Source organism: Pyrus communis, chromosome 17, assembly GCF_041283825.1.
Source record: "Pyrus communis isolate YQ-2024b chromosome 17, ASM4128382v1, whole genome shotgun sequence".
NCBI lineage: Eukaryota > Viridiplantae > Streptophyta > Magnoliopsida > Rosales > Rosaceae > Pyrus > Pyrus communis.
This window is the reverse complement of record NC_142581.1, coordinates 25,252,250-25,318,437: the sequence shown is the minus strand read 5'-3', so window position 1 is coordinate 25,318,437 and position 66,188 is coordinate 25,252,250. Positions and strand designations below refer to the sequence as shown.

At 38.2% G+C, this 66,188-nt stretch overlaps 7 protein-coding genes, 1 long non-coding RNA gene, 3 other non-coding genes and 2 pseudogenes across 17 annotated transcripts; 5 read left to right on the top strand and 8 right to left on the bottom strand.

Moving 5' to 3' along the window:
* Window positions 1–2,204: 2,204 nt before the first annotated feature.
* LOC137709429 (expansin-B3) lies at window positions 2,205–4,586 on the bottom strand. The gene is made up of 4 exons (XM_068448518.2): window positions 4,275–4,586; window positions 3,648–3,948; window positions 3,435–3,564; window positions 2,205–2,808 (listed from the first exon to the last, which is right to left on the bottom strand). Exons 1-4 carry the CDS (start codon window positions 4,426–4,428, stop codon window positions 2,611–2,613), a joined length of 783 nt encoding a protein of 260 aa, XP_068304619.2. The 5' UTR covers window positions 4,429–4,586; the 3' UTR covers window positions 2,205–2,610.
* A 4,445-nt stretch (window positions 4,587–9,031) lies between these two features.
* Window positions 9,032–13,898, bottom strand: LOC137708074 (tetraspanin-19). 2 transcript variants are annotated; one of them, XR_011064756.2, is made up of 7 exons: window positions 13,485–13,883; window positions 12,169–12,268; window positions 10,975–11,055; window positions 10,761–10,865; window positions 9,983–10,171; window positions 9,414–9,589; window positions 9,032–9,250 (listed from the first exon to the last, which is right to left on the bottom strand). XR_011064756.2 is itself a non-coding variant. In XM_068447059.2 (6 exons), exons 1-6 carry the CDS (start codon window positions 13,658–13,660, stop codon window positions 9,578–9,580), a joined length of 663 nt encoding a protein of 220 aa, XP_068303160.2. In that variant the 5' UTR covers window positions 13,661–13,898; the 3' UTR covers window positions 9,285–9,577. The 2 variants fall into 2 exon arrangements, 1 of the variants encoding a protein (XP_068303160.2); XM_068447059.2 differs by lacking the exon at window positions 9,032–9,250 and having other exon boundaries at window positions 9,285–9,589; window positions 13,485–13,898.
* A 69-nt stretch (window positions 13,899–13,967) lies between these two features.
* TRNAV-UAC (transfer RNA valine (anticodon UAC)) lies at window positions 13,968–14,040 on the top strand. The gene has a single exon. It is a non-coding gene; the product is annotated as a tRNA-Val (tRNA).
* Window positions 14,041–14,355: 315 nt separating this feature from the next.
* Window positions 14,356–19,028, bottom strand: LOC137708495 (pentatricopeptide repeat-containing protein At4g21300 pseudogene; annotated as a pseudogene). Of its 2 annotated transcripts, XR_015958706.1 has the most exons (3): window positions 18,873–19,028; window positions 14,504–18,236; window positions 14,356–14,452 (listed from the first exon to the last, which is right to left on the bottom strand). The product of XR_015958706.1 is annotated as a pentatricopeptide repeat-containing protein At4g21300 pseudogene, transcript variant X2 (transcript). The 2 variants fall into 2 exon arrangements; XR_015958705.1 differs by having other exon boundaries at window positions 14,356–18,236.
* Window positions 19,029–19,093: 65 nt separating this feature from the next.
* TRNAS-GCU (transfer RNA serine (anticodon GCU)) lies at window positions 19,094–19,175 on the bottom strand. The gene has a single exon. It is a non-coding gene; the product is annotated as a tRNA-Ser (tRNA).
* A 263-nt stretch (window positions 19,176–19,438) lies between these two features.
* Window positions 19,439–20,261, top strand: LOC137707799 (uncharacterized). Its single transcript, XR_015958704.1, has 2 exons — window positions 19,439–19,481; window positions 19,931–20,261. It is a non-coding gene; the product is annotated as an uncharacterized LOC137707799 (long non-coding RNA).
* Window positions 20,262–30,156: 9,895 nt separating this feature from the next.
* Window positions 30,157–30,238, bottom strand: TRNAS-GCU (transfer RNA serine (anticodon GCU)). Its single transcript has one exon. It is a non-coding gene; the product is annotated as a tRNA-Ser (tRNA).
* A 7,063-nt stretch (window positions 30,239–37,301) lies between these two features.
* Window positions 37,302–42,474, top strand: LOC137707853 (cell division control protein 48 homolog C). Its single transcript, XM_068446779.2, has 10 exons — window positions 37,302–38,342; window positions 38,480–39,096; window positions 39,234–39,386; window positions 40,328–40,444; window positions 40,587–40,691; window positions 41,141–41,206; window positions 41,309–41,373; window positions 41,458–41,659; window positions 41,825–41,962; window positions 42,086–42,474. The coding sequence occupies exons 1-10, from the start codon at window positions 37,379–37,381 to the stop codon at window positions 42,143–42,145; spliced, it is 2,487 nt and encodes an 828-aa protein (XP_068302880.2). The 5' UTR covers window positions 37,302–37,378; the 3' UTR covers window positions 42,146–42,474.
* Window positions 42,475–42,777: 303 nt separating this feature from the next.
* On the bottom strand, window positions 42,778–43,946 carry LOC137707854 (taximin). The gene is made up of 2 exons (XM_068446780.2): window positions 43,704–43,946; window positions 42,778–43,020 (listed from the first exon to the last, which is right to left on the bottom strand). The coding sequence occupies exons 1-2, from the start codon at window positions 43,799–43,801 to the stop codon at window positions 42,897–42,899; spliced, it is 222 nt and encodes a 73-aa protein (XP_068302881.1). The 5' UTR covers window positions 43,802–43,946; the 3' UTR covers window positions 42,778–42,896.
* A 2,913-nt stretch (window positions 43,947–46,859) lies between these two features.
* On the top strand, window positions 46,860–50,048 carry LOC137708224 (uncharacterized). Its single transcript, XM_068447256.2, has 4 exons — window positions 46,860–48,847; window positions 49,044–49,301; window positions 49,544–49,669; window positions 49,760–50,048. The coding sequence occupies exons 1-4, from the start codon at window positions 47,735–47,737 to the stop codon at window positions 49,805–49,807; spliced, it is 1,545 nt and encodes a 514-aa protein (XP_068303357.2). The 5' UTR covers window positions 46,860–47,734; the 3' UTR covers window positions 49,808–50,048.
* A 1,009-nt stretch (window positions 50,049–51,057) lies between these two features.
* Window positions 51,058–54,151, top strand: LOC137707800 (pentatricopeptide repeat-containing protein At2g20710, mitochondrial-like). The gene is made up of 2 exons (XM_088688573.1): window positions 51,058–51,505; window positions 52,479–54,151. The coding sequence occupies exons 1-2, from the start codon at window positions 51,236–51,238 to the stop codon at window positions 53,460–53,462; spliced, it is 1,254 nt and encodes a 417-aa protein (XP_088544699.1). The 5' UTR covers window positions 51,058–51,235; the 3' UTR covers window positions 53,463–54,151.
* Window positions 54,152–59,698: 5,547 nt separating this feature from the next.
* Window positions 59,699–60,359, bottom strand: LOC137707802 (E3 ubiquitin-protein ligase RMA1H1-like; annotated as a pseudogene).
* Window positions 60,360–63,149: 2,790 nt separating this feature from the next.
* Window positions 63,150–65,238, bottom strand: LOC137707899 (E3 ubiquitin-protein ligase RMA1H1). 4 transcript variants are annotated; one of them, XM_068446840.2, is made up of 3 exons: window positions 64,837–65,223; window positions 64,588–64,756; window positions 63,150–64,056 (listed from the first exon to the last, which is right to left on the bottom strand). In XM_068446840.2, exon 3 carries the CDS (start codon window positions 64,013–64,015, stop codon window positions 63,239–63,241), a length of 777 nt encoding a protein of 258 aa, XP_068302941.2. In that variant the 5' UTR covers window positions 64,016–64,056; window positions 64,588–64,756; window positions 64,837–65,223; the 3' UTR covers window positions 63,150–63,238. The 4 variants fall into 4 exon arrangements, with proteins under 4 accessions (XP_068302941.2, XP_068302940.2, XP_068302942.2 ...); XM_068446839.2 differs by lacking the exon at window positions 64,588–64,756 and having other exon boundaries at window positions 65,078–65,238; XM_068446841.2 differs by lacking the exon at window positions 64,588–64,756 and having other exon boundaries at window positions 64,837–65,069.
* Between the last annotated feature and the right edge of the window lie 950 nt (window positions 65,239–66,188).

The window sequence follows — 66,188 nt, the reverse complement described above, 5'->3', positions numbered from 1 at the left end:
TTATGATAAAACTTTGTTTCTTGCAAATATCTTCTTGAGTTGGCAAAGTTCTATTGGTGAGGAGTAACAAAAATAAACAATATTTATTGAGATAGGATCCTTGCCGAATTCTCTTTGTGAGGATCCCGGGAATACTTTAATCATGTATTTTCATCGTACATTGTGCGATCAGAAATTATTTTAAATTATATTATTTAAACTTGAACACAAACAATATCTGACGAAAATTGACCGCACGATGTATAATAAACAAACAGGATTAAAGGATCCTTGGAATCCTCACAAAGAGGATCCGGCGAGAATCTTATCTCGTATATATTTACCTAAAAAATATAAGAAATTTCGTTCTCCAAGACCTTATGGTTAAAAAAAAAATTATACTCATCAACCATTCAATTTTAATCTGACGGTAAATGATTATTTAACTTCTATTTTTATACTTCTCTAATAAATTAAGATCAAATAGTAAATAACCGTCTACTGTTATTTTTTAGACCTACTCTAAAGCTTGGAGTAAAACTCAAATTTTAAGTTATAAACCAACCCCAAGTTGCTCCAACCCTTGGGCTAAACATGAGTTTTAACCCAAAACTCATTTTTGGAGCAAATTTAGGCCAAAATTCCCCATGGGTTGGTGGGGTGGAGGCTAGTTGTAATTTTTTTTAGTTTTATATTTATAAATTCATTGAATTTTATGGCTAAGATCTAATATAATCAAATTTAAAAAAAAAAAAAATCTACTAGTCCAAATTTAATTCCAACGGCTAAAATAATTTTAAAAAAAACTTTCATGTCTTTTATATCTTTCATAGTGTTCCACAAGTTTCACGATGTCGGTTTACTGATTTTTCAATATTTATCGAACTCTAAATATTTTTAGATTAAAATGTTCATTAAAGTAAATTTGGATAGTATACATTTTTTTTTAAGTTACTTTAAGATTCAAATTATTCTAAATTTATTCCTTAATAATTTCAGGCTAGATATTTAATCCAGAAAAATTAGAACAAAAAAACTGTTTCAGGTTGAAACTTAAATTTTCTAAGTTAAGAATTTTAAGTTTTAAATCAAAGAACGAATATGAAACTTAAATTTTCTAAGATAAGAATTTTAAGTTTTAATTCAAAGAAGGAATATGGTCTTAAGACCATGGTGCCTCAGAGAACGGAACCGGCAAAGAGAGAGCTAGGCTACTCTAAAGATCCCGTTATCTTGGGGGATCTAATCTAATACATGTGATAAGAGAAGTCATGTGCCAATCGAAAAAACGCCACCATTTTCAGAGCGCCCGCACCCCCCCCCCCTCTCTCCCACGTGTGGTGGTGACCACAACCCTGTGATAACAGGATCCTCACCGGATCCATTCCCTAGGGATCCTAGGGATTACGCAATCGTGTCCGTTTATCGTATATTGTGTGGTCAGTTTTCGTTAGGTACTATTTATATTTGAATTTTAAATTTTAAATTTTAAATGATTTATGACCGCATGATATACGGTGAACGGACACGATTGCGTGATCCCTAGGGAATGAATCCGGCGAGGATCCTGGTTCATCGTATATGTATGTGATGTGACCAACACTTTTTTTTTTTTTTGTACGACGATATATTTTACATTAAGAGGAGAGAAGAGTTCTGTTAAGCCACGCGATGTGGAACCCAGTTTGGTATCGAATTTGTCATCCACGACATTCAAACATAAGACCTCTCACTTACAAGTAAAGAGGATTACCATTATGCAGTCCAATTACGGGTTTTGACATTCATTTTTAGGGTTGTTACCCTTTGGAATAGGAATAGAAACCCCCGGCCCCCTTCTATGAACTCATAAATTAATGTTCTAAAACCGAAAGTACGTAGTCTAAACTCTATCTTGTTCCTTCACTTACTTGCCTTACTAGTGACTATATATACTCGGACAACCAAGCTAGCTATTGTACATGTGAGTGTTTATTAATCGTTGATGCAACTAAATTTACATGAGTGATTGTCCGTAACTTCTTTTTTAAAGTGTTTACATCACCCTGTACACAAGGACAATAGTTTATCTATACATTGCTATGTATCTTTCTGTTTATCTTACTCGTTATATATTTAATTATGTGGCGAAAGAGATAAAAGCATATAAGAGATATAGTTAAGTTTTTCTCTCCAACATGAGTTCTTGTATGCTCAGAGATCTCCAATTGTACGCGACATTAAAGTGCAATCAAGGGGTCCAAATTCATTAAAACACCATTGGGTCCACAAACTTACATATAGCATTAACAAAGCAAGAACACACGCTCTCTCTCCTTTTGGAGAGGGCTGGCAACATATCTCAGTGCACGTCTACAAACAAAACGGGTTGGAACAGCAGGAAAGTAGGAAAAACAATATCTCAGAAGGAAGAAAAAAAAGAAAAAAGAAAAGAGCATTGGATGCCATTATACTTAATTAGTGCAAATCAACGGCTACTTTTCTTTAAAAACAAAAAACACCAACCCGACAACGGCTACTTTTGTCTCATGGGGACAACCGGACAAGCCCTTTTTTGGGCCGAGAAAATGCTTAGTCAAAAAAGTGCTTATATTCTATATATCATGACCTGTTTGTCAAATATAAGCCAAGCTAGAGGTGGAAATTGAGGCGAGAAGTGTAAGTGGCTTTTGGAGACCAATTACCGGGAATGACGTCTCTGGCTGAGAGAGTTTTTGCTGTCGAGAGAGTTGTAATCTTCACTGAGAATGGTCCTTTTAGAGGACCCCCATTTATGCACCAATTAGCTCCCCATACATGACTCATCTCGATCCACTCACTTGAACTTGCCTGCACCATCCAACCAACACAAAAATATAAATAAAAAATTTGTGAACTTTAAATTATTTAATCACTTAATTAACGCTAAAGTATGGCTTTGCAAAATTGTTTCGGATTGAGGTCCGCGATAGGAATTGTGTAGTTCGTTGGAAGATAACAACTCAAACTACTCAATTACATATCACGAGTACATTGTTAATGTAACAGTATGCTCGTAACATGTAAGTCTTGCTTCTTATGACTAAAATATTCACTATACAAGTATATTTTTCTTTGAAGGTTTTGTAAGCCCGTTTGGACACGTTTACACTGCTTTTTATTTGAAAACGTGGAATTGTACGAGTAAATACTTCGTTATATTTCAAGGAAAAAGTATCTTTACTTTCGTTGATTTGGCATGCTTTTTCTTTCAAGTAATGTTACACTTACTATATATTTATACTATAATTTGTATTATCTCTCTAATGGAGATAAGACCCACCAACATATGTGAATCTTATCTCTATTAGAGATATTATACAAATATATAGTACGAAGTAACATTTTTGTTTTCTTAATAGCAAAAGTAAATGTAAAAGTAAAGTAAAGTTGCAAGAGGCATGCAGCAATGTATAAAAAAGAGAAGGACAACGTGCCGGTCTTATATGCATTGATCCGACGTCGCCATCTCCATCCTCAAACTCTACTAGCAGTGATAGCCAATAATTTGTTGAACCTTCATTTACATGGAAGGATATCTGCTTCCCAGGATACTTACATGGTGTCCTGTAGGTAAAATAATTAATTTGACATATGCGAACGAGGACCGTTAAAGCAAACAAGCTAAACATGACTTATGCGAACGTTACCGTCGGTAAAGGACGGAGAGTACGCCTCGGTTTCTGAGAAAACCACCTTCGCCGGCGACAGCCATGCGCCCAAAGGCTGCGCCGCTGAGGTCGAACTGGGCCGGCCCCTTGGAGCAGCCCGGACACTCGTCTGTCACGATTATCGTGACGGGTCGTCTCGAGCAGATGCTCTCATCTAGACACTTGATTTTGTAACACGCGCCGCACCCCTCGCCGCTCTTGAACAGAACCGGGTTCACCGCACCAACCCTTGCCCTGAACGGCTTCACGTCCACCATTGACCCGTACCCACACGCTCCGCCTACCAAAATTACGCACATGCCAACATAATTAATTCACTACCAATTAAAATAATTTGTACCATCTCAACAGAAGAAATATATATCAAGAATTTCACATTAATACTCTAAATTTATCTATATTAACGGAAAAGAAAATTCAAACTTTGGTGCAGTGGAGCACATTGATCTAGTGAACTTGACTAAATTTAAATTGACACAAGTATAATACAACTGAGATGTACAAAATCTGTTGAGACTGTACGTACAAATGATACTTTTGACTGTCTAAACATGCGGCATTGTAAGCTAAAACCAAATTGAATTGTATTTGAGGGTAGGGTCTTACCGTCACTGCCGTCGCCTTCGGGGTTGCCGTACCAGGTGGCGATGGCTGGGAGCCAGCGGGTGCTTACCCGGGGTTGCTGAACTTGACAAGACACAAGCAGAAGCAACGAATTCAGCACCAACACAAGGCCGAAGCCGCGGTGGAGGAGCTGCATTGTGAGGTAGGTTGCTGCTTAATTAAGTGGGTGTTGAGTGGCGGCGAAGGCGGAGAAAGTTCTGAGCGCTGGTTTGGCTAAACAGTGAGCACAAAGCTCTGCCGACAATTGTGTAGTGAATTGGAGGCTTTTTTTATGCTCTGGATAGGTTCCGTTCTGTATCGTATACAACTATATATAGGATGCATAGCACATGCTGCAAAGCTGCAACAGGAAGAGCTTCAATAATTTTACTATGACCATCCGCCCCATGTCCTGTCATTGTATTACGATAAAAGCCACTGAAACGTGGGCCCTACCGACGGTTGAGGCGTTAATTCCGCCTGGCTGTACCCTACGTCGTTTCTTTGTTCAGTTGTGCATTGGGGACGGAGTCACGGAGGGAGGGAGGGGTGTTTTTGTCGTTTCGGAGGAAATTGGACCGTTAAAGATGAGGACGTGAGGCGCAGTTGTGCAACAAATACCGGAAGGGCAAGTGTGGCCACGGAGGACGCCGTTACAGAAAAACGCAGTGTGAACAATTGGCTGACACATTTTCCGGGATATTGGCAGGTTTTGTTGACTTCTTTAACTGATTTTATCTAGAAGAGTAATGTTTCACTTGTTAGAGTTTCTCCTGATGTATCATGTTTTTTACATAATGTTTTATAATGTTATCACAAGATTGTGCTAAAATAATAGATGATAAAAAATTTATAGAAATTCTCCATTTTAAAAAAATTTCCTTAACATATATTAATTGAGTGAAACGACGTACAAAAGCTTATGAGTTATGATAAACAAGGAAGACTCTTTAAAATTAACCGGCACTAGTAATGATCATAAAAAACAAAATTACAACTGAAAAAATTGTTAATGATGAGTTTTAATATTATAAAAATGTCGCATGATGGTTGCTTTACCCGTACAAACAAAAGTATCTTTTCCAAATGTATGTAACAATCAAGCTATTACTCAACTGCTCAATTTTTAGATGGGTAAAATCTCATCTGATTGAGAAAATTTTACGATATTTGTAGGCAGCTGCCCACCTTGCCATGAAAGAGGGGGAAATAGATTGAAACTAAGCAGAGAGAAACAACAAGTAGGAAAAGAACTTACGAGTAACTGCACTGATTAAGCGTCTGTTTAAAAGTTAGCTAAAGCGATTAAAGTTCATTATTAATAGCCAATAGGGAGCCGTTTTGTGAAACATCTTGACCTAGCATCTACTTTGATTTGCTCCCTCCAAGGGATCGTAGGGGAAGAAGACTCTGAACGAAGATTCAAACTTGAAATGTCTTTCAATTGTGAGAAGGAAAATGTTAGACAAAACTATGCCCCAAAAAACTTAAGTGTCCTACAATGCACGCTAACACCCTATGTCACGTACATGATCTTCTTAAACGTGGAAAGAAACACAAACAAGGCGGCCTATAGGTTTCTAACTGACCATAAACTCTTAGAACTAGAGCTTTAAAAGCATGTTAGACAAACACTAGCCTCTAAAACTTAAGCTGCCATGAAACGAAACCAACAATATTTACATCAAGCTAATGAAGTACTTGCACCAAAAGTTAGTTGGTTAACAAGCAACAACCAATCTAAACAAACAAAATTGAACTCAAATGAAGCTTTCCCCTTGTTCTTATCAATTAAACGTATTATATTACTTTGGCTATTACTAGTCCTTTACCTGATCCTTTCTTCTTATGGAAACATGTTACAGCTAGCCCTCTGTGTTTGAGAACTTCCATTCAAATTGACAGTTTATATGGTTTTAGTCAAAGTTCCTAGTGTAGAAAGAATAACACCCCTTTTACCAATGAGTCCTCTTTAGGGTTTCCATAATATTATTATTATTATTATTATTATTATTATTTTGAAAGAGTTTCCATATTATTAGTTATCTTAAAACTTACGTACTTGAGAAATCATGACCTAAAGTCACGATTTAATATTGGTTATAATTTGTGTGGCCCAAGAGGCAAAATTTTCTTTAGTGCACCAACTAAATTTGTAGTTTATCAATCCTAACAAGTGGAGATAAGCTAGTGGTTGAAGTGGAATTAGATATTCATGGATATATAATTATCCGGTTTTTGTTTGCATGTGTATTTTCTAAGGTTGCACTTGGTTGGTACTTAGCGATATATATTTATTGATCCAAGAAAAAGGACCTTGAAAACAAAGAAAACTGCTGCTTAGCGGCCAAAGTAGAAGGAAAATCACTTGTTTAAATCAATCTCTTAATTCGTCCATAAGCCTTTCCAAAATATGTGAAGGACTCCGGCCATGTAGTAAATTAGCTAGAATTAAGAATGGAATTTTGTGCTGATTCCAAATTGGATGGTAACTTACAATGAACCAGGGGAGAGAGAATTTAGACTCGATCTAACATTCATATAAAAATGCTCTTAATCAACTAAACTACAAACTCTTTCAAAATAGCTATAATATTAACCAACATATCTATGCTCTGGATTTATGTTGAAAGCATTGAGATCGTGATATTTGTTTTCTTTCATCAAAGTTCAAACAATACGTACGTAGCTAGATTATAACCATATGGTGTAAACTGAAGCCAACTGCCTACAATAATAAACCCGTTAATAATGTGTTCTTATTGGTTGATCTGATAATGACCCAATTAGTATCGTGTTGATCTGAAATTTGTTATTTTTGAATAATTTTAATATCTTGTTAACGAATCGTATAAGAAATTGTCAGGTAAATGGCCTCCAATAATCATAGATGGGCTAAGCTGTAAAAATAAATATTCAGGACCCTACATGCACATGCATGAACAGAAAGAATCAAATAAGAATCCTACTGTGCGTGCGTCACGAGGATCATCATACTGCCAATGACTGCATATCATCTTTCACATGGGCTAAGTTCTTTCACTGGCCTACTGTGCGTGCGTCGCGAGGATCATCATACTGCCAATGACCGTGTGCGAATTCCTTTAATATGAAGCTAGCTTAAACCTTGAGGTAACAATTCGAAGCCCTTTCCTTGTGCTTCTTCAAAAGTCATGTTATCAAGCATCATAAAATAACATTAAAGTATGTGTGGGGTAATGCCCCGACCCAGTAGATAACATTCTTTAGTTAATTAAACGTCGCTAGCCGAGTAGTTAATTAAGACTAACTCCATTACAGAATCACATTTCTAATAAGATATAAAGCATAAGTACAATGCATCGAACAAATGAAGAGTTAGCTAGTGCTCTTAAAAGAAATATATTACTCAATAAAGCAAGCACGATGCATTTCCTAGATAAAGCTCAATTAGAACTGATTATATATAAGATTGTGTTTTGATTATGCTAATAAAGTATGAATTTCCGGTAGTTAAAGTAGCGCAACTGTAGAAGAAGATACTTTGCGAATCCATTCAGCAAATACCACAAAAAAACTGTCTCAATTTTTATCTTAATTAATGCTCATCTATGTGACAATGAAGAACCAAGCTACGTACTTATTATATTCAAGAACATGGGGATCTCCTTTGAAACAGAAGCTGAATCATGCTTTCTTGAATGAAAAAATATCCCCTCCCTCCTTTGATACGAGCAATCTCATATACGGGAGTGAATATTATTAATGAACTGATATACAAACCCCTAAAAAAAGAAGTCGAACATACTGAACCTCAAATACACGTTTAAGTAAATTATAACCAACAGAACTATAAACTCATTGCAATTGTTTTCCTCATATTATGCCTACCCTTTTTTGCGTGTTTTGGTTTGTGGCTTTAAGTTATAGGTGTTTTTAAGTGTTGTATGGGTTCCTTGAATGGAGAGTCTTAGATAAGGCTGTACTTTGAGCGCGCACATTTACAGAGTGTGCAGCCATATCTATCACCCAAGAATTTCCATCTTGTGCTAGCTAGGGTTTAAGTGAAGTTGAATTACTTAGTTCATCAGTTGTCGGCACATGCCTTTTTATAAAAGCAAACAGAAAGATTTCAACAGCAACAATTATTCAACCCAGTCACTGGGTACATTAGGAGGGTAACATGCATGGTATGATGAGGAAGTTGAAAATTACGTGTTTTCAGTGGATGGATCATGGATCAAAACAGGAAGAATGTTGGAATTATACTTTTGAGCAAATAAATTATGAACACAATTATTCAACCCAGTCAGATCGAATACGTACACTACTACAAATTTTAACATACATGACGCAGTTTATGGGTCATGTTAAAAGTTTAATTGGACGGAATCTTAACATACATGACACAATTATTCAACCCAGTCAGATCAAATAATTTTGAGCAAAATACTAACTTGCCCTTGAATTTGACATAATAGCGGACAGAATCTTATGACAAGGGGTTAATTGGCTTATTTCAAATAGTTCAGGAGGTTAATTTACCAAAAAAAATAGTACAAAAGGTCAATTTTCAACTGGAGTAATAATTGAGGAGGTCAAACGACAATTTACCCAAAAAAAAATTTGGTATCATGGAAGGTTGTATAAAAAGTCGTATAAATTGTGCCTTCTAAATTCTAGAGAGCATATGTTGCCGACATTTGAATCTATCATGATGTAAGAACACAAACTACACTCTAATGTTTCAGCAAGTTGCTCAAGATCTAATATCCACACCATTCATAATCTTGATTATCTTAAAATTAAACAAAATTAAGAGGTCTTCCATTCATCTATAATATTAATAATGATGCTTCCCACAGAGCAATGCAAATTGATAAATTAAGTAACGAGCAGAGAAGTCATGCATAGGAAGTTGCAAATCCAACTGCCAAAACCCCCCATGTTCCTGTAAGAAACTGAAAAGAACCAACTTCTAATCCTGAAATTGGGGACGTCTGCACATGGAACATGCAAAAGTTAACAACATGATTGAACGGAGATTCCAGATAAATCGATATATTATGCATCGTTTAACAATCTATACAGAAACGCAACGATGAACTGTCAATTTCATGAGGTTCAGCATTCAGGTATACAGTGAGAGTTTAAAGTATGTACGTGACTAATTCCACCCTCTTCATCTGCTCGAGTTTATGAAACCTTCAATGCTCAATTGGTCAATCGACATCAGATGACTCATTTTTCCGATCCAGTTCCTCCACTCTTATTGTGTCTCCACACTACCATCCATCCACAAGTAGAAGCCCAGCTGAGCAATCAATTTACCTGTTTGTCTGATTTAGAAAGGTAAAAAACAGAAAGAATCAATAACAAAAATTCATGCAATTGCGGCGACAACCCAACTTAGCAGCAAAAATCCTATTACGGTTCTCAATATATAATATTTTTAATACATATGTATACACGTCCATCTGTCTCAGCTGTCCTACAGAATCTGAATGACTCATGAAAGAATCAGACAGAGGATCCTTTTCTTTTTTATAAATACTCCAGTGAAAAGAAGTAACAAAGATTATGGCACAAGAATTAGAACAAGACAGAAGAAAACGTAATAACAGAGTTTTATAAATTATGAGAAACGAAATATAGATCTTTGATTTAAAAAAGTAAATAAATAATGCCGCAGATATATAACATGGCCCATTCAAAAAATCTAACATTCCTACCTTGTCATTGATCCTTATGTTCCATGAATCACTTTTGGAACCATATACAGGGTCACCAACGACATAAGGAGGTGGAAGAACAGCATTGTTTAGGAGTGTAACCCTCTCAGGAATATACTCATCATCACTATCATAATACGGATGTGGCCCAAGAGCTTTGAGTATCATTGCCAATAACAAAGACAGCCCCTGCAAAGTAAGGCAACGAACGTTCAACAGAAAGAGGACAGAGAAAAGATTAGGAATGGCCGTGATCTGCAAACCAGATAGCCCTTAGCAGTGCACAAGTTGTTACAACATTCCTAATTTTATCACTCTTCTCTAAATTCTTCTTTACTTTGTTGTATTAATAATCTAATAGTCATTCATATTAACAAAATATATGCAACAAAATCAGGAGTTTGACATGAGCGAGTGAGAAAGCAAAGAAGAATATAGAGGCACTTGCAACTCAAAATCAATTTTGGAACTAGTTAACTAGATTAATATCAACAGTCCCCAAAAAGAAAATGTGAGGAGTGGTGCCCCCTGGGCCCATGTTTTCTCTGCCACTGGAGACATGGGTTGAAGTTCCAGGGAAATTGGGGTCATTTACCCTGAAATATATTTAAAACACTCGCCTGATTCTGCAGCTTCTACTAGTTCTAGTAAGACAAATTAAGTGAGACTCATTGAACATTTAACTTTTATTTCCTCACAAGATGTTAAAAAAAAGTTACAAAAAAGCATGCACAAACATGCAGTACACAAAGACAGAGAGAGAGTGAGAGAGACAGACCTGTACACAAACTATTGACAAGCCAATCCATTTGCAGATATCAAAGTTCGACCTTACAAATTCTTTGAATTGATCAAATCTCCCAGTTGGATCATCTGGAAAGTCCTGGCCACAAGTCAAAAAACTATCAGCATTATAACCAAATTGCTAATATGCTTCTCTGTAAGTCATTAACCCATTAACCAAAAATAACTACACTGTACTCAATATATACCTCTTCCCAGTCACGGTTTAAAAATATGTCAGCAGTCACTCCGGCTTCAAGCATGAAGAGTAAGAATATAAACACCATGTACTGTATGCAATTAAGGTAAAAAACAGACATTTTTGTCATATATATTTAAAGATAACAGAAGTTAAAAAAAAAAAAAAAAAAAAAAAAAAAAAAAAACAGTGAAGCCCCATTGAACTGTACTCATTTCTACAAATGTTTTATGAATAATCAATATCTAAAACAAAACGAATCTAAATGATCTGAAAAGATATGGCAAATATGGAGTTGACAATCTAGTTTAAAATCCATTAACTTCCATAGAAAGACAAGTCCATATGCTATGATGATAAATAGCACTTACTATATAATCTACCCACTACGATGAAACTACTGGACAAATATGCCTTCTGAAATTAAAGTTATATCTATCTAGCTTTAAAGCAATATTTATCTAACGTAGATTAATTTTACCCTACTAACTCTCTTCATAGAAGTAGAACTGTAGCAGATATTTCAGGTGTTCAAAATTGTAGGTTGAAAAGAATTATCAAGCATGTAAGTTTTGTCAAAAAACGATGCAGCACATAAGCCTCCCCATTTAGAGCACATGATCACATTAACAGAATATTAGGAATCTAATAATGACATTTATAATGAGACGTGAACAAATTGTAAGGGAAGAAAGAAATGATCCTGTTGCAAGCCTAATAAATATAATTAAAAGTTAATTTGACAGAGAAAGAAAACACAGAAATACACAACTATATTCATAGAACAAAAACGTAAAAGTATCAAGCTGCAAAAGGATGAAGAGAAATAAATTCTTTGATCTTATAAATTGTGTTCTTTTGAGTCAGATAAGCCCATTTTAGCCCATTGTAGTGCTTTCTTAGAAGCACCTAGTTGATGCTTCCTGAGGCACTTCCAAGTGTATTTACAAGAAGCACAAAAAATTTGAAAAATAAAAACTACAAAAACTATATATATCTAACAACGGTGCTGTCAGAAAAATCGCAGAGTGGAAAAATCACTTCCAGTTGAAGCACTCAGAAACAGACCCTTATGCTGTTTAAGGGCTGTTAGAGTTGCTTAATTTAAGGTTGAGTAAGAAGAAGGCAATTTGGTGGGGGAATGTGACGTTATTGACTCCAAATAATTGAAAAGCTAATAAAGATATATGAAACAAAAGGATACCAAATAAAGGCAACAACCATTTGCAGTGTCAGCGGCGATATGACCTGAGCATGTGATCACAAGCAGAGTGATCCCAATGCCAAGAAAAGTGTATATGAACCTGCAATTCATGCCAAAAAAAAAAACATAAAAGACGTTTTAAATCAGCACTGAGAAAAAGATTGTATATTTACCTAAAAATAAATAAACAATGCTGAGGACAAGACCAAATTTACTTCATCCAAAAAGTCAAAAACCAAGACTTAAAACCCAATTCGCACCAAAATCAACTGCTACAAATGATTAAATGACTAAGGAAGAACTAAATTTATTAAAAAAGCACTTCATGCTGAGGTAAACACTTGTCATGGTTCAAAGGAGAATACCTAAAGCTAGCGTTTCTTACTATTGCCCTGTAGTATGCTAGGGAGAGGTGGAAAACATTGACAATTTGTTTCTTCATTGGCCAAATACATTGGAGTTGGAGTAGAGATTGTCGAGGAGAGAAAATTTACGTTGGCTTGGTCCATAGCAAATGTGAGGAAGCAAAGTTTAAGGTTTTTCGGGTGTCAAAAAGGGACAAGTTCACTTGAGGTGAGTGCGATGACAGTTTTCAGCAGAAGGGAGTTTTGCAGAACAATGTTTGTTTTTAGTCTGATTAGTGTGGATTCTGATCATCTTTGTTATACTTCAGATTTGAATGTCAGTTATCTCCTAGTCCTCTTCAATGCATAAACCTCCCACTGCCCAAGCGCTAACTAGTAAGTAACTTAATATGGCACTATTTGAGCCCTCTCCATAACATTTTTCCATGACCGTTCATTTTCTAGATCTACATTCAAATATCATCCTTACAAAAATTCGTCCAAATCAGAAAGATTTTCAATATCTAATCGTGACAGAGAAAAATTGACAGACAAAGTGATTTCCTTTAATCTTTCCATTTTTTTCCCTCTCCTTTTTGCTCTCTATAAATCGAAAAGCAAAGTAAAAAGGCTCATAAGAATTTTATACAAAAGAAACAAAAAGGCAGGTTTCAGTCAAAAAGGCTCATAAGAATTTTATACAGAAGAAACAATAAGGCAGGTTTCAGTCAAAAAGGGGAAATGACCCACCATAGCAATTGATGGCAACCTCCTAAACAAGCAATTAACTTTTCAAACAAACACCAAGTCTAAGAAAATGAGAAAAGGAAATCAATACACAATTCAACAGCATGGAAAGCTTAAAGTCTGGATTCCCTTGCATTTCCCACATTTTCTCAGGAAACAAACAGTCCCTAAATGAGAAAATCCAGAGAAGGGAAAGAAAAACCAAGATTAGATAGATTTACAAACCAAGGTGTAGGATGTTGGTGAGAGTGGTCGAGTGGTGGGGGGAAGTGAGGCATGTTCCTCTGCCACGCGCTAATCAACCACAACGAGTACATAATCATGGCCAGCCCTACCATCCCAATCATACAATTCACCAACTTGAGCATTGATTGGACGCAGCTCCTCGCCACCCCTCCCATCCTGTCCGTCTGTCTCCGCCCGCTGACCCACAACCCAATTCACCAAAATTACAAAAATTTGGTGGGAACCCAACGAAATTGAAGATCGGAAGCTACGCCAAAAGGAGGATGATCGGAAATTCGACGTCGACCTTCGTTTCTATCAGTTTTGATGATTTTAAGGTTTCCGGATTTTTTGTCTTTCGTGTTGGACGGATTGGGTGTTACCGTGTTACAGTTGGATACACGCTGGGCTTCCACGAAATTTGTGGGTTTTGCTTTTAAGTTAATGATGTATTTAAGATAATATTAGCAACTTTCATCAAGAGGTGCTGTGGTGTAGTGGTTATCACGTCAGTTTTACACACTGAAGGTCCCCAGTTCGATCCTGGGCAGCATCATTTTTTTATAATGACTTTTTCTGTTTAAACACCAATCAAGTTACACTCCTCAAAAGCACTTGAAGTGGTGCTTCTTCCAGAAAAAAATATTTTTTTACAGAATTTAGTTGCATTTTTATTAAGAATTGGTTTCAAAAACATTTTCACTAAAAGCTCTTTCAGTCATTTTAAAAGCACATCCAAACGAGTTCTATATGTCTTTTTCATGTCTCCTTGATATTTTTTTCGACATGTGTTTCTTAACTTAACCATTTTTATGACCTTTTCTGTTTATTAAACAAGTTCACTCCTCACTTGGATATTATGAAGAGATCATTGATGACGAAATCGAAATAACATTGGAAAAAGATAAGAAACCAGCCAAACATAGGACCGCCGGGCCCCAATGAAACAATCCCAAAAAAAAGGTTAACTAAAGCTTTGGATAGACTGAATATGTGACAGAAAATAAGGCAGTTTGAACCTCTTCCAAATCTTTGGTCAAGTGCATGACCATTGCCCAGTACTGCAACAACTATTAGGACTGAACAAACCCATTTCGAAAATGACCGAGTTAGTCCCTGTGCCGTAATGGAAGAGCTGTGTACACCCCATGAGACTGATTGCAACAAGGTTGTGACGCCCTCATGAGGACCGAATTGCTGTAACCGCCTGGCATTGTGAAACCGGCTGCAAATGTCACCGTGGCAACTAGTGTGGCCACCACTAATAACGTATTTACCCTGTTCCTACGGATTTCCTCGTTAGGTAACTGAAAAAGAATGGAACCCAACGGACCAGAACTCTGATCCTTCCTTTGGTTGTAAATTGTAATAGCCATAATCATCCGTAATTTTATAACAATAGATAGCACAAAAACTTACCCCCTGCTGTGATGCAACAATTCCCAAACTGCTTTCAGCAACGTCAAGAGCTGTCATGACCCTACAGTTTAAGAGCTTCATGTTGGTCCTTATATGCCAACCTCTGAAAGATGGTACATTGTTGCCAAATGCAAAGGAGTATTTCCACCGTTGTCTTTTTGGTTTATCAACCTTTGTATGATGGAACAAACATAATACATCTGGCCAAGCTGGAACATTTGTATCAACGAAGAAAAATGGGTATATGTTATGTGAGCAAACTGACCACAACATAAGAAAAATGCTTAGGATTGGAAACCAGTCCAGATGAAAACCCACCTTCATACCTTCATAGCTGAAAATACCCTCCAAATAAGTGGCAAAAGGTTCCAAAACCACATTGGTTTAATTATCTTCAAAGTCGGAAACACAATCAAGAGGGGACCCCTTAGGTAGTTTTTCAGATTTCTAATTTGAGAGTTGAACCCCTTTTTCCTTCCTTCTCCTCTGGGGAGGTAAGTTTAAATGTTACCAATCCAACTACCGAATGAGTGTAGTGAACTTCTATTTTCTTTCCGTCTATAGATTAAATCCCCAATGTCTGTGGATGTGTTGGAAGGTAAGGTCTAGGATTATAACCCTCTTTTCTTAGTTCTAAAAGAAGACTGTTGAGCAATGAATATATCTGAGCAGACTGGGGGTGACTCCCATCTGCCGCAACAAACATATGAGTGTTGTTGTTTACCTCAATCCAACTGTAACCAGGAACCTTTTGAACTTCTCTGTTTTTCATGAGCGTTCGAACCTTCAGCACGCTCCCCCATTTTCCAGCATCAGCAAGTATATTTGAGAGGAGTATATAATAGCCAGAATTTTGCGGTGCCAATTCAAAAAGATATCTTGATACCTCTTCTGCAAGCTCAACATTGCCATGGAGCCGACAGGCTCCAAGCATTGTTCCCCAGACACCCGAATCTGGGGAGAATGGCATGCTCTTTATTGTTTCAAATGCTTCACGTAAATGTCCAGCACGCCCTAATAGATCTACCATGCAAGCATAATGCTCCAACCTAGCTGGGATCCTATATTCCTCAATCATACAACGGAAGTAGAGAATTCCATCATCAACTGCGCCTGCATGGCCACAAGCAGATAATATACCAAGAAAGGTGACATGATCAGGCAAGATCCCTTTACTCAACATTTCATGAAACAGAACAAGAGATTCCTTAAGGCGACCATGATTCCCATAAGCAGAAATGATGCTGTTCCAGGAAACTTCGTTCTTCTCTTCCATCATGTCAAACACACGGCAAGCAAGATCTAAGTTTCCACATTTGGCATACATGTCTATCAGTGCACTCTCAGCAAATAGATCGGAACTAAATGCACTTCTAATCATGAAACTATGGATCTCTTTCCCATAATGAAGTGCTGGTAAGTTTGCACAAGCAGAAAGCGCAGCTGAAATGCTAACACAGTCATACTTGGCACCTTCCGTCCCCATTTGACGAAATAGATCTATCGCCTCTTCCGGTTTGCCATTCTGGGAATAGCTTGTTATCATCGAGTTCCAACAAACAGCATCCCTTTCAGACAGTCTTTGAAAAACTCGATGAGCAAGATCGAGCCTTCCAGATTTTGCATACATGTCTGTAAGGGCACTACCCACATAACACCTTGCATCAAGCCCATGCTTAAGGATGTTTCCATGCAATTCTTTTCCAAATTTCAGAGCAGCCAGACCAGCACAAGCTGGCAGAACACTTGCCAGTGTTAGAGAATTCGGTCTCATTTTCTCTTTAAGTAACCTTCTAAAAATTTCCAATGCATCACAATTCATCCCATTGAGAACAAACCCTGAAATCATAGCTGTGCAGATGACAACATCCGTTCTGGTGCTTTTGCTGAAAATTTTACGTGCCATGTCCACATTCCTGCACTTGAAGTATACATCAATAAGTGCACATTGCAAAAACACATCCAAAGGCACGCAGTACCTTACAATGTAACCGTGAATTTCCTTACCTAGCTTGAGGCTACCTAGTTCAGCAACCGAAGGTAAAAAACTTGCAAATGTGATTGAATCAGGTTTGACACTTGTAGATATCATGTCCTGAAACAAACGTGAAGCCTCAAGCATAAACCCACTTTGTATATAACCAGATATCATTCCATTCCATGTCACTAAATCAGTGCGAGGCATCATATCAAACAACTTGCGGGCATCAGAGAAGCATTGGCATTTAGAATACATTGCTAACAATGTATTAGCTACTGGAGAATCCGACTCCAACCCACATGCTACAACAAGCCCATGGAGTTGAGTACCAAAACCAACCATAGCTTCTGAAGCACAAAGAGACAAAATGCAAGCGAACGTCACTGCATTTGGCTTAACTTCACTACTTCTCATTTCCAAGAACATTCTAACAGAATTATTTAACTCTCCATTTTTAACATAACCATGAAGCATAACATTCCATAAAACACAATCTTTGACAGGCATTTTCACAAACAAGCTCCACGCGTCCTGAATACAACCATTGTCCACATACAGTCGAATCAAAGAGCTGCCCAAAAATATATCAACTCCATAACCCATAAACTGGATAGTATCATAGACAGCTTTGCCCAATCTTACATTATTCACACCACCACAAGCTTTAATTACACTCAGAAAAGTGTACTTGTCAGGTGAAACTCCAGAACTCAGCATCTTAAAGTAAAACAGCAAGGCATAATCAAAGTAACCCATCATAGTAAACCCTCTAATCATCGAGTTCCAAGGCAAAGTATATTTCAAATCAAGCTGATAAAACATGTTCTTGGCGTCCATAATGCTCCCACAGAGAAAATACAAACCCAGGATCTTTGTACCGACGAGGCTGTTTTTGACTAGTCCGCTGCAAATAACATGTGCATGAACTTGTCTACCTTGTTGGATAAGAGACTGATCACTGCAAGCTTGCAAGATAGAAGCAAAGTGGCTTGCCAATGCCCCTTCCAAATTAAGGGAGTTTTTGTAGTTTGTATGTATGGACTTGGACCACTGTGGTGTAATGTGTATGAAACGTTTATAGACGGGACATATAATTCTATTGTACATCTCTTCTGCGTTGTAAGAATCATATTTGTTCAGAGAGTCTCCGACATATCTTTTTTTTTTTTTTTTTTTTTTTTTACTTTTGCTTCCTGCTTATTGTTCTATATATTTGAAGACTAGGTGGTTGAAAGATACAGAAGAAGCACGAACACACACAGTCCACCTTCATCCGATTAATTTGATGTGTCCAAGCTGCCTTCCTAGTCCCCAGGCACACCAAAAATCCAACTCATTATTGTTGCAAGTTCCTATGTAATGTCAGTAGAAACACGTAAAAATTTGCACAATCGTGGCATAATATTCACCTATCACGCTATCACTATTCGTTACCTATTACCCTAAACCCTAAACCCTCTATCTCCTTATTCATCTTTTCTTTGTTCCTCGCATTTCCCTTCATTTCTAACCCAAAAGTGAAAACTAGAAACTAAAATCGAAACAGTTATCAAACGGGCCCTTAAGTTTTTTCTTTTCCAAGCCAAAAACTCTTAAAGAAATTTCTGCAGTTTTGTTGTTTCTTTGAAATTTCCCAAGCTTATGGAACCTTTTAAAACAATACGACCTGCCCACACTGTGTCTGAGAGGATCTTGGATACAGACCTCCCCGAAGATAAATTTTAACATGACCAACAAATTTGTCGATGTCTTGGATAATAAACAATCCTGGACTATTCATAACCAAAATTCATAAACATACATGAAAATTAAAAATTAAAAAATAATAATAAAACGGAAGTGCACTCAAATGTAGAAGAGCAGCCAAATCATAATTACCAAACCCTTAACTAAAATCTAATACGAATCCTAACCCCAAACTAAAACCCTCTGATAAAATCGTAAATTTGAGAATAAATGAGAAAGTGAAGGAAGAGGATAAGACATGCCTGGGTCAGTCCAAGTGAGAGAGCTGTGAGGCTTACAGGAAGGAAGGAGATGGTTCCCGGGAACTCGAGAAATTTCGGAGGCGAACTACATCGACTGGAAAAAAAAGGCTGTCTCACTTACACGAATCTATCAAGAAACTCAAAGAGAAACAGAACACAAAAAAAAAAAAAAAAAAAAAAAAAAAAGGGGGTCATATAATTGAGGGAAAAATAAAAAGAAACGACGCCTGAGAGATTCGAACTCTCGCGGGGAAACCCCATGTACTTAGCAGGCACACGCCTTAACCACTCGGCCAAAGCGTCGTGTGATAAGTGCCTCTGCATTTTATCTATAAAATTGCAAGTACTTATCGTTATCCAGCAGTAGCAGTCGCACCACCGTAAATAAATATCCATTGGTTTTGGAGGACATGTTTCCAATCCCCTAGCTTCCTTCCTATCCCCCCATAATTCTCTCTGTTGCACCACTTTCAAGTCCACCACTTTATCATGCAGCTCCCAACATTGTTTCAAATGCTTTTGTGATGAAACTGAAAGCACCCATGAAGCTTCTTCCCATGCATTGTTTTCTTAACTTCCTTCTTCGCTGATAGAGGCGTTGGGCCCAAGGTTAGCATAATTTTCTGGTGTTCTTATTATACTTAATAACCGAAGGTAATCTGCACAAAAACAAACTGACCAAAATGGACCAAAGGCAATCAGAAACCTGGATGCATATATTTTGTTGCATGGCCTGATGACTTGGTTTGCTGCTGACATGATTCTGCAGCTGACACTCTAGCGCTACTTAGTGATTCGTAAACACATATTTCAGATAACGAGATGGCAGGATTTCAGCATTTTTATGTTGGTTGATGTTAGGTAGCGGCGAATGATATCATAGAAATAGGATCTCAAAACTGCATCACACAAGTCTAATACGTTTCCGTTGTCAAATTCTTCTCAAATTCTTATTACATCCCATTCATTTTTCTCGAAACGAAAAGATCAGCAGTTTAACAATGTTCTGGAAATGCTGTTCTCTTTCAAGTAACTTATTTTACACCGTGTCGTTGCAGGATATAAACAACCCTGCACTGAAGGAAATCTTGTCAATTAAGCAGCAACATCTCACAAGCTGCTTGTGTCCTCGTATACTGCATTGTCACTCCCGTGCTGGAAGAAACTGTAAATTTGGTCCGCTACGAAATGGCAGTCTGCGGTTTTGAAAAGCTCGGCTATTTTTAGTGCAGCTCACTCATCTGGTGAGAATTTCTTACAGTTGTTCATCATTGGATGTGTACTTGGATGTTCTTATTCTTGGACCGGAAACTTGAGCTCTTACTCGATTTTGTAACCACTTTAAGTAACTCACACTATATTTGAACCTCTCAGTTTCAATAACATAAACATACTGGCTCCAACAAGTGAACAAAATAACTACATTTCTATTCTAATTTTGACTGATGCTAATATTATCTGTCAAGTTGGTGCATAAATATTGCTATTTTATGATAAAATGAGGAGATGCAGACTTAAGCTTAAAGTACGATCAATAGAAAAATTACAACGTCATCTCCTTGTTCTCTCTCTTCCATTCCCTGAATCAGAAACGTCAGGACCAAGGGTTTGATGTACTAAATTTCATATCTCATTTGTGTCTCTTTTTTAGTTTTTTGACACGTATCCTTCAAATTAACACAAAAATTGACATTGTTAGTGACACACCCCGACCGAGATCAGGAAGTGCTGGCCGTCACACGAAGGTGACGTAGCCATGTGCGCGTGCGGAAGCTATTAAGATAGTAATATAAAAGTACAAATAATTAAAAACTAACTAGCATACAAAGTACTAGTGTATGTGAGACACAATTCAGAGCAAGTCTACAACAGTCGAAAAGGAAAAGATACGACATATGTACACCCGAAGGTGACCCTACAATGGTGAATGTCTGTCAGAAATGCCGGGACGCCCTCTGGGATAAACCACCGAACTTGCTAGACCACTAGAACCTGGAGGGGCGCAAAAACAAAAGCGTGAGTGGGCAAAAACAAAGCTCTTTGAAAACTCTTTAACAAAATACATTCTAACCCCTCGCCGTAAAACCTGTATACTTCCCAGAAAATGAACATATATACGTATGTATAGGTATGCCAATCATGCTCCACCATATGCCATTCATGGTTGAGAATATGCCACAACAGAATCTCATAATCAAGTATAAATGCTCAATCGTAATTCACATCAATAACATATAATCTGGCAGCCGGGAGTCACCTAACGTGACATGTACCACTGCATATAGAGCTCCAATCTCAACTCAACATCTGAATCTGCACACGAGTCGGAACCACCTAACGTGGTCTGTACGACAGGCTGGTGTAATATATATATATATATATATATGTATGCTCTAGTGCTACGATCACGTGAAGCTGGGCGATAAATCGCGGGTCACCTACAAGTCGGAACCACCTAATGTGGTCTGTACGACAAGCTTGCACCTAACTTGGATCCAAGGCGAGCATGCGGTGCGGGTGAACATACACGTGAAGGCTATGCCCCTCACTCTGGGCGGGAGCACTAACACCGGGGGTGCAGATTATGAGCTCTCTAAGCATCTCAAACTACTATTGCATACAAACATGAATACCACTTACCTGGCACTTACCTGTGCGTCCACAGCACCAATACATATATATAAATGCATGCCGCTACTAATGCATGTGATGATGCATAAGTAATAATAATAAAATGTATGGCATAAAACAATTACTCTTTTTAATCTATTTCTGGGAATTAATATGTATATAGGTATATACGGAAAACAAAAGCCCACTCACTGATAATTAGAAGGGTCGTAGCCCCCCTGCCTCGAGTGTGTACGCTCGTCCTCGGAATACGAATCACCTATACGCGAAAAAGCTACGAAAACGTTAATTTAAAAGCACATAACCAACTTCTCGTAATAACTTCTCATACATTACTCAAATTGGACAATTGAATATACCAACGTGCTCTACACAACCTCAGGATCACACCCATATTTTTAGAATAATTTTTGGACCACGCACGCGCCCCCACGCGCCGTCCTAGGCACGGACCCACGCGCCCCCACGCGCGGCCACGTGCCATGCACACTGACGGCGTCAACTGACGCCGTCAGGAATATTCCGTTAAACTGACGGAATATTCCGTTAACCTTAACTGACGCCGTCAACTGCCGTTAGGAATATTCCGTTAAACTTAACGGAATATTCCCCTTCCTTCTCCGGCGCCGGAAAACTGGGAAAAATTCAAACTTAGTTTTCTCCTTCGTTTTTCAACCATTTTTCATGATTCAAACGCCAAAATGAAGCTTAGGACTAGTAGAATCACGATAGACTAGTTTCAAGGGCTAAAAATTGCTAGATCATACCTGTCCACAACTTCAAAAGTCGGCCAACTTTGAACAGGACGATCCCGACGTCCACTTCCGTCCAACGATACACTCCGAGGTTCCTTGGGACCTCACAAACACAACTACGAGCTTCAAAATTCCAAAAACAAGCTAGTTTAAGGGTTGCATGAACAGTACATAATTCGGCCATTGTCGAAACGACGTGAAAACGTTAGAATTCTTACCTGAATTTGGTATGGTTGTGCTCCTCACAACCTCACGAGTTCAATGGTGTAATTGGTTTCTTGATTGGTGAAGGTTTGAATATGTTTGTGTGTAGTCCGTATGGTTGCAGAAGGAAGAAGAAGAGAGGAACTCGGGGAGAGAGAGAGAGAGAGAGAGACAGAGTGACAGAAAGTGAGGGAATGAGGGAGGGAATCCCGGGAGAAAAAGAGAGAGTATGAGTGTGTGTGGTCCTACTACACCACACAACACAAAACTACACGTAAGTTTAACGAACTAGGGGGTAAAATTGTAATTTCACACGTACGTTAAAATGAAATTTGGGACGGGATGTTACAACCTACCCTCCTTAATAGAATTTCGTCCCGAAATTCAAAACAACCTCATATAACCCCTAGTGATCGAAAAACAATCTAGGATACAAATCCCTCATTCGTTTTTCTGTCTCCCAAGTAGCTTCTTCAACCGAGTGATTCCTCCACAAGACTTTCACCAAATTCACCGTCTTGTTCCTCAGAACCTTTTCTTTCCAATCTAAGATCGTTAACGGTTCCTCGTCATACGTCAAATCTGGATTTATCTCTAACGGTTGAGGAGGTATCACATGCAATGGATCAGCAACGTAATGTCGGAGCATAGACACGTGAAAAACGTTATGCACTTTAGCCAACTCCGGAGGCAACTCTAATCTGTAAGCTACCTCACCAACTCTTTCTGTGACTATGTACGGTCCGATGTACCTGGGACTCAACTTCCCTTTCTTTCCAAACCGCACAACACCTCTTCACGGTGAAAGCTTTAGAAATACCCAATCTCCGACCTCATACACTCTGTCCGTAGCATGTCGATCTGCTAAACTTTTCTGTCTGTCCTGAGCTGCTTTCAGGTTAGACCTAATTACCTGAACATTTTGAGTAGTCTCCTCGACAATCTCCGGACCCACTAAGATTCTTTCGCCAACCTCTGACCAACATAACGGAGTGCGACAAGATCTACCATACAAAGCTTCAAATGGCGCCATGCCAATGCTCGAATGGAAACTGTTGTTGTAAGCAAATTCCATCAAATCTAACCGCTGGTGCCAAGCATCACTGAACTGTAACACCGATGCTCGCAGCATATCTTCCAAGGTCTGAATAGTTCTCTCGGACTGTCCGTCCGTCTGTGGATGATATGCCGTACTGTAAAGTAGTCTCGTACCCAAAGCTTCTTGAAAAGCTACCCAAAACTTCGATGTGAATCGTGGATCACGATCCGAGACAATACTTACAGGGACACCATGGTACTTCACAACCTTTGAGATAAACAACTCTGCTAACCGGCTCAAAGAGTATTTCTCTATCACTGGAATGAAATGTGCCGACTTAGTGAGCCGATCAACGATCACCCAAATGCCATCAAAGCCATTATGTGTACGCGGCAACTTGTACACAAAATCCATAGTGATATTTTCCCATTTCCACTCTGGAACGGGAAGCGGCTGCAACAATCCAAATGGCTTCTTTCTTTCTGCTTTAACCTGCTGACAAACAGCACAATTGCTCACATACTCGGTTATCTCCCTTTTCATACCTGGCCAATAGTAAAATGGTCGAATGGTATGATACATTTTGGTTGCTCCTGGGTGCATGGCGTAAGCCGAGATATGTGCTTCATCGAGAATTTCCTTCTTCAACTCCACATTACTAGGCACGAACATTCTACCCTCTAACATCAACATGCCATCAGAATCACGAACTCTGAGATCTCGCCTCCTTCCTTGATCTCGAGCTCGAATTAGTTCTTGAATCTGTTCATCAGCTACTTGAGCTTCAAGCACCCGATCAACCAAGATTGGCCTAACTTGAAAATTAGCAAGTAATGCCACTTCTCGATCTTCTGCTTCTAACCTTACTCCCGTAGCACGCAAGTCCACCAAAAGAGGAATACGACTAGCGTACAACGCATTAATACGGCCCTGTGACTTCCTGCTAAGTGCATCGGCTACTACGTTCGCACGACCAGGGTGATAATCAATCGTGCAATCGTAATCGCTGAGCAACTCCAACCACCTCCGTTGACGAAGATTAAGTTCCTTCTGGGTGAAGAGATACTGAAGACTCTTGTGATCTGTGAAGATCCTACACTTCTCTCCGTAAAGGTAATGTCTCCACAACTTCAACGCAAAGATAATAGCAGCCAACTCCAAATCATGTGTAGGGTAATTCATCTATGGGTTTTCAACTGCCGCGAAGCATAAGCAATCACCCTACCATGCTGCATCAATACACATCCCAGACCATTCAAGGAAGCATCGCTATAAACCTCGAAATCACCACTATCGTCCTGGAGTGCCAAAACCGGTGCATGAGTAAGACAATGCTTTAATTGCTGGAAACTCTGCTCACACTTATCATTCCACTCAAACTTAACGTCTTTCCTTGTTAACCTCGTCAGTGGCAAGGCAATCACCGAAAAATCCTTAACGAATCTCCGATAATATCCCGCCAAACCAATGAAACTTCTCACCTCAGTGACGGTTCGTGGTTGCTCCCAACTCTCCACAGCTGCAACCTTCTGAGGATCAACCAGAATACCTTGAGCAGAAATGATGTGCCCCAAAAATGCGACTTGATCTAACCAGAACTGGCACTTGCTAAACTTAGCATACAATTGGTGTTCTCTCAACCTCTTCAACACCAAAGTAAGATGTCGAACATGCTCCGCTTTGGATTTAGAATACACCAGAATATCGTCAATGAAGACAATGACAAATCTACTCAGGTAAGGCTGGAATACCCGGTTCATTAAATCCATAAAAGCTGCTGGTGCATTCGTCAACCCAAATGGCATAACCAGAAACTCGTAATGACCGTAACGAGTCCTGAACGCCGTCTTAGGAACATCATCCCTACTAATCTTCAGCTGATAGTACCCAGACCTCAAGTCTATCTTAGAAAATACACAAGCACCTCTCAGCTGATCAAACAAATCGTCGATACGAGGCAATGGATAACGGTTTTTAATCGTCACCCGATTCAATTGTCTGTAGTCGATACATAGCCTCAAAGTCCCATCTTTCTTCATCACAAACAACACTGGAGCGCCCCAAGGTGAAGTACTAGGCTGAATAAATCCCTTATCCACTAATTCCTGTAACTGCACTTTCAATTCCCTTAACTCAGCGGGAGCCATATGATAAGGAGTTAAAGAAATAGGATTAGTACTTGGAAGCAACTCAACATTGAACTCCACATCTCGATCTGGGGGTAAACCAGGTAAATCCTCAGGAAAAACATCAGGGAAGTGTCTAACCACTCTCACATCCTCAATTCTGCTAGGAACGGTCTCCTCTAGTACCACATGAGCTAGATACCCCTGACAACCTTTAGACAACAACTTCTTTGCTCGCAAAGCCGAAATAACGCCGTGTCTTACCCCACTCCGCTCACCCACAAAAGTAACCTCAGGTAATCCAGGACGGTGAAACGTAACTACTTTCCCGTAACAATCAATGTTGGCACGATAGAAGTGCAACCAATCTGTGCCCAAAATCACATCAAAATCGACAATATCTAATGGGATAAGATCAGCGGGCATAACAACACCCTCTACTATCACTGGACATCCTGGGTACATACAATCTACAACACATCTCTCTCCTCTAGGCATAGCGAATTCTAAATCGTACCCTAGAGGTGTGGGGCGAGGTTGCGTTACTTGAGCAAATGTATGAGAAATAACGAAATGTGTAGCTCCACAATCAATTAAGACTCTAGCAAAATAACCAAGAATGTTTAACGTACCCATTATCAAGTCCGGGTTGTTCTGAGCATCCTGCAGGGAAATATTGTGAATACGCCCCTGGCCCTGCTGTCGTCCGCCGCGACCTCTGCTCGCTTGAACACCGCGACCTGGAGCTCCACGCCCCTGACTGGGCTGACCCAACTGTCTCGAAGACCCTGCACTACTAGTGGCAATCTCACCCTGTTGATACTGTCCTCCTTGGTACCACTGAGAACCACCCGTTGGAGCTGGAGGATACGGCATGTAGTTGCTGGGATACGGGGGATAACCACCTTGTGAATACGGGTCCTGGGGGTACTGATACGGTCCCGGAGCATAGGGAACAGCATCACCCTGATAGTGATAGGCACCACCTCTACCTGCTTGACCATAATTACTCGGACCTTGGATTTGCCGAATCGGTGCAGGTGGCGGCATAAAGGTCTGCTGCGGCTTCTGCTGCTGACCCTGGGGACAATTCACAGCTATATGTCCCATCTGTCCACACTTGAAACAACCACCGCTGCCATGTCTGCAATCGCCGAAATGTCGGTTATTACACCTACGGCAAAATGGAACTCGGTTTCGACCACCATCACCTTGTCTCTGGCCTCGAGCACCTCCATAAAACCTACCTCCACGTCCCTGTCCTGAGGCACTGAAACCACCACTAGACGAACTCGAACTGGCACCACCCCTTTTGAAATTTTGAGTCTGGCGAGGCCCAAGCGACACTTGACTTTTCCCTTTGTCATCTTTCTTTTCATCACTGTCACTCGACATATTCTCTGAGTCCTCTATCCTCAACAGTATCTCATAGAACTCCTGGTAGGACTCACAGTGAGTAGTAGTCGCCATAGAACGCCATATTTTCCTAGTGCCTAAGCGAAAACGACGAAGCATCTCCGCCGGATTACCAGCGACATCAGGATAGTAACGAGACAAATCAGTGAACTTACGATAATACTCGTTAGCCGTCATCTTTCGCTGTTTCAACTCAGTGAATTCCTGTTTCTTACGGTCAATATACTCAGGGGGTACAAATCTCCTCTGAAACACATCCTTAAAAACATTCCAATCGGTCCTCTGAACTGGAGTCAACCTACGAAGTTCTTGCTCCCACCAAGCTGCAGACTCCATCTCCAGAAACCATGAGGTTGTCTCGACCCACCTTTCCATAGGAAGGTTCCCCTGGTTATGCAACACACGGAAAGTCTTCTCTATGTGTTCCAACCAACGTTCTGCGCCTTCGTGACCCTCACTACCTTTAAACTTATCCAACTTCAGGTTATACATAGTCTCCAGAGGAGTCCTCTGGGGAGGGCGCATCACTGTTTGAAGGGCTGTAGCAATCACTTCCCCCAACTGAGTAAGATCGGGGAAACTAGGCTCATCTGAGCGACGTGGTTCCCGACGAGGCGGCATGATTCTGACAGAAGACACCAACTATTAGAATACTCACAAAGACACAGGACTGCCAAACCTAGGCTCTGATACCAAGCTGACACACCCCGACCGAGATCAGGAAGTGCTGGCCGTCACACGAAGGTGACGTAGCCATGTGCGCGTGCGGAAGCTATTAAGATAGTAATATAAAAGTACAAATAATTAAAAACTAACTAGCATACAAAGTACTAGTGTATGTGAGACACAATTCAGAGCAAGTCTACAACAGTCGAAAAGGAAAAGATACGACATATGTACACCCGAAGGTGACCCTACAATGGTGAATGTCTGTCAGAAATGCCGGGACGCCCTCTGGGATAAACCACCGAACTTGCTAGACCACTAGAACCTGGAGGGGCGCAAAAACAAAAGCGTGAGTGGGCAAAAACAAAGCTCTTTGAAAACTCTTTAACAAAATACATTCTAACCCCTCGCCGTAAAACTTGTATACATCCCAGAAAATGAACATATATACGTATGTATAGGTATGCCAATCATGCTCCACCATATGCCATTCATGCTTGAGAATATGCCACAACAGAATCTCATAATCAAGTATAAATGCTCAATCGTAATTCACATCAATAACATATAATCTGGCAGCCGGGAGTCACCTAACGTGACATGTACCGCTGCATATAGAGCTCCAATCTCAACTCAACATCTGAATCTGCACACGAGTCGGAACCACCTAACGTGGTCTGTACGACAGGCTGGTGTAATATATATATATATGTATGCTCTAGTGCTACGATCACGTGAAGCTGGGCGATAAATCGCGGGTCACCTACAAGTCGGAACCACCTAATGTGGTCTGTACGACAGGCTTGCACCTAACTTGGATCCAAGGCGAGCATGCGGTGCGGGTGAACATACACGTGAAGGCTATGCCCCTCACTCTGGGCGGGAGCACTAACACCGGGGGTGCAGATTATGAGCTCTCTAAGCATCTCAAACTACTATTGCATACAAACATGAATACCACTTACCTGGCACTTACCTGTGCGTCCACAGCACCAATACATATATATAAATGCATGCCGCTACTAATGCATGTGATGATGCATAAGTAATAATAATAAAATGTATGGCATAAAACAATTACTCTTTTTAATCTATTTCTGGGAATTAATATGTATATAGGTATATACGGAAAACAAAAGCCCACTCACTGATAATTAGAAGGGTCGTAGCCCCCCTGCCTCGAGTGTGTACGCTCGTTCTCGGAATACGAATCACCTATACGCGAAAAAGCTACGAAAACGTTAATTTAAAAGCACATAACCAACTTCTCGTAATAACTTCTCATACATTGCTCAAATTGGACAATTGAATATACCAACGTGCTCTACACAACCTCAGGATCACACCCATATTTTTAGAATAATTTTTGGACCACGCACGCGCCCCCACGCGCCGTCCTAGGCACGGACCCACGCGCCCCCACGCGCGGCCACGTGCCATGCACACTGACGGCGTCAACTGACGCCGTCAGGAATATTCCGTTAAACTGACGGAATATTCCGTTAACCTTAACTGACGCCGTCAACTGCCGTTAGGAATATTCCGTTAAACTTAACGGAATATTCCCCTTCCTTCTCCGGCGCCGGAAAACTGGGAAAAATTCAAACTTAGTTTTCTCCTTCGTTTTTCAACCATTTTTCATGATTCAAACGCCAAAATGAAGCTTAGGACTAGTAGAATCACGATAGACTAGTTTCAAGGGCTAAAAATTGCTAAATCATACCTGTCCACAACTTCAAAAGTCGGCCAACTTTGAACAGGACGATCCCGACGTCCACTTCCGTCCAACGATACACTCCGAGGTTCCTTGGGACCTCACAAACACAACTACGAGCTTCAAAATTCCAAAAACAAGCTAGTTTAAGGGTTGCATGAACAGTACATAATTCGGCCATTGTCGAAACGACGTGAAAACGTTAGAATTCTTACCTGAATTTGGTATGGTTGTGCTCCTCACAACCTCACGAGTTCAATGGTGTAATTGGTTTCTTGATTGGTGAAGGTTTGAATATGTTTGTGTGTAGTCCGTATGGTTGCAGAAGGAAGAAGAAGAGAGGAACTCGGGGAGAGAGAGAGAGAGACAGAGACAGAGTGACAGAAAGTGAGGGAATGAGGGAGGGAATCCCGGGAGAAAAAGAGAGAGTATGAGTGTGTGTGGTCCTACTACACCACACAACACAAAACTACACGTAAGTTTAACGAACTAGGGGGTGAAATTGTAATTTCACACGTACGTTAAAATGAAATTTGGGACGGGATGTTACAGTTAGTTTGTTAAATTATCATAAAATTAATTAGAAAATTAAATATAAACAAAAAAACATTAACAGCTACCCTGGCCTTGCAGTTTGCAGCCACCAACCCCAACCTCCCTCACTATTCGTGTCAGCAGCAATTGCTCGCCAAATTCTCGAAAATAGTTATAATTGAGGGGAAATAAAAAGAAACGACGCCTGAGAGATTCGAACTCTCGCGGGGAAACCCCATGTACTTAGCAGGCACACGCCTTAACCACTCGGCCAAAGCGTCTTTTGACAAACCCTTTACCCGTTTTAAATAATAAAGCCATAAAATATTCGTTAGCCATTTGTACTCATTCTTTTAAGTTTGCACAAAATTATCAATATTTCCATCGAAATATTCAAAAATCAAGGACCGATACGAAAAGGGATGGGTGAAATGAAAACTTCACTCTATATCGGCGAGATATGGGAAAATCAATGAATATCGACTATATTTGCCATATTTACTAAATAAATTTTGTCGCAACTCATTACAAATTTCAAACGTTTGAACTTTTTTGAGAAAATTTTCTCTAATTTTGACTAAATCTTTCCGTCGAAATCAACCGTTATTGATACATCCATCGATATTTCTTTAAATTTGCATATGGATATTTTTACTTTTATTGATATTTTAAACACTATTTATGACTGGAATAACAGAATGATAGAATATTATTGGCAACTGGCATTCTTTAATTTGAAGCTGTTATGATGAAGTTTGAATGGGGCCATGGACCATGGTGATTTCAACAAGTCACAATTATGTTCTGTAACAGAAATATGAGATTTGAAGGAATCATCATATTCTTCGTTTCTCTATTTGCCAACCTCTTCCCCTTGTATATGGATAAAGGTCACAAAGTCATCTCCCCACTAACATCCACGTAATAGAAATTACGCCACAACAATTTTTGCACTCCTTTTTTTTTCTTTTGTGCTGTCGGCATTCTAAACTGAAAATTGTTACAACAAATTTAAACCATTCCAACTGGGCTGGAAGAGAGTCAATCAGTGATTGGTGCGTCCTTTGCTTCCAAAGTCTTCGTCCTTGCCAATTTTGCACTTCTCTTCCGTGTACGACTTTTCACTGGTTTCATTGCTGATGACTTCTTCGAATGAAGGAGGAAGTTAGTGGGAAAGAACCAGAGCAAATCAGTCATAGGTCAATCCATCCAGGAAGGCCCTAGATTTGTATCATGATTAGTGCTTGCACATGTATACTTGCTTTCCAACATGACCTAAAGATAAGGTTCTTTGCTAATGTACTTTATTTATTGTATAACATTAGACCTTTTGTTAAAGTTATGCCTTGATAAGATTGGTTTACGGTGTAAGATTAAATTGTCTCTCTCTTTCCTATTTCATTTTCCAACTTCACCAAATGTGAAATGTATTTTTCATGCCTTAGGAAAAGTCATGGAAAATTATTCCCATAAACTCCTTTTTGCGTATCAATTGCATCATAAAGAGAAAAGAAAAAAATTTGAACTCGAAACGTAAAAAATTAAAAAGAAAGAAATCTAACAACTGTAACCCACCACCAGATTCACCCACCACCTTCATTTGGTTCTACTCAATGTAGCACTAAGTATTTAACTTGTAACAATTTTTATTTTCTCAAAGTTGGAACATGTGTCACATCCCGGCCCGGGCGGGACCACTTCTCGGGCCCGCTCCACCACCGTAGCACGATATTGTCCGCTTTGGGCCCCGACCACGTCCTCACGGTTTTGTTTTTTAGGAACTCACACGAGAACTTCCCGATGGGTCACCCACGAGAACTTCCCGATGGGTCACCCATCCTGGGAATGCTCTCGCGCACTACTCGCTTAACTTCGGAGTTCTCATGGAACCCGAAGCCAGTGAGCTCCCAAAAGGCCTCGTGCTAGGTAAGGATGAGAATATACATTTAAGGATCACCCCCTAGGCGATGTGGGATGTTACAACATGCCCACGTTTAATTATTTTTACTAATTAATAAAATACTCATTGTTAATTAAAATCTTATAAAATTATCAGTTTAACCCTTTAATTAAAACAGACAATGAATAAGAAACATGGGACCAAATATGATTTCACACAACCAAATTTTGCTATTTTTTTTTTTTCAAAACCTCACATACATGTGATGTTAAAATACCCCCAATATTTATTATTAAAAATTAAAAAAAAAAAAAACCTCTCACTCCCCCATGCTCTTTCTCTCTCTCCCTCTCTCCTTCTCATTTTCTAAAAAAATATGTTCATATACACAAAGTGGGTAGGCAAATGCTAATTTTTAATTAAGAAAAATTAATTTAGATTAAATGTAATTTATTTTTATTTTTTGTGGGTCGTGGCCTACAACTTCATCAAATTATTTTGAATTGAACACCATACTGTAGCAATGATTTGAAACTTAAGAGTCACTCCATACCCACCGCTTCATGTCGACTAAAACTCCAAATAAATTACAAACGGTTGTGGTCCCATATAATAAAATAGAATTTTACATTTGGATTGATAAGTGCCTTTCCCTGATATTTTGTATATGAAAATTAAAAAAATGTGATAAATTGTCAAGAATTTGGTATTGGACACCTGTTATAATCATAATTGAAACATTTGTTCTCATCGTAAGTGTATACTCATTATACAATTAATCATCTGTCACGTATGTTTTTATCTAATTTTAGTTAAATTTGACATTAAATATTACTTTTTAAATTTAAAAAAAAATATTAATTAAAATTAAGTAAAAAGACACGTGAAAAATAAACATACACCATAATTTCTAATCATAAGGAAAAATGCTCTCACATAATTTCCAGCTCAGAAATATCAGCCCAAAGGAGCGAGCCCAAAGAATATCCCCATTTCAAATTTCGATTAAAAGCCACGGATGTCACATGCCAGCTCATCCTTATTCTTATCCCGCAATTAGCGTCGGCTAATCACGCATTGATTACGATTAAACCATTCTCCGTTGGATTTCCGCCACGTGTGACGCGTGAGTTGGATCCGAGGCGGTCCCCTTTTGAAAAGAGACGTGACCAACACACAATTACAGCACCTCCTCTTCTAACCGCAGCAGCACCGCCATAGTTCCCCCATAAAACCCCACGAAACCAAACCTTTCTCTCTACTCTCTCTCTCTGCTCTCTTCTCACTCTAAAACTTTAGGTGGTTTCTCGCTCAAAGTAGAAAGAAAGAATGGCAGGTTTGGGGAACAAGGTGAGGGAGCTGAAACACTTTGTGAACAGAGGAGTGAGGGTCGTCGGAAATTCGTGGAGGAAGGGCTGGTTCAGGGTTAAGCACATCAGAGGCCAACGTACTAGAACACACTAGTCTCTAATCGGAGGCGAGCTACGGCGTAACGCCTATACTGGTTTACGCTAAATAAATCTATTATATTTCGTGTAATCAAGTATGTTTATATGAAGTATTGAAATATAATAAATAATTACATTGTGTTCTCATTTAAGTATTTAACAAGTTTTTTATAATTTATTGAAAAATTAAATGCAAATTGAAAGTTATGTATTTTTTATTTAAGCGAGTTGCAATTTAAGTGGATGTCTAGTCGGATATCTCTTAATTTTCAAATGCATAGGCATTAGGGGAGGATTTTTAGAACAGTATAAGAGGCTGATCCATCTCTATCATTTTTGTTTTTTATTTAGAAAATTAATCTGGCTGATTATTTATGTCTAATTTTCCATTTGTAGTACTTGATTTTGATGTAAAAAAGATGTGGGGGTGTTTGTTTGCTTGGATTTTATATATGAATATCACTTTTTGAATGATTGAATCTCTTCGATTGGGAATTATGTGTTGAGATGTTATTACTTTTTATGGTTGATGTTAAATTATTCAGTCTCCTTTGCCAATTATTATTTTAAATGAAAAATGAATTATGAATTCCCTGAATGAATGGGGTCATCGACTCATCCGCAGCAAGACTCGTTTAATTCAACAGTTATCCATGAGATGGATGTTGTAATCAGTTGTTAAACTTCCATTTAAATGGAATATTTTTCCAATTAGTTCTGAAAATCCTTGAATCTTTTCCAGAAAATAAAAAGAGAGAGTAAGAAGGGGAGAGAGTGAAGCAGAAAAGAATTGTAGAGAGAAATTGGAGGTTTGGAAGAGAGCCAGGTTCGATTGGCAAAAAGACATATCTAAATTAAATATTAATAAAACTCCATGAAATATCATTCTAACCCTATAATCAAATTTGAAGATAAATATAAAAAAAAATCGATAATAATGTAATTTTACATAATTAAAAAAAAAAAATTTAAGCCGTACTTATTCTAACTCGAATTAAAAATTAAAAATAACCTCTTTTTCCAGACCCACATTCTGTCTCTCTTCTTCTCTCATTTCATTTTAAAAATAAAATTAAAACCGTTCACAATCACATTAACAAAGAACAATAGAACCCGTAGTTGTAGTAGAAACAGACAGTTTCTTAAATTTCATAAGCTTTTCTGATAGACAAAAATATCGGCAAACATACATACGTTAGTAACCTTGCCTTTGTGAGAAGATAAGAATATTAGCAAGTAGCACGGCATGATCAACCATATGCGCGAATACTTGGATACTTTTTTTTCTAATAAATATATATATTCTCTTTAATAAATCGACATATTCTCTTTTAACTTTTTTTTAACAAAATATGGTTTCAACGATAATAATTTTCAATTAGAATATTCATTCTTTTGTTAAATCTTTTAGTACAACGATATATTTTACATTAAGAGAAGAGTTCGGAAGTCACACAATGGATAACCTAATTCGGTATCGAATTCATCATCTACGAAATTAGAACTTAATACATTTCACTTACAAGTAAATAAAAATACCGTCATATTGTAGTTCAAGTAATTGAACATGAACAATTAAGATGGTGTCCTTGAACTTTTCCAGAAAATTATTTTGCTTTCGTTTCTTCCAAAAGAAGGTTACAAGAACTCTTGTTGGGTTGGTCTAGCACAACACTTGTCATCGTGCATTGCGATTTTTAGTACAATTCAATCTTTTGCGTCGCTAGTATTCACGATTCATAAGTTGTATATTTCACAATGGGTGGTGCTACATATACTAACTTCACGCACCAAAGTTGTGCATTAAATGCTAAACCTTTTCTATGTAATTCAAACAATCAGTCTCTAACCAATTTAAAATGTAGCAAGCTCTCAGCTTTTCTCTCCTTGTGAGAGCCTTTCTCAACAATGTTTGAGTGTTCTCCGTCTATAGCCCTTTTTTCCCTGGGCTTTAGTTTCCCCCTTTCCAAGGGCCTGATCGTCACTTTCTTCCAACTTCTTGTGCCCCTGAGTTCTCTATCTATAGCCCTTTTTTCCCTGGTTTCCTTCCTCCCTACCACTTTCTTTCCACTTTTCCCCTTTTTTTCTCCCTTCTCTCTTCCCTTCCACTTTCCTTCTTCCTTCCTTCTACTTTTTTTTTTCATTTCTTCCTTTGTCCCTTTCTTTGCATCTTCTTTCCATCTTTTTCTCATTTTTCTTCCACTTTCCTCAGCACTTCAATCCATCTTCCACCCAATCAGCCGCATCCTTCTTCGACTTCACATCCTGGTTTGGCTTCTCCATCTTTGTACCGCAATTTTTCGCGTTTTACCCGAAAGGTGCATAGATTTTTTGCTTGGGTGTTCACACCACCAACTTTCTTGGGATTGCCTTTGATGACACTGTTGCTAGTGGGTTGCTCTTTCCCACTGGCTTCCTTCGTTTTGGGTTTCACTTTGTTGCCCCTGTTGCTAACGGGTTGCTTCTTCCCGCAAGCTTCTTCCAATGTGTAGTAGATACTGGTGTGGTGCTCGGCAGTGTTTAGGGATTTGTTTTGGGGTTCTGTTTCCACTTCATTTTCTTTTAGTTTCGAGACTCTGTTAAGCTTGTTTTCAGGTGTGTGCAGGGAACGTTTGTTTCTGTTGGTTGGTAAGCAGCTTTCCGGCGATGGCAGGTTGAAGTTGCTAGGGTTTATTTTGGTGTTTTCTTTATTTTGGGCTCAAACTTTTGTTTTGAGCTCTTTAGTTGCTTCTGAGGTCCTTCTTTTTGTTTATGTGTATGTATTTGGGCATTTTCTTGTGTAATTATTATGTTGGAATAAAGCAACTTTTCACACACAAAAAAAAAAAAAAAAAAAAAGTTGTGCATTAAATAATGTGGCACATTCTACACCATATAAAGTCTTGAAAAACCTCTTTGCCTTTCCTATGCCTTGTTACCTAAACACCAAACCCTAACTAAAGCTCTTACAGCCACCGACCTCTTGCTACAATTAGAGTCAGCAGCAAACCCCCTTCCTTCTCGCTCTACTCCTTCTCTCCACCCTTTCCTCGCGCCTCATCCTTTCCCACCATTTTGTGAGCAACCCTTCATGCTTCAATGAAGTGTCATCCTCAAAACCATTTCTACATTTTCATTTCGGGATAAATTTGTGGGTTTGAGTCGAGCATGTGGTTGTGGTGGGTCGAAATCACTTTCTACCAGTTAGTTTCTAAGGTGGTTGTGGCCCTCATCGTTTTAGTGGTTGAGTCGCTTCCTTGCTTCATATTCGAGTCAATCCACCTTCCAAAGGCTATAACTATTGCGAATCTAGCTTGATACAGAGATGGTTGTAGACCCATGGCTATATTTGTTATTGAATCGCCTTCCAGGATCAATATGTGACAAATTTGGTGACCTTGATATATTGAAGATACCATTCTTTTGATTGAAAAAAGAAGACGAGATATCATACCATTCTCATAATGCGTAATATAATAATGTTCATAAAAGTATATTACGTGACAGCCACTCATTACTACGGTTTGATGATATTCCTTTTTACTTGGAAGTGAGAGGTTTTAGGTTCGAATCTCGTGGATGACGAATTCAATATCATATTAGGCTGCCCATTGTGTGGCCTAGCTGATCTCGTCTTCTCCTTAGTGTAAAAATATCGATGTACTAAAAAAAAAGTATATTAGTTGAAAAATTCGGCCCCAAATTTAAAATCTTATCATTTAAATTGGATTGGTTTAAATTACGGGATTGACTATAATATTGCATGTATTTAATGATTAAGAAATATTCATTTGAATATGTGTATTTAATACAATTATCATTTGACTATTAAGGTAAATATTGTACTAAATACATGTAACTATTGCAAACAAATCCTTAATTACTCCTCTATTTTTTTCTGTCCAAAAAACCAACACATTATTGAAAAATCCATAAAAAATATTATTGAAAAATAAAAATGATATAATCAACAGCCTTTAAACTGCGCCGTTTTAATGGCCACCTAAATCCTAACCCTAATTAAATTAAGCGCGCCTCACGTTTCAATTGAGTTTGGTTTGGCTCACTGATGCTGTGCATCCAACATTGCCGAGATGAAGAAGACGGCAAGAAAGTTCGATGGAGGAGGGAGGTCCCTCTCCGAACAAAAGCAGAAGGTTCTCCGTTGTCGTCTGGAGACCTTCAAGCACCTCCGCTCCTCCTCTCTCGACGAAATCGTCCACCAACTTCGTACTAATTACAAAGACTACCACCGCATCAAGCTGCAATCTTTCACCAAGTTCGTCCAGCAAACCCTAGACTCCCCTTCCTTCAAGCTATCCAAAAACCTAATCCATGTCAGCGACCTAGAAGACGACGAAGAAGATGAAGAAGTGGGCCATAGCAATTCCAAGAGGAGGCGGAAGGCCAATAAGATGGAGGAGAGATTGCAGCGAATGGAGACGGCGCACGTCAGAAGGATTCGCCAGAGCAATGGTGACCCTCCATCTTCAGATGATGATGATGAGGAAGAAGAGGAGGATGAGGATGGGGCGGTGTCGACATCGGACTCGGACGACGCCATATACAGCGACAAAGTGGAGCCGGAGTTTGATGTGATGAAATCGAGCCTCCGGGCATCGTATATGGGATCCAGCAGCGCCTTGAAGCCCAAGGCGGCCGAGGAGAACAAGGAGAAGAATGTCGAAATTGAGCTTCCTGGTCGCGAGAAGGTTGGGCTAATGAGCGGAAATGGAGGGCGAGGGGGCCAAGAGACATTCCGAGAAGCTGAAGCCAAGGGATCGGTTTCCCGAGAGGTTGAGGTGAATGGGAGTGAGGGGCCGAGGTTTAGAGACTTAGGTGGGATGGAGAAGGTGATTGAGGAGCTGAAGATGGAGGTGATTGTGCCGCTTCGCCATCCAGAGCTCCCGCGGTGGCTCGGAGTTAGGCCAATGTCTGGGATTCTGTTGTATGGCCCGCCCGGCTGTGGCAAGACCAAATTGGCTCATGCCATTGCCAATGAAACCGGCATTCCCTTTTATAAGATTTCTGCCACCGAAGTCGTCTCTGGTGTCTCAGGTATTACCATCACTCACTTCATAGTTTCAATGACTGAAATTTTCAAGCTGAAAAACCTTGTACTGTTAGGGTTCTTATGTTCTTGAAATTCCTTTTGTAAAATTGTAATATGTTGCCATGGCCATCATTAATTTTAGGTGCATCCGAAGAAAATATACGAGAGCTTTTTTCTAAAGCTTACAGAACTGCCCCTTCTATTGTATTTATTGATGAAATTGATGCAATTGCTTCCAAAAGAGAGAGTTTGCAGCGTGAGATGGAGAGGCGAATTGTCACACAACTAATGACTTGCATGGATGAATCTCATAGGCTTGTACAATCAGCTGATGCAGATTCTAACTCACAAAGTTCAGATAACAAGTCTGGCTATGTTCTTGTAATTGGAGCGACCAATAGACCTGATGCTGTTGACAGTGCTCTAAGGAGGCCTGGTCGATTTGACCGTGAGATTGTTTTAGGCGTTCCAGATGAAAATGCTAGGGTTAAGATTCTTTCTGTGCTTACACGCAATCTAAAACTTGAAGGTTCTTTTGATCTTCTTAAAATAGCCAGGTCTACACCAGGGTTTGTTGGGGCCGATTTGAAAGCCTTGGCTGACAGAGCTGGTAACATTGCCATGAAAAGGATTATACACAAGAGGAAGAATGATATGTCTGTAGATACTATGGATGAAGAAGGCAATGAAGAGTGGTGGATGCAACCATGGTTGCCTGAAGAAATGGAAAAGCTCATGATCACTATGGCTGATTTTGAGGTGTTCCGAAATTAACTACCTATACATTTTCTCCCACATATTTTGCCTTACATAGTTGCCTATGAGTTAATAACCAGTTATTCTGATTTGTGCATTAAATTCTCGTGGTAATGGTCTTAGCATGTGCATTTCTGCAGGAAGCAGTTGAAGTGGTTCAGCCGTCGTCAAAAAGAGAAGGATTCTCTGCAATTCCCAATGTAAAATGGGAAGATGTTGGTGGATTAGATCTTTTAAGGAAGGAGTTTGATCGCTATATTGTTAGACGTGTTAAATATCCTGAGAACTATGAGGTAATTGTTATTTTCATTTTCTATTGTTTTATCTAATTTTGTTAATCTCTGTGTATATGTGTTTCTAGATTAAGATTTTGTTTTCTTTTTTATTCAAGTTTGTGTATCCTCGGAATGGCTGGTATGTTGTGTGCTTGTAAAAGAGTCATATATTTTTTAACAAAAAATGTGCCTTGGAATGGCTTGATATGATCTAAAAAGATCTTGAACATAATCACTGTTGATCAACACGAATCTTCTTTACCCATTTCTGCCACTTTTAAATTTTAATAATGATGCTTAACTCTCCACACTTCATAGCTCATTGTTATGGTGCATACTTCGGTAGAAAAATTATTTTCATCTGTATATGGTAGTTTTAACCCCATATTTCATTTTGAAATTATGTTCTGCGGCAATTATGGGTAGTGAAAAACGATAATTAACAGGATAACGTCACATTCCTTAGTAAGCCAATACCATTCACTTTTGCAAGTAAAAAGAGCCTAACATGTCACCTTAAACATATCTCTTTTGGTGAAATAGTTTGCTTAGGTGGGGGTTCTGATGGGTCTTTTATTGAGAACTTACTAATCTACGTACAAGAATAGTATGCCAAACAATATCATGAGTTATTTTTTACTTTATCGAAAAAGTTGCACGCTTTGCAACAACATGAATATCACCAAAAAGAACTATCATGGAAATTTCATGTAATACTTGCTGGAAAACATTATGAACTTTTAGAAACTTAAATCTAAACAGTACCATCATTGGAGACTTATTAATTTATTGCAGTACATGCTATACATGAATATTTACAGTATTCTATGGTATCATAGTGTTGGGTCAATGCTTCATACTGTTTTTCTGTATGTATTTTACCTTAGTCTATTTATTTGTTTTATTTAAGTCTGTAATCAAGTGGCTAATTATGTTTTTGAAATGATTTGTGGTTTCAGGAATTTGGAGTAGATTTAGAGACAGGATTTTTGCTCTATGGGCCTCCTGGATGTGGTAAAACACTGATAGCAAAGGCTGTCGCTAATGAAGCAGGAGCAAATTTCATTCACATTAAGGTCAGTCGTTGCTTTTCCCATTGAATGTTATTGATATATTGTCTTGTTAATGTAGGTCGCTGTAACAATGAACATTTCAATGTATGTTTTTGCATAATTTGAGAGGATCCATTTGGTTGACATGGCTTTTTTAACTGGTTAGGGCCCTGAACTTTTGAATAAATATGTTGGAGAAAGTGAGTTGGCAGTTCGGACATTGTTTAGTCGGGCAAGGACATGCTCACCGTGCATACTTTTCTTTGATGAGGTTTGTGGTTCTCTTCCTGTTAAATGTTATTAATACTATTGGCTTCCATAGGTTTGGATCATTTCATCTGAACATTTAATCATATAAAGGAATAGATTACGGGATTATTATGATGAAGTTGGATTGAATTATTGTAGTGTCATTAACAACAGTTGGTCCTACATAGTGCTAAACGTCATTTCAGATCACCATAACAAAATCTTTTGAGAAAGCTAAAGTTTTAAAGCATTTTCTTTCACTTATTGACAGTATTGATGTCTAATTTCTCAATTGATTTAGCACTCTTTCTTATACAAAACACTGAATTCCTTTTTAAGTATCCAAATGACTGTTTGAAACTAGGTGACATAGGTTTCATGTCCTCTGGTATCCTGACATGGAAAAAATTTCATGGAAAATGTGTCCTACTTTTGATAGCCTTTTAAAGCTGTTTCCTCACTTATTGACAGGTTGATGCTTTAACAACAAAGCGGGGGAAAGAAGGCGGATGGGTTATTGAGCGGCTGCTGAATCAGGTAAATTAATTGCAAAGGCAGTCAAGAACTGACTGCCTAGAAAGTAGAAACTTATTTGTTTTTCTTTCATTTATAGAATGAACTGACTGTCTGCAACTGCAGCTACTTATAGAGTTAGATGGCGCAGGGCAGCGACGAGGTGTATTTGTTATTGGTGCCACTAATAGGTAAAGCTCTTTGTTCATTCTTCAGTTTTAGTTGATATAAAGGAATATCATTCTGCACCTCTTACATGTCATACCTTTTGTCAGACCCGACGTAATGGACCGTGCTGTTCTGCGGCCTGGTAGGTTCGGTAAACTTATTTATGTCGCCCCACCCACAAAAGATGAGCGTGGTTTGATCTTAAAAGCACTTGCGAGGAAGAAGCCTATTGATGCCAGTGTAGATCTGAGTGAGATTGGACAGAGGGAAACGTGTGAAAATTTTAGTGGAGCTGATCTTGCTGCACTGGTTCGTCTATGCTTAAATATGCATTCTATTCTTTTCTTTGTTTGTGACGTTAAGGTTAATATTTCATTTGGAGTCGAGTTTTCGTGACCTCTCTTGGATTGGTGGGGAAGAAAAAAGGGGGAGGAGATGTGATTTGGATTGTCTCTCACATATCGATTGATGCAGATGAATGAGGCTGCTATGGCTGCTCTTGAAGAGAAATTGACATTACCTGAGAGGATTTCAGATGCATCTCCATGGACGATAAAAGAATCTCACTTTGAGCAAGCACTGGCTAAGATCGCAGCATCTGTAACCGACCAGGTATGGGTGATGTTTTGATTTTCATATGCCTAATGCCTCTCGACGAACAATTCCTTCTCTTTTCTATTTCCTTTTTCCGTACCATGATTTTTGAAGTTTCGTTTTCCATTACTGTGTACACAGCAAATGCAATACTACCAGAGATTTGGTGAGAGCCTCACAGCACCAAGAAACAAAACATAAGCCACAAAAATGTTCTTAGAGCAACGGTTAGAGAGAATGTGCGAGAAGAAGCAAATTTTGACGGGGATTATTAAAATTTTTTGAAGACGAGGGTTGGGTATTTATATTATTTGCCCATTTTCTTGTATTTATTCGTAGAATGTAAATTAGAATCGTGGCAACAGTTAAGAGAATGTTTGAGAACAAAGCAAATTTTGATAGGGATTATTTATAGGTAGATTGTTGCTATTATTTTCGGGGATTGTTATTGTTACCCCAAGATTTCATTTGTTTACTCTAAGCCTTCTTTATTTAAAAAGAAATATGCTTATGAGGAGCGTATAATTAGATTTTTGGAGAGCGATTAATAGTTACTTGATCTTATATAGGCTCAAATGGTATTGCTAATGAAAAGAAGTTTAAGAATGTGCTGTTCAAATTGCCCTAGTTAATGACATTTTCGGATACTGTAAGGGGATCGCTCTTGGAAAAGAGATACGAGAAAAACTTTCAAAGGTTTAAAGTTATGCGAGGGGGCTATGGTTTGGTACCGCGGGGAGGTGCCAGATGTAGTGGTCGTGCAGCCGGGTGTAGGTGGACGGTGGCCCGTGGCCGATGTCAGTGAGTTTGAGCCGGATTGGGCGAATAAAGTGTTTCATATGATGTAAACGTTTTTATTCGAATCTAATAAAATCTTAAAATACAATGATAAAGAATCAACAAGTAAAAAAGAAAGAAATGTACAAACATACAAGAAATGTGAGAGACATGATCAACAAGGGATCTGGTCAATAAACCATGTAATAATTTTGACAGGAAGCTTGATAAGAGAAACTGCAAGATTGGCTAATCCACTAAAACAAATGCAGCACGGGCACAAGCAACTCAACACCGTCCTGCAAAATTAAGATTAATCATCAAACAAAATTTAAAAATCTCATATATATATATATATATATATATATATATATATTTATATAAAGTTAGCAGAGCATGCACATTGTCTGTAAAGCAAAGTATTAAAAGTGTGAGACATGGGCGAGGCGTCCGAGGAATAACCTAGCCTAAGCGTGAGGCGAAGTCTCACAGGATCTAAATTTTTTAATATATGCTCAAAGCGTACACATATATTATAAATACATACACACACACACACATATATATATATATATATATATAAAATTGAGGATGAAAAGCACAATGAGCACACATATAACAATGCACGCAGACGGCACACATCCTTTATATAAAAAATAAAATCAGAAAACGAGGCAGAGAGATGATAGTGCAAGGAAGAGGTATGAGGTAGTTAAAACCCTACCCAAAATTTGGGTTTGGGAGTATAAAAAAATAAAAAATAAAAAATAAAATCCCCTGAGGCTCTCCTAGGTGGCTCCGGCGACGCCTTCCGCCCACTCCCTCAAAATAGAGGAGGCAACTCTCAAGCCCAGCCTCACAGGGCGCCTAGGCGCGCCAGAGGCAAGCCTTTTAAAACATTGGTGTAAATGTAAAGTTTCTTTGTTGAAGGAAGGGCAAAAACAACAAAATAGGAATCGCCCGTAAATGAATTACTACTCACCCGAAAACCCAGATGACAGCACCGAGAACAGACAAGACCAATGCGATCAAAGCAAAAGGCAAACCCAGCAAGAAACCCAATGGCCTGCAATCTCCCATGATTTTGATCGGATATAAATATGATCTCTGACGTACTACGCAGCCAAAACAACGCAAATCCAGAAACTTTCTCAAACCACAACCAGATTTTTATTTTCTGATGATTATTGTTTGAGGAACTTGGAGAGAAAATTGTTCCTAATCACGTCTTCCGTAAGACACTTGGAGAGTCCCTATATATATAAGCAGAGATGAATTTTCTGGGAATGTTGGTAGAAAGAGAAGATGAGAACGTTGAAGTTGTCTATCAACAAAGAAAGCCAGACTTGTGAACTAATTCAAAGTAAACAAGAAAAACCTACCAAACCTACTGGGACGCGGTATCATGCAACTGCCGCCGTTCCCGTGGAGGTTTTTATTCAAGTGATTGGACAAAGTTACCCTTTGCCAAAAGTTCTGTTTCAGTCTTGGTACGTGTTATTGTTGGGGATATTTCAGGATATTCGCTCTCAAGAAGGTTCCACTAGGTTTCTTTGTTGTAAAAAAGTCAGAACGCGACTGCCGTCTCAAGACGTGCGCAACCTCTTGGACGCGTCTCAAGATGCGCAACCTAGTTCTTGAACGAGGAAATTGAAAAAGATTTCAATTTTATAAGCAATTATTAGGTATGGTCTAATAAGTAGCATTAGGTTCGCTAATTTCTTGTTCACAATAGTTTAATTTTATTATTCAACTTCTTAGTAGAATATGGCGTAAGATGTGAGTGTCAAAAAGAATGAGTTCTTGTTCTCGACGAACTGATATATAGCTCAGTGTATGAGTTATCATGTTGAGGAAATTTCGATTCTACTTGGCTAAGATTAAGAGTACTAATAACATGCAATTACATTCAAGTAACCTTATTAAGACTTGATAAGAGTTCAATACCTATGAGGACTGTACCGAAACTCTAATCAGTTTGGAATATCCAAGGTATTAGTTAATAGGCCTGATATCAAGGGAGTATGGATATATATATATATATATATATATATATATATATATAGGGAGGTCCCTGCACTCATATTATTATCCTATCTCATGCTAAAATCCTATTATGAAACCCTAGCAGTCATGGCTTCTTCTTCGTGCTCCACTTCGGAAGATAAGTTTATATCATATGGCGCCTTAGCTGCCCTTTTTTTTGTCGTTCCAAAGCATATGATGCTCTGCTAAGTTAAATACCTCAGCTAAGATTTGTTTTGGGTTTATGGTGCTATCTCTGCGGAGTGGATGATGTTGGCAATCCTCGCTTGAAGGTTGCTCATGCGACTGTTTCATTGTAGTTGACAATCTTGGTTTTCTTGGTCTGAAGTGCTAAATGTACCCCTGATAGCCTCGTTTGACTTCTTGACCACATGGTGATCAGACAATTCTTGATAACTTGATAGGATGAGTATTCCTTCATGAAAACGAAGGCGAGTTGTTTGAAACTGTCGATAGATTGTGTGGCCATAGTATGGAACCAATCCTGAACTACTCCCTGCAAAGTCATGGCGCATCAAGGGTTTGTCTAGCTTGTGAAGTATCATGACACTTCGTTAGAGCTTCAGGTGCCGGTCTGGGTCCAAATATCCATTAAACAACGTGAGAACCTCTGGGGAGGTCGTCTCTGCTTGATCTCGTTCATGAATGGTGAAACATTCACGACAGCCGCTTACATGCGTAGTGTGTTCTCCAAGTTTCCTTTTGTTTTGAAGTCTCTAAGTTGCTCATGGAGCAACCGTTGTATGTCTCCAAAATGGATGGGTTGCCTTCCTGCCTGCAGCTTCGACGCTCTGCAATTCTTGGGTGGTCTGCGCTCTGCTTCCTCCAACTGCTGGACTGGAAAATTGGTGAAGCCTGCTTCCAACGAACAGTCGTGCTGCTTATCTTCCTCATGGATGGTGCGTCGACCTGATTCTTCAGGCACACCCCTAAAATCAAGGTTGGAGTGAACGGTTACGCGTGAACCCTGTTCACTACGAACACTTTCCTGAGGACGTAGCCGAGTGTGAGCACTTGCCCTAAACCCAAGGCGAGAATGCACTTCGTACAGGGGCCTAGCCTAGATTGAACACCTCGATATGCGATATCCTTCCGTGTCTGGTGGATGATGCCAAGCTCATTCCTTTGTTGTTGATGGATAAGAATTGCGTCGCATATGACTACTTTTCTTTATCGTCTATGAATAGTGACTCTTGCTCAAAATCTCTTCCATATGTCAAGCCAACATCATGATCTCTAACGAGATTAGCATGAGAAGTTGAGTGATCATCCTCGTCTGTTGATTGAGGGCCATGGTGAGGCTTGCAACCAACTGAGTCAGTGGTTGCGGTGCCGTACAAGCCTGTCGAACCAGCGATGGTTGTTCGACAGGAAACAAAATAACCTGTTGGGGCGCGCCTACGACGACTTTCTGCAGTGTTGTTGTGGCACCGCGACCACGGTGGTGCCGCACGATGGTAGCAACTGTGTCGGCGATTTGGGGCCTTGATGAAGTCGTGGCAATCCCGACTCGCAGCCAAAGTGGCCCCAATCCTCAAATAAAATGTGTGGTGGGAAGGTTGCAGAGCATCCTAGGCAACCCTCAATGATAGTATCCACAGTCCTGCCAGTTAGTAGTCCTGAATGTCCTGTTGGCAGGAGCCCTTGTACGCCGAACACTTAAGAAGAGACCCTGAAGAGTCGACTTCCTGCCACTATTGGGTCGGGTGAAAGAGGGAGGAGGAAGAGGCATCGCAAACGAGAGAGATGAGGCATCGTAGTTGGGTTAGTGAAGGTTGAAAATTAGCATTTTAACCAAAAATGGTCTCTGAGATGACATAACTCCTCATTATAGTTCTGAGGTTTGAAATTGATACAGATTCGTAAGTCTGTCCATCACCAATCATTTTGATCATTCTATGAAAAATCTCTGTTAAATAAGAACCAAAATAACAAAGATACTCTCAATTTAATAAACAATGAGCCAGAACGATTTGATAAAAATCAAGTGTATTTTTGTTATTTTCTTCTTATTTAATGAAATTTTTTCACGTAATAACTAAAATGATTAGCGGTGAACAAAATCAAACACCAGTTAAACGCGCAGGGAGTTAACAACAAAATTACGCGAAAACGTTTCGCTCTTATCCCGCGGACCAAACTGTGTCCGAAATTCGAATATACCTCCCCTCTTATTTCTCCACCGCCAAACCATCCTCCTGTAACCAACTCCAATCATTATCATCACGCTATTACTCTAAAAGATAACGTCAACCGAACCCCAAGAAATCTACTTTGATTTTAAATTTAATCTGGAAATTGAAATCTCAACAGTCTCCCGTCTTTCCCATTCGATTTTCCCCCGCTTTCTCCCCTCTCCAAACACCTACGAAGTTCGAGCTTCGAGTGCAATGGAGATGGCTATGGAGGACGCCAGCTCTCACTCGCTTCTCTTCGTCGCTCGCTACGCGCTCCACTCTGACCGACGGACTCCGCGCTTCGTCAAGAATCCTATACAGAGTACGCCTCCATTATCTACTTTTAGAGTTTCCTCTGCTCATTTCTAGATTTTCCTACTTTTAGGGTTGTTATTGCCGTTTTCGGTTTCTCTGTTGCTCTATTTCTGCCGGAATTTAAAGAATTGGGAACGGAAGCTCTAGGGTTACAGTGAATTTTGGTGATTTTGTGTGTTTCGTTCGGGTGATTTTGAAAGTTCTATGATCTTTGTGATGAACGGAGTTTCGTACATGAATTCTAGGGTTTCTTGAAGCTTCTTGAGTAACTCTTGGGAAAGTTTGATTTTGAGTTATTGGGATTGAAAGAAGTTCCTGTAATTTGAGTTTTATCGAGTTTCATATGGTTGTTGAAAGCTCTCTGTCTATGGATGGATACGGGTGGATATATTCGAATTTGAGCTTGGATCTTGGGTGGTCTTGAAGGAGCTTTTGCAGTCGAAGTTGAACTTGGTTTTTTTTCAGGGAAACTTTGATGGCGGGAAGGTGGGACGTTGGATTTCCAAAGACTAGCGCTAGTAGTCTTAGAGAGCAAGCAACTAGAATAATTCTTCGCAATGTGAGGTCACAAGGGCACACATATGTCGAGCTACGAGAAGAGGGGAAAAAGTTCATTTTCTTCTGTACTTTGTGCCTTGCGCCATGTTACAGTGATAAGGTGTTGTTTGATCACTTGAAGGGTAATCTTCACAATGACAGGTTAGCTGCTGCTAAGGTTACTCTCTTGCAATCGAACCCGTGGCCTTTTAACGATGGTGTGGTTTTCTTTCATAACTCAAATGAGACCGATAAGCAGTTGGTGATTCCAGATGGCAATAAATGTAAGATTTTGGAGTCTCATGACAATGAAAACAATCTTGCTGTTGTCAAATATGGGGAAATTTTGATATCTAATGGCAATGAGCATTTTGGTGCTGATGGTCATGAATGTAATGAGCATTCTGATGGAGTGAATTCCTCTGTGGTGATCCCTAATATTCTGGTTAGGGATGAAATTACTGACATAGAAGTGAAGCAGGTAGGTTTTGGACAAATTGCTGCAAGGTTCCTCGAGAAGGATGAGGTGTCAAATTTTATTAGTAGAATATGGTGTGAATGGTTGGGGACAAGGACAGCTAGCAATGATTTACCCAAGGTTCCTGAGAACGACTTTGCTGTTGTTACCTTCAGTTACAATATTGATTTGGGTAGAAAGGGGTTACTTGATGATGTAAGGATGCTTCTCTCATCCAGTCCTACAGAAGAAACAGAGAATGGTGAAGGCAGCAGCGGTAAGAGAAAGAAGTTCTTCTCTGACCCCAAGGATATTAGTGAATCTCTAAGTAATCAGTTTGATTCGTGCGGGGAAGATTCATCTGCTTCCAGTGGTGCAACATCAAGATTGCTTTTAGACCGGTATGATGATCAGCTTCTGCACACAAGATTTATTAACAAGTCAATGAGGAGAGAGTTAAGACGGCAGCAGCGTTTAGCTTCAGGCAGAACGTGTGATATCTGTCAGCAGAAGATGCTTCCTAGGAAAGATGTAGCAACTCTCATAAATTTGAAGACAGGAAGGCTTGCTTGCAGTAGTCGAAATGTGAATGGGGTGAGCCCTAAATAACTTGCATCCTCGTCTTTCCTCTCCTCCACGCCCCCACCCATTGCTGTACCTCGATCCCTTTAAAATTGTAAACCTATGTATTCAATTCTGCAATAGAGTCTGTTTCTCTGTATCTTTTTTTTTTTTTTTTTTTTTTTCTCAAAGAAAGTAGTTAGCATCATTTTGATATATGCGCATGCAGGCTTTTCATGTGTTTCATACTTCCTGCCTTTTACACTGGATACTTCTGTGTGAGGTTGAGATGATCACAAATCAGTCCACTAGTTCAAAAGTGAGAAGAAGATCTAGGAGAAAAACTGCAGCCAAGTGCAATGGAAAAGATGGTCAGATGGTGGCTTTGAGCTCACAAATGTATTCGGTATTCTGCCCAGAGTGTCAGGGCACTGGTATCCTCATAGATAAAGATGACCTGGAGAAACCAAATGTCCCTTTGTACCAGGTATTCCTGTTACACGACAGTTAGGTGCTTGAATTTAACTTTATTAACTTTTGGCAAGGCAAACTTATTATATTTTCCATACCTGTGATAGAGCATGCACATGATGATCAAAGATTAGAGAAGCTATGTAGAGATAAACCTTTTCAGAAAACTCGCTTTTGATATCTCAGATAGAGCTAGGCAGGGAAAAGACCTTATCAGTTTGCTTTCTCTAATCTGTAGATTTTTTATCTATGTCACAGCTGTTCAAGTATAAGATAAAGGTGAGTGATGCACGTAGAGCATGGATGAAGAGTCCTGAAATGTTGGAGAATTGCTCGACGGGTTTTCATTTCCCTTCCCAATCTGAAGAGGGAATCGAGGTTTCTGTAGGTTACTTCATCTGATTTCCTTTATAACTGAGGTTAAATAGAGTCATAGCAAATTCAAGTTTTAGCTTTTTGATTTGTTTGTGCCAGGAAAAGGTGAAACCGTTGAAGTTGCTGCATTTCTACAGAGCAGATTGAATAGAGTTGCTGTCTGGGAACCATGCATTGGCCTTGCGATTCTCATGAGTAGGACTTGGGAGCGGACAGACAGACGTAGGTGGTGGTATGCGGGCTGTTAGCTTTTGTGGATAATTTGGATTAGTTTGCTTAATGAGATATGTTGTACATACCTGTTGCTAACACGGGTACATAAATGATGCATCTGTTGTATACATTGTGACGCGTAGGGAATTATCTGTATCTATATTTTCTGTGGTAAGTAGATTTTGTCATGTGTTTGAGGCCAAAGATGCGGCTTCTTGTTTGACAGATACGAATAAACAGTCTCTATCATCGTAAATAATGTAACAATAATCACAGCAGTCATAAAAACTCGCCCATTCAAATGGATTTTCATACTTCTTAACCAAAATTTACTGGTTTAGTTATGATTTCAGTGGTTGAAAAACTGAAGCGAACTGAATTGTTTTAAGACATTGTTTCACTAGTTTTAATTTAACCCTAATACACCCTTGCGTGCTACTATCGTCAGCGTCTCATACCTTGATGAACCAAATGAAATCGAATCCATTCCTAATTGTTCATAAATTGTACAGTATATGTCATTGGAAAGATTAGTTAAGGCCAGGGTAATATTGAGATTTAAATAGTTTCTTTTGTGTGCCGCCACAACCTATCATCACAACCACCATCTCTACCACCTACTATCTCCATCACCACAACCATAATTGCGGCTACACCTACAACCATGTTCATTTTGTGATTAAATTTTGGCAATTGCTTTTATACTGCTTTTCATATTCAAACACTTTGAAAAATACAATTTATTAAATATTCGACTAATTTATTTTACAGCTGATTATTCTTAAAGCATAATCACATCATTTTTTTTTTTTAAAATAAACATTAATCTCAAACTTGCCTTTAGCAACATTGCGATAGTAACGCCCATAAACATGAGAAAAGTTTGAGTCAACAACAAGATTTGAGAAGAACTTGTATGGCACGAATTCATTCTCACATTTACATTTCGTACCAATAACAAAAAGGAAAACTAATGAAAATGACTTGAAAACTTTGAGTTTTAACGATAAGGACAAAATATAGGGTAAAATGAATAGTACCATGTTTGATTTTTTAGTGTAAAAATATGGTTTTTTAAAATTAAAATGAACAGTACCGTAAGTTTTTCGTTAAAACCCCCATAACAAAAAGATCATATGAAAAACTACGTCACCATATATTTTAATATTGTTAGTGCGAAACGTGACGTCGCGGTGTCTTGTGTGCAATGAACTGGCCCCTTGACAAACATGAAACATAAAAGATGAGAAAGTCACATGAAACATAAAAGATGAGAAAGTCTGGGTTGGCATAGTACACTGCAAAACCCTAACCCCTACAATTCACAATTTCTCCCAAAACCCTCTACGAAATTAGGGTTCAATGATTAAGCTTCTTGGTTCAAATCCATGGCGTGGTAATGCCATTTCTGGGAGTTCTCGTGCACTGTTCTGCTCAATTGAGGCCACGGCCTCCTCTCCACCCCCGTTTGAGCCTTTGTACGTTAGGATTTCCCGGGCCAGAAATCCGAGGGTTACCATTGTACCGATTCTCAATCAGTGGGTCGATGAAGGGAGAGATGTCAAGAAATGGGAGCTCCAGAGGTTCGTCAAGCTGTTCCGTAAACATCGCCGCTACAGCCACGCTCTCCAGGTAAAAGAAAAAGAAATGATTATAGTGGTTTCTTGTATAATATTGTCATAGAAATTGCATTGAATGTGAAATGGAGTCAATGCTAGCATATAGATTTCAGTCACAGAATCCGGTGAGATTAAATTTTGAAGAAAATATTCGTATAGAAAAGATTATGATGGAAAATAAATAACCCAATTTATAAAATTTAAGAAGTCTGAGCTAATTTACATATATACTGCAGGTTGTTGACATGAAAATTGATTATGACATGAACTCTGATAATCCATAATCATTTTCGGAGAATCGTTAAATTGTTTTTAGCAAAAGATAACATTGTTTCAATGGACAAGCGGATATGATGACTGCAGGTACGTGTAGTATACATTTTATTTCCTTATCAAATAAAGAGACTGCCATTTAACAAGAGGTTGAAGAAAAAGCGCCGTAAAAACAACACTTTGTTCTGGTACATATGTTTTACACTGCTAGATGTGGATTGTTTTGTCGTCTCTAGGGTGGTTGTCATTAGTATATTTTCAAGTGTACTTGGGTTGTATCTGATAGATGCTCTCTTTTTGTGATATTTACTTATTGTAGTAATATTTTAAAGACACTCTGTTTTCCCCTTATAACTTTCTACTGTCATCACTCTGCTAAGAATGCTATAGCTACTAGAATGTACACGTTGCAACCTGTAAAGTTTCTCAAGACCACGCTTTTGAAAATGTAATAATACGAAGCACAAATTCATAATAGACGTAGGTCCTTTTGTGGATGCTAATGAATGCATGTGTGTTGATGACGGTGGTAAATGATTCTGGTTATGTGCTTTTAATTTCTTAGGAAGTTTTTGCTTAAGCAATGGTCAACTGAAATCATTTCTATTTGATAGTATGTGTTCTGCATGTTTTTAAACAGATGGACCCTGAATTGTGACCAATAATATATTAAAAGATGAAACTGGAAGACCCTGAATTGTTATTTCTTTTAGATTTCAGAATGGATGAGTGATGCACAGAACCAGTATCTAACTCCGGGAGACATTGCGGTTCGGCTAGATTTGATCTCAAAAGTCTATGGCCTACAACAAGCTGAGGCGTACTTTAATAGCATCCCAGACCAACTGAGAAACTTCAAGGTGTATGGTGCTCTTTTATTCAGCTATGTAGAGAATAAATCTTCAGAAAAGGCTGAGATTATTTTCGAGAAGATGAACGAATTAGGTTATTTGAAAGGATCATTAGTTTATAATGCTATGCTTACCCTCTATTCTCAGATAGGTAAACATGAAAAGCTCGATATTCTGGTAAAGGAGATGGAAGAAAAGGGCATTGATTATGACAGTTATACGTTGAAGATTCAATTGAATTCGTATGCAGCCATTTCTGAGATAGACAAGTTGGAGAAGGTTTTAATGAAGATAGAAGCCGATCCTTTGGTCAATGTAGACTGGAATGGTTATGTTATTGCAGCAAATGGTTTCTTGAAAGCTGGCTTATTAGAGAAGGCTTCAACAATGCTTAGGCGATCAGAGCAACTCATTGGCAATCAAACAAATAAATTTGCATATGAAGTCTTCCTCAATTTATACACTGCTATTGGGAATAAAGATGAGGTTTATCGTATTTGGAATATATACAAAAATAAGGTGGGATTATACAATTCTGGCTATCTTTGTATGCTAAGTTCATTATTAAAGCTGGGTGACATTGATAGTGCTGAGACGATTGTGGAGGAATGGGAATCTGTGGCCAAGTTTTTTGACATACGAATTCCCTACTTGCTGATCACTGCATACTGCAAGAAAGGTCTTTTGGAGAGAGCCCAATTATATATAAAGCGGCTTGAAGAGAGCGGTAAGGAGCTGGATGCAGTCGCATGGACTCGTTTGACAACCGGATATCATATGGATGGTCAGATGGGTAAGGCAGTGGATACGATGAAAAAAGCAATATTGGTAAGTCGACCTGGATGAGAAGTTCAATCATCTAACCTTCGCTGCATGTCTTGAATACTTGAAAGAGAAGGGAGACGTGGAAGTAGCATAAGAGCTTTTGAGATTAATTAGAGAAAAGGATTATTTTTCAGCTGATTTGTGTGATAAATTAGATAAGTATGTTACTGGTGAACCTCATAAGAGAGATGAGGAAGTATCAGAGGAACTTTCGAGATTATTGGAAGCGAGTGATCATCTTACATTCGATTCATACGATAAAGTAGGAGATTACACATATGATGAATCTCAGGTTATGGCTTTGATAAAGTGAAAGAGGATAGTAATCTGGGAGGATTTGAGAAAATCAAATATTTTGGAAAGGGGTTGATAGCACCAGTTTTCAATCTGTAGAAGGGTTTGTTTTGTTCCATAACCAACAAAAGGTGATCCATGCCATATTTTTTTTTTCAGCAGAACTGAAGGAAGGTTAGTTCTCTTTCGTGTTATCATTGTATTTCAGGTGGATTGAGTACGTTTTGTACAGATTTTCATTTAATCTGCGAAAATTTTAAATGAGTTGACAATTCAAGAACAATGCGAAAGAGGAAATGAACTGTGGATTGTTCTTTTCTTCATTGCTCGTTGGTCATGATCGGTTCCCAAAACATATAATCTTATGTGTGTTCTGTAATTAAAACTTATAGAAGTTAAAATGGCATTCTGATAAATTATAGTAGCTTTTATTTACTGACTCAGAAAATGCAATACTGAATATCCTAATTCTTTCGCACGTTGTCATGTAGAAATCGCGGGATTGGTTGAGAATACCGTCACATTGGTATTCTAGTTGGAGAAATCTTTAGTGTTGGGAACACCGTCTGGTACACTAAGTGTTATTATACAAATGGTTAGAATTTTTTTTTTAAAAAAAAATATTCAACTACTTGTATTATGACACTTGGTGTAATGATTATGTTCTCGTCATTTTGAAAAATCTCTCTAGTTCGACGTATGTTTCCATTGGAAAGGGATCTTCTCCGGATCCTTTCTTCCTAATCTATCAAGTCCAGGGATCCGGGCCATTGAAATGTGATCTAACGGTTACAAATAAGGGCTTACTTTAAAAGTTATAATAATTTTAACCGTTTAATCAAATTTCAATAATCCGGATCTCTGAACTTAATAGATTAGGAGGAAGGAATCCGGAGAGGATTCCTTTCCATTTTAATTAACACAACCAGGTCCATGTAAGATGAGGCAAACAGAAACAAATGAGAAATAATACAAGTGGCATTATAGCATGGAGATCAAGGTCAGCTACATGGTTACCGAGTCAAAAAAGGTTGATGTCTTTATTGACATTTGAAGAAATGAGTGTCGACAACGTTGGCTAATAATCGTTTAATCAAAGCACTCACTCAAGTCATCTTCTCGAACTCAGTATTGTGATCTACATGTATTTACTTTTATTTATTTGTGAAAGGTTTTGAGTTTAAATTTTATCTACGATGAGTTTGATATTAATTTATTATAATTAGGTAAGGAAAATGTTATTGGTAATTTAAAAATTTTATTTTACACTTTTCTCAAATATATTTTTCTTTCTAAATATAGAAAGTTTGGAGTGTAAAATAAGAAATTTGGAGTGTTAATAACTAAATGAGTTTTAATAGGTACTAATTAACAACCCAATAGGTGGATTTGCCACCTTTATATGCAACCACCTACGTTTCTAACACAATTTTCTTTTATGGTCGACATGTATTGATATGTCCAAATATTATATTCATTGAGAAAAACATCAATATGTTATCGACACATTTTCAAAATTATTGAGGGACACAGGGACGTACTTTTTTGCATTGCTAATCTCTACTTAAAGACTCTTCATTTTTTCTTACAAACATATCAAATATGACATGTCAGCAATAATTTTCTTCTTATACTTTTAATAACTAACTTTTATATATATATATATATATATATATTCATTTTAATTTGCAGGTAAAGATAAATAATGCCGTATATTAGCTCCGAAAAAAAATGCATTGTCCTTTCAACAACTTAGATTGAATTTTTTATTATTTTTATTTATTTATTTATTTTTTTAATAAAAGCTTAGATTGAATTGAAGTCCATTCATTGCCAGAAAACAAAATGATTGTCCTTCAAAGCTGGGCCTGCAATTAAATCTAGAGTCACCGAAAGAGGGATTATGTTGGAATTTGGTTGACGTGACCATGCAACAATTATTCTTAAATCCCAAATTCCATCCCCAGTGGGACGGAAATAATGAATCACGTGTCATATTGTCATCATTGCTTGGCAAATCTTGTTATAGACGATTACCTTTGATGGTATAATTTTCACCATATCTTACCATACTATCCTTATGCTCTGATATCACGTGTGAAATAGGTTCATTTCTGCTCATAACGCACTCTTATATTTAGGCACCTTTAGGTTTAAATTTATTTATATTTTCCACATCACTATACTTTATGGCTTCGTCACCCTTCGGATGTCGGCCAGCACAGCTCGATTCGGAATCCAAATGAACATCCTAGGTCGGGGTGTGTCATTGAAGACTAAAAAAATTAATATAAGAGTTCAAGGACTAAAACTAGACTACGGTATCAAGGATCATTCCTACGATTAAGCCAAGGTAAAAAACAGAGAGAAAAGGAAGGGAAGCTGGTGAATTCTGGGTCCTCTTAGTCTTTGATTTCGGCCTCTTAATCACTGACCAATTGCACTAGTGTGTTCTAATGGGACTCATGGGGGTGCTTTACAGGGAGGAGGATTCTCTTCCCTCTTAATCTCTCTTCTCTTTTTTTACTTCTACTTGAACAGTTACGATTAAGTCACATTAATATTTTATATTAATTTTTTTATAAAAACAAAAAACAAAATGTGAGAAGTGGGAACAAAAAGAGATAAGAGAAGAGAAAATCTTACTTCGCTTTATAGAGCTAGATTGAGTTAATTGTAAGTATTGGAGACTTAATTTGGAGATCGATGATACGTTGAAGCAACTGGAGCTCTAATTCATGTTGCATGTTGGTTCAGTTGTCACTATAGTCTATACTTTTAATTAATTGAGGTTTTAATAATATGTATGCATGCACAAGGTAATTGAATTGAAATTTTGTGTAAAAGCTATCATTGGATATTTTGAACTTTTTCATGGTCAGTAATAAACCAGTAATTTATTTACAATTTTAGTCACGCTTCGATATTAAACTTTCGGGGTATGACAATTGAGGTTTTCTATCATAAAACCACATACATAATAGTAAGTGATTAAGTTAGAAATAATATCAATAATGTCAACGGTGAACCGTGCTCAAGGCGGAGCTAAAAAATATTTTATGGGTGGGCTAGCTAAAAAAGTACCCTAAAATCAAATTTTTTTTTTTTGGCTACATACGTATTGTATGCAAAAATTTAAGTTTAACTTATGTATTTGTATACTTAAAATTTACCTGACCAGAACTCAATAAGCTTGGCAATTGCAAACTAACAAAATTACAATGAATCATCAAATTTCACATATATTTAGATTTAAACACAAGAAGAAGATAGAAAACTTGATATCTCAATTATAACCACACAATTAGCACAAAGCAAAATACTGAAAGTAGAAGTAAGGACAATCTTAAAAAATTGGTTGAAACTAATATAAACCCTACTATATCAAAGCAACTTAATCTTGAATAAAATAACATCACAATTTTATTTTGTGGTAATTTGTATATTTTTAGTTGTGCTAAACACTCACTGGGCTAGTTTCATTAAAAATAATTCTTCTTACACATTTTTTTGTCTATTATATAGACTACACACTTTTTTTTGTCTATTATATAGACTGCACACTGAAGTATATATACCTATTGCTACAAATCTTCACTGGACTACAGTCCACCGTAGCCTATAACGTGGCTACGCCATCTAAGAAGTTAGCCATCTCCCATGCAGAAGATAATAAGATAGGTGACATGTATTTCTCTGAAAACAAACGCATGTTTTGGGTGGATCCTTAGCTACTAGGCAGAGCTGAGCAAAGGAAAGGATAAGATCAATGACGTTTGTGATGTCCAAATATGTGGTTAAATCCAGAAATCTGTTAGGTTTTTTTGGTGTGATATTGCTCGGCAGCAACCTGCCCATTGCTCATCCGTGATATCCTTGCCCACAACCCAAGTGGCGGTGACCCTTTTGGCAGCATCCAAGGGTATTGCCCACAACCCAAGTGATGATGATCCTTTTGGCAGCATCCAAGGGTAGATTAGACATTACCAAAGTCGCCGATGGCTTTCTAAACAAGTTGATCACTTTTCCTAGAAGGTTGTCCGTCACCCACTTGTACATCGATAAATTATTGTGTGTATTTGATTCACCACATGAGATAATAATATATTTAGATTGTAACTTAGTTCCCAAATCTTGGGTTCTTTAAGATTTTGTTTGCACACGTGCAATAATTTTTATAAAATTTATGAATCACATCAATATGTTACGTGATGTATCGAATTCCCGAGATAATTAGTCATACCTTTAATATTAAGTTGCAACCCTACAAGGTCCACAACGAGATGTATGTTTTGTTTTGGGGTGGTAGCAAACGGGCGGGGCTATGTGTAACTTGAAAACATAAAAGAGGTTGTAGGAAAGAAAATGACATGCCTTGTCGGATGGTTCGATATGGATAGGGATTAGAGTAAAGAGATTTTTTATGGTGCATCGGAGTATCAGATATTTTGAATTTTTCAAACATTTTGATTTTCTATAAAAAAATATAAAAATTAAGATCTAACGGTTAAAAATTTAAAGCGTTCCGTTTGAAGTGGTCTATATTCCAAAACATCGTAGAATTTTTGTAGAGTTTGTTTGCTAACTAAATTAGACAATATAATACTCAATTTCAACACTTCCCTTGAACCATAATTATGGTAATAAACTAGCTAATCTAAGAAAACCTCACCATCTCAATTTGGTCACAGTTCTCATCAATCATGTCATTTGGATGAATGAACCACATCTGCATAACTTAGTCAATTATGCGGATAGATTAGATGAGCTACACATACAACTTGGTTATTAGTCTATCAAAGTAGCCTTACTCTCTAAAATATAGTTTACACTTGCTTTGGCGTATACTTAAGGAAATGAATAACCACTATTTGAGATCAAATGTTATCAACAATGTATGTTTCTTGGTGGAAACAATTAAGGAATGAAATGGGTAAAGAAAATGTTAAGAAGTGATGGATAAATGAGTCGAGTCAAGCTGGATATCATAATACTTAATTTTAACTAAAAGAAATCTCTCAAGCTCGAGTTAAAACTTGATTAACTAGAGTAGGTCAAGCTTGGCTAGAATGCATCTTTTCAAGTTCGAGCTTTTCTTGTATGTAGGATAAGACAATCTCACATATGGCTTAATTTGGCCTGGACATGACCTGACATGTGGCAATACAGGATTTAAAGACGTTCTAGTAAAAGTTGGGTGGGATTAATTTTCTTCATTAGATGGTATCTAACCTAAAATGTATATTTAATCTAAACCCATTCTTTTAGATTTGGTATATCTCTTTTCAATAGTCAATTTACTAAGATCACAGTGTTTAGAAAATTTTAATCAATTATATCTCAATTTTCATTTTTTGTTACAAGGGGCCGATTCACAAGGAAACTAACAAGAATTATACTTAACCATTTAAAATCTCAAATTAAATTAAATGATATGATCAGCTCGTGATGATATTACTATTAATTATGATATTGTTGATGAATTACTGATCAATTATATCTATATAAGTTATTCTATCTCTTAATTCTTTAACATAATTTTCTGTCTTTTTTCTTTTATTTTTGTTGGATGTTCTGTCTTTTTCGTGCCTTGGCCTTAGGCCTGGTAGAATTGCAGCATCTCTGTCCGGAATTCGTTCTTTCCCGGAAGCTAGTCCCACTCAAGCAAGAACTAGCAAACCACTTTCCTCACGACGACAAAAGCAAAACCAACCAAAACTGCAGTCTAAATCATTCGAAATTGTACATCTGTAATATATATATATATATATATATATATATATATATATATATATATATATATATCTGTGTTAGGAGTAAAAAAGCTCAGTAATGCAATTTACATGCTATGTAAAAGTGGTAAGCATATCACCGACAAGCGTATAACGCACGCACGAGAAAATCTGCCTTGTAAGTAGATGTATACCCCTGAAACTATCTAAGTTTCTCCTAAAACGGGAGACGAAGGAATAAAAAGAAACTATTTCAACCATTGACATAAAATTAGCAACACACTCATCTGGTTGAATCCGCACGTTTCTTTATTATACTCATTTTTACAGGAACAATTAATCGGCCAAGGTAAGGGGAGGTAAAAATTTGTTCAGAACAAAAGAAGGCACAACATAAAGCAACAGAAGAGAAAAAAACATATTCTGCCGAGCGACTTATCAGCCTGCATTACATGCCTTCTAACCCTCGGACTACCCCTCCCCGCGAGATTATATGAATTCGAATAAGTATAAAAGTTTGCTAACGAGTTGCCAAAAACCCTTGCGTATACCAACTCCTGGATTGATCGTGGTTGTGGCGACGCCCGGATTATTCATTGGGCCTTGTAGGGGACTGTTTAGTTGTGAACCGTATGGAGAACTCCGATAATGAAGTTGTGGAGTAACGTATGGACTGGTTGGGGTACCGGCTGATCGAGGTCGGTCAACCCCACAAGGACGAAAGGGTCTTCTCGGAATCACTATACCAAGATGAGAAGCCCTGCCTTTCGAGGGTTTCGGGGGGTTTTGTTGTTTGTCCCCGGCCATAAAGTGGGATTAGAGAGGACTCGGAGACTTCAGCTTTGCATACAGGGCACTGGTGCAGTTTCTGCTCATCTAGATTGAGTTGATTTTTTTACGAGGACAAAAAGATAAAAAGCAAAGTGTGAGAGAAGGGAAGGGAATGAGATGACAATAGGAGGGGAGACAATTCTACTCCGCTCTAGAGAGCTAGATTGAGTTGATTGTAGTTATTGGAGACTTAATTTGGAGATGGAGGATACACTGAAGCAACTGGAGCTCTAATTCATGTTGCATGTTGGTTAAGTTGTCACTATAATCTATACTTTTAAATTAACTGAGGATTTAATAAGATGTATTCATACACAAGGTAATTTAATAGAAATTGTGATGCTACAATGTAAAAGCTATGATTGGATGTTTTGAACTTTTTCATGAAGTCAGTAAATAATTTACAATTTTAGTCACGTCTCAAGATTAAACTTTCTGGGTATGACAACTAAGACCTTCTATGATAAAATCACACATCTAATAGTAAGTGATTAAGTTAGAGATAATACCAATGATGTTAATGGTGAACCGTGCTGGATCGAAGAAGTTTGCCATCCCTCATGCAGAAAGACCATAAGATAGGTGACATGTCTTTCTGTGAAAACAAACGCATGTTTTGGATGGATCCTTAGCTACTAGGCAGAGCTGAGCAAAGGAAAGGATAAGATCAATGACGTTTGTGATGTCCAAATATGAAGTTAAATCCAGAAATCTGTTAGGTTTTGGTTGTGATATTGCTTGGCAGCAACCTGGCTATTGCTCATCCATGATGTCCCTTGCCCACAACCCAAGTGGTGGTGACCCTTTTGGCTAGCATCCAGGGTCGATTAGTCATTACCAAAGTCGCCGATGGCTTTCTAAACGAGTTGACCACTTTTCCTTGAGGGTTCTACGCCACCATACTTGTTCATCGACAAATTATTGCGTGTATCTAATTCACCGCATGAGATAATAATATTTTGAATTGTAATTTAGTTCCTAAATCTTGGATTCCTTGAGATTTTGTTCGCACACATAATATAATTTTTATAAGATTTATGATCACGTACTGTAATTTAGTTCTTAAACCCTATATTACGTGATGTATCGAATTCCCGAGATAATTAGTTATACCTTTCATATTAAGTTGCTACCCTACAAGGTCCACAACGAGATGCATGTTTTGTTTTGGGGTGGTAGCAAACGGGCGGGCCTATGTGTAACTTGAAAACTTAAAAGAGGTTGTAGGAAAAAAAATGACATGCCTCGTCGGATGGTTCGATATGGATAGGGATTAGAGTAAAGAGATTTTTTATAGTGCATTGGAGTATCAAATATTTTGAATTTTTTAAACATTTTTATTTTCGATCAAAAGCATAAAAATTAAGATTTGACGATTAAAATTTTGAAGCATTCCGTTTGAAGTGTTTTTAGAGTGTCTGCTAACTAAGTTAGACAATACAATACTCAATTTCAACACTTCCCTTGAAGCATAATTATGGTAATAAACTAGCTAATCTAAGAAAATCTCACCATCTCAATTTAGTCACAGATCTCATCAGTCATGTCTTTTGGATGAATGAACCACATCTGCATAACTTAGTCAAATATGCGGATCCATAGTCTACACTTTTTAAGGAAATGAAAATAATAAATTAGACGAGTAGAGTTACACATACAACTTGGTTATTAGTCTATCAAAGTAGCCTTACTCTCTAAAATATAGTTTACACTTGCTTTGGCGTATACTTAAGGAAATGAATAACCACTATTTGTGATCAAATGTTATCAACAATGTATGTTTCTCGGTGGAAACAATTAAGGAATGAATTGGGTAAAGAAAATGATAAGAAGTGAGGGATAAATGAGTCGAGTCAAGCCGGATATCAGAATACTTAGCTTTAACTAAAAGAAATCTCTGAAGCTCGAGTTAAAACTTGATTGACTAGAGGAGGTCAAGCTTGGCTAGAATGCTTCTTTTCAAATTTGAGCTTTGCTTGTATGTAGGATAAGCTAATGTCACATTTGGCTTAATTTGGCCTATATACGACCTAACATGTGGCAATACATGATTTAAAGACATGCTAATAAAAGTTGAGTGGGATTAATTTTCTTCATTAGATGGTACTAACCTAAAATGTATATTTAATCTAAACCCATTCTTTTAGATTTGGTATATCTCATATCAATAGTTAATTTACTAAGATCCTAGTGTTTAGAAATTTTTAATCAATTATATCTCAATTTTCATTTTTTGTTACAAGGGGCCGATGCACAAGGAAACCAACAAGAATTATACTTAACCATTTTAAATCTCAAATTAAATTAAATGTTATGATCAGCTCGTGATGATGTTACTATTAATTATGATATTGTTGATGAATTATTGAACAATGATATCTATATTAGTTATTCTATCTCTTAGTTCTTTAACATAATTTTCGGTCTTTTTCATGCCTTGGCCTTAGGCCTGGTAGAATTGCAGCATTTCTGTCCGGAATTCGTTCTTTCCCGGAAGCCAGTCCCACTCAAGCAAGAACTAGCATCCCACTTTCCTCACGACGACAAAACCAAAACCAACCAAAACTGCAGTCTAATCATTCCAAATTGTACATCTGTAATGCATATATATATATATATGTGTGTGTGTGTGTGTGTGTGTTAGGAGGAAAGAAGTTCAGTAATGCAATTTACATACTAAGTAAAACTGGTAAACATATCACCGACAAGAGTATAATGCACGCACGAGAAAATCTGCTTTGTAACTAGATGTATACACCTGAAACTATCCAAATTTCTCCTAAAACGGGAGATGAAGGAATAAAAAAGAAACTATTTCAACAATTGACATAAAATTAGCAACACACTCACCTGGTTGAATCAGCACGTCTTTCATATAATCTTATACTCATTTTTACAGTTACAATTAATCGGCCAAGGTAAGGGGAGGTAAAAATTTGTTCAGAACAAAAGGAGGCATAACATAAAGCAACAGAAGAGAAAAAAACATATTCTGCCGAGCGACTTATCAGCCTGCATTACATGCCTTCTAACCCTCGGACTACCGCTCCCCGCGAGATTATATGAATTCGAATAAGTATAAAAGTTTGCTAAAGAGTTGCCAAAAACCCTTGCATATACCATTTCACCAAACATTCCAACTCCTGGATTGATCGTGGTTGTGGCGACGCCCGGATTATTCATTGGGCCTCGTAGGGGACTGTTTAGTTGTGAACCGTAAGGAGAACTCCGATAATGAAGTTGTGGAGTAACGTATGGACTGGTTGGGATACCGGCTGATCGCGGTGTCTCAACCCCACAAGGACGAAAGGGTCTTCTCGGAATCACTATACCAATAGGAGGAGCCTTGCCTTTCGAGGGTTTCGGGGGTTTTGTTGTTTGTCCCCGGCCATAGAGTGGGATTAGAGATGACTCGGAGACTTCAGCTTTGCATACAGGGCACTGGTGCAGTTTCTGCTCATCTTGGTTTTCGGAAGACGGGCTCTGGAACTGAAGCCACTTGTATATGCAAGGCCAGCAGTAGAGGTGACCACAGAGGGTGACCACTGGATCCTGCACAGAGTCTAAGCAGATGCTGCAGTCGAAGGTGCCACAGGATTTGTTGTCGGAGTCTGCTACTCCATCAGACACCGTATTCCATTTTTCATAGGAACTATTATCTTGTCCAACGGAGTTATTTCGAGCCACAACCTCTGGAAAGTTCTGCTCTGTAGCCATCTTAACTGATCGAGGAAGTAGTATTTCGTAGCTGCGTAAATCTGAGACATGGAACAACAAGAACGTTAAAATCATGGTCTGAAAATCAGCTTCTAGCGAAAGTTCAAACGGAAAAGGCTACAGAGAGATGCCTAAATCAACAAGACTTCAAAGGATCAATCATGGTAACAAGACAGCGTCAAATTTACGCGATTGAAAATCATTGGATCCAAATGTAAAAAGTTAAACACAAACAGTCCCACCAATATATAAATAATCAAATTAGTAAAGAAAAGTTAAACCAAACAGTATATGATAAGATCAGGTATTTGCCATGTTCATAGAACAGAAATGTTCAGAAACCAAATACTAAATAATTCGGTACCATTTTAGAACGATTCCCTCAAGAACGGATTTTGTACAAATCATTTAATCTTGAAAGTTAAAGATTAACAATTTCAACCTCAAAGTTTCAAGCTTAAATGAATTCATATAAAATCTGTTCTTAAGGGAGTCGTTCTAAAGTGAAGATATTTAGGTGGGCTTAAACAGATATCGGTTAGGTGAGAATTAGCAAATATTATGTTATCAACCTCAAACAATATCTGCCCCTTAACTTTAAGTTGATGGAACCTAACACAAGCACATGTCTTCCATATCGCCACCAATAAACGCATCGAGTTGAAAATGTAGGCGAAAATCAACAGAGACGCCAGGAATACCTATGTTTTCAATGCTTTAGGTTGACTAGAAGAGATAATCCTGTTAGGGAAAACAGGTGAACTAAGCAGCCTAAAACATGATAGATCTAAGTAAGTGTTGTTTTATGCAATTTGTGTCACCTTTTTGTTGTTCTTCAACAGGGTATCAAGTTCCATGGTTTTATATAAAACCAACTACAAACCAAAGCAAAAAAAAAAGAATAGGCAAGAACCCCTTTGATTCTTGAGCTGAATCGCTGGACGATGAATCAGCTTTTCAGCTCGAGGATCAGAAAACACAGCAACCCAAGAGGAAAAACCATTCAAAGAAACAAACTCATATACAAAACAAGGAACAGATAGAGGGAAGTTGAGTGCAAACCAGCAAGATTCGAGAGGTGGGTTTTGGTGGGTTTTCTTTTCTCTGTGAGCTTCGAAGCAGAGCGTCAATGGACAAACAGAGAGAGGTATGGAGATTGCAGAGGGAGGAGGATGAAGGGAATCGTAAAGGAAAGATGAGGAGGAAAGAGTGGGGGAAAGGGCATTTATAGAGAGACAAAACATATTACGTCTTCCAGAAGCCATTATTTGATATTAAAAAATGATAGATCCATGAGCCACTTTGCTCTTCACGCACGGTTCAACTCCTTCCCATCTCACTCTCACACATACGTGGCACCCCATCAATTTTATTTTCTTTAAAATATTTTCCTTTTCCATTTTAAAAAATATAATTTTATAATTCATTCTTTCCACTGAAATTCTTTATTTATTTGATGTTATTGTTTTTTTTTTCTCTTTCTCACACCTTGTTTTGTTAGATGGTGTGCGAATTTAGTCGAATGGGCCGAAGTATTATGACTCCCACTTTAACGTTTAAGTTCGAATATTCTTTTATTGTTCTACGTAATTTTGAAGTTTAGAGTTAGTCCATTTCTTCACTATAGAAATATAAATAATATCGTTTTAAGAAAAAAAAATTTATCAAAAAAACTCAACAAAATTTAGGGCTATCCATTTAAAATTAAGAAAGTATTCTCATGGAATTTTATTTGCATATTTTTTTCTCCTTTTATTTTTATTTTGTTTCTTATCATCATGTACTGATTTGTCTACATCAATTGAGCAATTCCTCTGTTACTTCCAAAAAAAAAGAGGCAAAGTTGAAGTCGTGTCACGTGGAAGAAGGGAGAACAGAATATTCAAAGTGACAAAAGAAATTCTTGAGTCCAGACATTTTCAACTTTTAACTCATGAATTTTCTTGGTTCCCAAATGTTCCTTGAAGAAATTTGCTTCACTTTATTTTCTTCAAGCCCTATTTTGTTTCTAATATTTCTTTTTTTTTTTTTACTTTTTTTTTTTTTTTTTTTTTTTTGGTAAATATGGTTAAACAATTTTCTTTTGTATGGATATCATACAAGCAAGAATGAAGAGTGAGAATTCAAGAAAAGGACTTTAAGATGGTCAGAAACACAAGTCACGTGTTATATT

Bases quoted from the DNA above. Each gene is read 5' to 3' on its own strand.
- LOC137707899 (XM_068446839.2), bottom strand. From the start codon at position 64,015: ATGGCTACAGAGCAGAACTTTCCAGAGGTTGTGGCTCGAAATAACTCC.
- LOC137708224 (XM_068447256.2), top strand. From the start codon at position 47,735: ATGGCGGGAAGGTGGGACGTTGGATTTCCAAAGACTAGCGCTAGTAGT. The intron at 48,848-49,043 runs GTGAGCCCTAAA...ATGCGCATGCAG, and splicing joins GTAGTCGAAATGTGAATGGG to GCTTTTCATGTGTTTCATAC. The intron at 49,670-49,759 runs GTAGGTTACTTC...TGTTTGTGCCAG, and splicing joins AAGAGGGAATCGAGGTTTCT to GAAAAGGTGAAACCGTTGAA.
- LOC137707854 (XM_068446780.2), bottom strand. From the start codon at position 43,801: ATGGGAGATTGCAGGCCATTGGGTTTCTTGCTGGGTTTGCCTTTTGCT. The intron at 43,021-43,703 runs GTGAGTAGTAAT...TTAATTTTGCAG, and splicing joins GCTGTCATCTGGGTTTTCGG to GACGGTGTTGAGTTGCTTGT.
- LOC137709429 (XM_068448518.2), bottom strand. From the start codon at position 4,428: ATGCAGCTCCTCCACCGCGGCTTCGGCCTTGTGTTGGTGCTGAATTCG. The intron at 3,949-4,274 runs GTAAGACCCTAC...TAATTTTGGTAG, and splicing joins CGAAGGCGACGGCAGTGACG to GCGGAGCGTGTGGGTACGGG. The intron at 3,565-3,647 runs GTAACGTTCGCA...TTTTACCTACAG, and splicing joins CTCTCCGTCCTTTACCGACG to GACACCATGTAAGTATCCTG.
- LOC137708074 (XM_068447059.2), bottom strand. From the start codon at position 13,660: ATGGGAGGGGTGGCGAGGAGCTGCGTCCAATCAATGCTCAAGTTGGTG. The intron at 11,056-12,168 runs GTATCCTTTTGT...AATTGCATACAG, and splicing joins ATGGTTGTTGCCTTTATTTG to TACATGGTGTTTATATTCTT. The intron at 10,866-10,974 runs GTATATATTGAG...ACTTGTGGCCAG, and splicing joins TAAACCGTGACTGGGAAGAG to GACTTTCCAGATGATCCAAC.
- LOC137707800 (XM_088688573.1), top strand. From the start codon at position 51,236: ATGATTAAGCTTCTTGGTTCAAATCCATGGCGTGGTAATGCCATTTCT. The intron at 51,506-52,478 runs GTAAAAGAAAAA...TATTTCTTTTAG, and splicing joins GCTACAGCCACGCTCTCCAG to ATTTCAGAATGGATGAGTGA.
- LOC137707853 (XM_068446779.2), top strand. From the start codon at position 37,379: ATGAAGAAGACGGCAAGAAAGTTCGATGGAGGAGGGAGGTCCCTCTCC. The intron at 39,097-39,233 runs GTGTTCCGAAAT...GCATTTCTGCAG, and splicing joins TCACTATGGCTGATTTTGAG to GAAGCAGTTGAAGTGGTTCA. The intron at 41,963-42,085 runs GTATGGGTGATG...CTGTGTACACAG, and splicing joins CAGCATCTGTAACCGACCAG to CAAATGCAATACTACCAGAG.